This window comes from Misgurnus anguillicaudatus, chromosome 12, assembly GCF_027580225.2.
Source record: "Misgurnus anguillicaudatus chromosome 12, ASM2758022v2, whole genome shotgun sequence".
Taxonomy (NCBI): domain Eukaryota; kingdom Metazoa; phylum Chordata; class Actinopteri; order Cypriniformes; family Cobitidae; genus Misgurnus; species Misgurnus anguillicaudatus.
Genome location: NC_073348.2, coordinates 19,911,951 through 19,984,039, shown reverse-complemented (window position 1 = coordinate 19,984,039; position 72,089 = coordinate 19,911,951). Strand labels below are relative to the sequence as shown.

Here is a 72,089-nt window from a genome sequence, read left to right as displayed (position 1 = left end):
ATTAGCATGAAGCTAGCATGATGCTAGCATGATTAGCATGAAGCTAGCATGATGCTAACATGATTAGCATGAGGCTAGCATGAAGCTAGCATGATGAGCATGAAGTTAGCATGATTCTAGCATGATTAGCATGAAGTTAGCATGATGCTAGCATGATGCTAGCATGATTAGCATGAAGCTAGCATGATGTTAGCATGATTAGCATGAAGCTAACATGATGCTAGCATGATTAGCATGAAGCTAGCATGATGCTAACATGATTAGCATGAAGTTAGCATGATTCTAGCATGATTAGCATGAAGCTAGCATGATTCTAGCATGATTAGCATGAAGTTAGCATGATTCTAGCATGATTAGCATGAAGCTACCATGATGTTAGCATGATTAGCATGAAGCTAGCATGAGGCTAGCATGATTATCATGAAGTAAACATGAGGTTAGCATGATTAGCGTGAAGCTACCATGATTTAACATGAAGCTAGCATGATTAGCATGATGCTAGCATGATTAGCATGAAGCTACCATGAGGCTAGCATGATTAGTATGAAGTAAACATGAGGTTAGCATGAAGCTAACAAGATTTAACATGAAGTTAGCATGATTTATTATGAAATTAGCATAAAGCTAGCATGAAACTAGCATGACCCAAAGACCCAACCCCCATGTCTCTATGATGTTCAGACCCAGAGATATAAGGCATTGTTTATTATGTTGCTAGGGTGCTCATATTTGGTTGCTAGGGGCGTGGCCTAATGCCTTAATAAGAATCCTATTAAGACTGATTGGATGCCTGAGTAAAATGAGCCCACCCTTATGTCTCTATGACACTCTGGTGTAAAGATATCCATCTGGGCTTTTTATAATGGTAGTCTATGGGAGATGTTGCTAGGGTACCCAAAATTGTTGCTAGGGGCGTGGCTTAATAGCTCTGGGGCGATCCTAATAGACTAATTGGATGACTGAGTAAAATGAACCCACCCCCATGTCTCTACGACACTCTAAAGTGAAGATATTGCATCTGGGACGCTTTTATTCCCTTATATGGGCATGTTTCCTGCCCCATTATAAGTCAATGGGAAATTTTGGGGGCCTCTTACACCCCAGGGGTACAGCTTACACCCCATTTTAATGTATGTTCTTATACAGCCTGTCAGCCTCCTTAAATGTGGTAAGCCACAAGTTTCTACAAGTTTCTCACTCGCAGCTAGGACCCGTCAAAGTTTGTCTCCATGTTAAGTAAATGGGAGTTTTGGGGTGTTTGAGCCCCCCGTTTAGGAATTCGGAAGGTCCCATCAGTTAGAAAAGATATAGCACACTAAGTCAGACCAGTCTTAAGGTCCGTGGAAAATTTGGTGCATGTAGCTTGAAAGCTCTAGGACGAGTTAGTGTCAGAAATTTTGGGGTGCTAAGAAGAATAATAATAATAATAAGTTTAAATACAATATCAGTATGTTGGCTTTTTCAAAGCCAACATAATAATAAGTTTAATAGCAATAACAGTATGTTGGCTTTTTCAAAGCCAACATAATAATAATAAGTTTAATAGCAATAACAGTATGTTGGCTTTTTCAAAGCCAACATAATAATAAGTTTAAAGGGAAACTTCACCCATTTGCATTAAGCTTTGTACCGTTAGAACCCCAGTCATGTTTTTGAATGGTCGTGCACCATTCCCTCAGTTTCCCCTGAGAGGGGAGAAATACTGATTTCAGTGAGGCACTTCCTTCTTTCAATGATGCAAAAATCGTCATTTTGCGTCATTGAAAGAAGGAAATCCTGTATCTCTATTGAGTGTGAAAGACTACAGACACTCATTCCTCATTTTTCCAAGGTGGGGGCTATGGGTGGGACCCACTCACGCTTCAGACCAATTACAGATAAGTGGGTGGGACTTACGAAAATATACGAACACAGACCTAAAAAAAACGACCAGCCGCCATCTTTATGCTAAGCTAAGCTAAACAGAAGTTGTGGAGCGAGCCAGAATTCATGTTACAATAACAGTGGAAGTTAATCAATATTACATGGAAGAGGGTGATTTTACAAGCGTGATGCTCTAATCCGCTGTTCATTGCACCTTTATGAGCCACAATACTGCAAAGAGCTGAGGCAGATGTAGGAACAGAAGCCCGAGGAGTAGGCCGGAGCCTGGGCGTCGGCTGGGTAGAGGAGCCCGGTGAAGAAGCAGCAACCATCGGCCTCTGCTGCGTAGAGAAGCTTGCCTGTTCTCTCGCTGTGTGGCTTCTTTATAACATTTCTGCATCAGATAAGGATATGGACGTTTGTTTGGTGAAGGTTTCTATGCAAGAGAGGAACTTTGCGCGCGTTTGGAACGTTTATTTCACGGACATGTTTCGGTTTACGAGCAGACGCGCTGCGGAGTATATAAGCTTGGACGGACTCGCGCCGTTTGCTTTCGGTTTAACATTTCTGGATCAGATAAGGATATGGACGTTTGTTTTGTGAATGTTTCTGGTCGCGTGCTTATTTCAAAGACGTGTTTCGGTTTACGAGCACAAGCTCCAAGAGCTGAGGCAGCGCGTCTGTGGAGATATTATGCAGGGGACGCGTTTTTGTGGAGGATGCAGGGATAAACGGACGTCTGACTAAAGTGAGTGGTTATATTTTCTTTGTTATACTAACGTGGCATTTATGTACACAATAGCATATCTGAGCGGTGTTTTATATGTCTATATTGTGAGAGCAGTGAGGCCAATAATAACACAAATGTAATTACAGTAAACAAGAGACAAAAAGAAAATTGGTAAAACTAAATAAACATTTAAAATGTATACACTTTTTTTAAGTACTTGGAAAAACATTTGTACTGCAGATCTGAAACTGCACGTTACTGTTTGAATAAGACTTTGCTACACACCAGGCCAGAGTGTTATTGTGTGTACCACAATGTAACATCACGTTTAAAAGTAAATCATGATTGGTGTCAGTCAGACACAGTGGTGGTGGCTATTTTCTTTGTTTTACTAACGTGGCATTTATGTACATAATAGCATGTCTGAGCCGTGTTCCGAGTAATGGGAGTGGCTTGCAGAGCTGTGCATTGTGGTGCATAGTGGCAGTTGTAGTTTTTCATACAAATGTGCTCTAAAGTCACATTTTGTCTTTTCTCTGTCAAATAGGCACAAAATTCTACATTTATGTTACATTTTGACTACAAATATGACTCACTTTCCATAAAGATTAATGTTCCTATCGGTGAAATGGCCCTTTAAATACAATATCAGTATGTTGGCTTTGTCAAAGCCAACATAATAATAAGTTTAATAGCAATAACAATATATTGGCTTTTTCAAAGCCAACATAATAATAATATCCCTGAGGAATAGTAATAGTGATGCCTTGCATAAATGCAAGCACCACTAATAAGTATGAGGAATAGTAATAGTGATGCCTTGCATAAATGCAAGCACCACTAATAATAATATCCCTGAGGAATAGTAATAGTGATGCTTTGCATAAATGCAAGCACCACTAATAATAATAAACCGAGCAAAAACAATAGGGCTTTGCACCCACGGTGCAGGCCATTCTGGCCTGCTCCTCGGTGCTCGGGCCCTAATAATAATAATAAACGAAGCAAAAACAATAGGGCTTTGCACCCACGGTGCAGGCCATTCTGGCCTGCTCCTCGGTGCTCGGGCCCTAATTAAAACTGCAAGCAGTGATGGAAGGGCCCTCGCACTTATGTGCACCGCTACCCTATGGCATTAGTAAAGCAATAAACCAGGGGGATTGAAATTTCCGTGGATAAATATAGGTGGATATTCAAAGGAACTTTGAAGTGCCACTACTCCTTTATGAAGCAGGTGGCGCTATGATTGTAATTAGGGGTGCACCGAAATTTCGGTCGCCGAAAATTTCGGCCGAAAATGGCATTATCGGTTTCGGGCCGAAATAAAAAATCCAGCCGAAAATGTAAACCGAAAATGAATGTCAACCGCGCCCCTTTCATCTGTGCGCTAGCGCTTGGGTTTCACTCAGCCTCACGGTGATCAGTCGTCTCCCACCCCTCCCCTTCGTGCTCAAGCAGGTTTCACTCAGGGTCCAGCTGTTTGCACGCGTCTGCAAAGATTAAGAATGTCTTGATGTGTAAACTTTAGAGAGAGTCGCGCTATGTGTCTCTTACTGTAATCCATTAACGTACATTTGGCGAATAAAGCAATAAAAACACAACGTAACGTTTTTATGTGGAGCGACTGTTTGGGATTCACCATCAGTCTCTGTATATGCATGCGTTTAAGTGCCCTTAAAGCCGAAAGTATACTAGGGACGTCCGCGTATGCGCGCCATCATTTTCGTCATCAGGAGGGTCTGCGGCCGGTCCGCGTGCAGCCCAAAATTTGAGACCGCACGGACAGTGCGCGTACAGTCCGCGTACAACATCGCATGCGCGTGAAAATATTTAGACAGGACACTCCACTACAAACAATTATACAAAGGAAATAGACAGCATTTGCACACATACTATCGTTTTTCTTCTTTAATTTTATTTCATCCATAAACAGAAAGCTGTGGAGCATGTTTGTTACCATATTGTTTGATTCCAGTTCTTTGTTGTCTTCTTGTTTGTTCTAAACTGTGTTTGCAATGGTGGATCGGTTTCTTTTCTTCACCTATCCTAATGTTTTAATGTACTGTAAATGTCTCCAAATCAGTGCTGCACTAATAATTTGAATAGAGACGCGTTTAAAAAAACAAAACAAGCAAACATAAATTCTCTCTGTTATTGACAGGGCACATATAAACAAAATTCTCTCCACAGTATTCTTTTTCTAATAAAAACATTTGTTTATGTATGTATAGATTACAGTCAGATTAACGTACTGAAGTCTGTGTCATTAATGTTGATCAAACAACCCATGACAAAGAGACAAATAGCTCTAAAAAATAATAATATATTTAATTTATTGTGTTATGATTAATTTAATTTGATTTCTGTACCTAATGCTAATTTCAGACCTTATTAATGTACAACTTTGTTCTCTTTTATAAATGTTTGCAATTTCTTTATTGTTTATTAGATTTTTCCCACCTGCTTTTTGCTGATCCGAAAAATAATCTGATCTGTGCCTCAAAAACTGTAATGTGATCCGAACTGTGAGTTTTTTTATCTGTCACACACCCCTAGTAAAGTTAGCACACAGTGATAGCCATAAATGCAATTGTACTAATAATTGGCATAATAATTTATTTCGGTGTTTCGGTTTCGGTTTTTCGGCCTTGGTTTCCTTTTTTCGGTTTTCGGTTTCGGCCAAGAATTTTCATTTCGGTGCATCACTAAATGTAATTGATTGTTGTAACATTGATGTGTTGAGGCCAGGACCCTTGTCAAACGTATGATGTCTGTGACAGGTCGGACATTGCATGTCTGAGTTACAACAGCTTTCTCATGGCGAAAAATCAAACTTTGACAGGCCACAACGGACACGCCCCTTTAACGAAATGTCTAGATCTTCACAATTTATCATTGTGAAGTCCCTAAGTTCACACTGACCAAATATGATGATGATCTGAATACATTTTAATGAGCAGTAAATCACAGTGTAAAACATGTCATTTCCTGCTTCCAGCAGGTGGCGCTATAACTTACTGAATATTGCCATGTTGATGTGTTCAGGACAGGACAATTATCAAACTTGTGAAGCGTGGGTCAGATTGGACATTTTAAACCTGAGTTAGAACAACTTCCTGTTTCATTGAGAAACACAGAAATTTGGCAAGCCGCCACATACACACCCTCCATTGAAATGTCAAGATCTCTGCAATTTAGCATGCAAAGCCCTTTAGATGACACTCACCAAATATGATGATTATCTGATCAAATTTATAGGAGGAGTTTTTTAAAATACGAAGGCCAGAAATGGCAAAATTTGCACTCAAATTACAGAGAAAATTCAAAATGGCTGACTTCCTGTGGGGTTTAGAACTTTGCTCCAAGAGACTTTTTTGTAGGTCTTGGGGTGATACATGATCCTACCGCATTTCGTATCTGTGCGATTAATGTAGCGGGGGGCTGCTCTATTGAATTTTTGTAGGTGGCGCTATAGAGCCATTTTAACACCCCAAGTTCTGAAGCCTATATCACATGAAAATATTCGCCACTTTTGACACGTGTGCAACGTTTCGTGACTTTTTGAGCTCGTTTAGGCTGTCAAAAATGGGATTCATTTAGCGATACTTTGCGAGGCCGCAACGGACACGCCCTTTAACGAAAAGTCAAGGTCGTTGCTATTTATCATCACACAAGGTCTTGAGATTAGACTGATGAAATATGATGTTGAAATGGTTAAATCTCTAAGAGCAGTAAGTCACAGCATAAAAGGTGGTATTTCCTGCTGCCTCTAGGTGGCGCTATGACTGATACTGAATTATGCCATGTTGATGTGTTCAGGCCGGGACCCTTATGAAACGTGTGAAGTTGGGGGCAGATCGGACTATGTATGTCTGAATTACAACAGCTTCCTGTTTCATGGTGAAACATCACACTTAGCCAGGCTGCCACGGACACGCCCTTCAACGAAAAGTCAAGATCTTTGCAATTTATCACCGCAACGGGCTTAAAATCAGTCAGACCAAATATGATGATGATTTGATTAAATCTCTAAGAGCAGTAAATCAGAGCGTAAAACATGGTATTTTCTCCTACCTCTAGGTGGCGCTATGAGTAAAGTTGTATATTGGCATTGAAATGTGTTCAGGTCAAGACCCTTATCAAACATGTGAAGCGTGGGGCAGATTGGACATTGTATGCCTGAGTTAGAGCCACTTCCTGTTTCATGGCGAAAATGCTGAAATTTGACAGGATGCCATGGACACACCCTCCGACGAAAAGTCAAGATCTCCGCAATTTAACATCGCAAAGGCCTTTAGATGAGATTGACCAAATATGACGATGATCTGATTAAATCTGTAGGAGGAGTTAATTAAAGTATGAAGCCTGGAAATGACCAAATTTGCACAAAAATCAAGGCAAAAATTCAAAATGGCCGACTTCCTGTGGGGTTTAGAGCTTCGCTCCAAGAGACTTTTTTGTAGGTCTTGGGGTGATAGATGATCCTACCAAATTTCGTATCTGTACGTTTTTCGTAGCGGGGGGGCTGTTCTCTTGAAATTTTGCAGGTGGCGCTATCGAGCCATTTCTACACGCCCACTTCTGGCGCCTATGCCACATGTAAATTTTCACCACTTCTGATATGTGTGCCAAATTTCATGAGTTTTCGAGCATGTTTCGCCCCTCAAAAATGCGATCCATTTCGGAGAAGAAAAAGAATAATAAGAATAAGAATAAGAATAATAATAAACGGAGCAAAAAACAATAGGGTCCTCACACTGGTGTGCTCGGGCCCTAATTAAAACTGCAAGCAGTGATGGAAGGGCCCTCGCACTCATGTGCACTACCACTCTATGGCCTTAGTAAAGCAATAAAACAGGGGGATTGAAATTTCCGTGGATAAATATAGGTGGATATTCAAAGGAACTTTGAAGTGCCACTACTCCTTCATGCAGCAGGTGGTGCTATGATTGTAATTCATTGTTGTAACATTGATGTGTTGAGGCCAGGACCCTTGTCAAACGTATGATGTCTGTGACAGGTCGGACATTGCATGTCTGAGTTACAACAGCTTTCTCATGGCGAAAAATCAAACTTTGACAGGCCACAACGGACACGCCCCTTAAACGAAATGTCAAGATCCACACAATTTATCATTGTGAAGTCCCTAAGTTCAGACTGACCAAATATGATGATGATCTGAATACATTTCAATGAGCAGTAAATCACAGTGTAAAACATGTCATTTCCTGCTTCCAACAGGTGGCGCTATAACTTTTACTGAATATTGCCATGTTGATGTGTTCAGGACAGGACAATTATCAAACTTGTGAAGCGTGGGTCAGATTGGACATTTTAAACCTGAGTTAGAACAACTTCCTGTTTCATTGAGAAACACAGAAATTTGGCAAGCTGCCACGTACACACCCTCCATTGAAATGTCAAGATCTCCGCAATTTAGCATTGCAAAGCCCTTTAGATGACACTCACCAAATATGATGATTATCTGATTAAATTTATAGGAGGAGTTTGTTAAAATACGAAGGCCAGAAATGGCAAAATTTGCACTCGAATTACAGAGAAAATTCAAAATGGCTGACTTCCTGTGGGGTTTAGAGCTTTGCTCCAAGAGACTTTTTTGTAGGTCTTGGGGTGATGCATGATCCTACCGCATTACGTATCTGTGCGATTAACGTAGCGGGGGGGCTGCTTTATTTAATTTTTGTAGGTGGCGCTATAGAGCCATTTTAACACCCCAAGTTCTGAAGCCTATATCACATGAAAATATTCGCCACTTTTGACACGTGTGCAACGTTTCATGACTTTTTGAGCTCGTTTAGGCTGTCAAAAATGGGATTCATTAAGCGATACTTTGCGAGGCCGCAACGGACACGCCCTTTAACGAAAAGTCAAGGTCGTTGCTATTTATCATCACACAAGGTCTTGAGATTAGACTGATGAAATATGATGTTGATATGGTTAAATCTCTAAGAGCAGTAAGTCACAGCATAAAAGGTGGTATTTCCTGCTGCCTCTAGGTGGTGCTATGACTGATACTGAATTATGCCATGTTGATGTGTTCAGGCCGGGACCCTTATGAAACGTGTGAAGTTGGGGGCAGATCGGACTATGTATGTCTGAATTACAACAACTTCCTGTTTCATGGTGAAACATCACACTTTGCCAGGCCGCCACGGACACGCCCTTCAACGAAAAGTCAAGATCTTTGCAATTTATCACCGCAACAGGCTTAACATCAGTCAGACCAAATATGATGATGATTTGATTAAATCTCTAAGAGCAGTAAATCACAGCGTAAAACATGGTATTTCCTCCTACCTCTAGGTGGCGCTATGAGTGAAGTTGAATATTGGCATTGAAATGTGTTCAGGCCAAGACCCTTATCAAACGTATGAAGCGTGGGGCAGATTGGACATTGTATGCCTGAGTTAGAGCCACTTCCTGTTTCATGGCGAAAATGCAGAAATTTGTCAGGCTGCCACGGACACACCCTCTGACGAAAAGTCAAGATCTCCGCAATTTAACATCGCAAAGGCCTTTAGATGAGATTGACCAAATATGACGATGATCGGATTAAATCTGTAGGAGGAGTTCGTTAAAGTATGAAGCCTGGAAATGACCAAATTTGCACAAAAATCAAGGCAAAAATTCAAAATGGCGGACTTCCTGTTGGGTTTAGAGCTTCGCTCCAAGAGACTTTTTTGTAGGTCTTGGGGTGGTAGATGATCCTGCCAAATTTCGTATCTGTTCGTTTTTCGTAGCGGGGGGGGCTGTTCTCTTGAAATTTTGCAGGTGGCGCTATCGAGCCATTTCTACACGCCCACTTCTGGTGCCTATACCACATGTAAATTTTCGCCACTTCTGACATGTGTGCAAAATTTCATGAGTTTTCGAGCATGTTTCGCCCCTCAAAAATGCGATTCACTTTGGAGAAGAAGAAGAATAAATAATAATTAAAGCTGCAAGCAGCGATGGAAGGGCCCTCGCACGCATGTGCACCGCTACCCTATGCTATTAGTAAAGCAGTTAACCAGGGGGATCTTAATTATAGTGGGCAAATATAGGTGGATATTCAAAGGGAAACTGATGTGCCACACCGCCTGTGTGCAGCAGGTGGCGCTGTGACTGTAACTGATTGTTGTTATATTAATGTGTTCAGGCCGGGACCCTTATCAAAAGTGTGAAGTATAGGGCAGATCGGATAATGTATGCCTGAATTGCAACCGATTCCTGTTTCATGGCGAAACATCACTCTTTGCCAGGCCGTCACGGACACGCCCTTTAACGAAAAGTCAAGATCTTCGTAATTTTTCATCGCAAAGGGCTTAAGATCAGTCTCACCTGATATGATAATGATTTGATTAAATCTCTGAGAACAGTAAATCACAGTGTAAAACAAGGCATTTCCTGCTACCTTTAGGTGGCGCTAGGACTGAAGCTGAATATTGGCATTGAAATGTGTTCAGGCCAAGACCCTTATCAAACATGTGAAGCGTGGGGCAGATTGGACATTGTATGCCTTAGTTATAAAAACGTCCTGTTTCATGGCGAAAACGCTGATATTTGGCAGGTCGCCACGGACACACCCTCCAACGAAAAGTCAAAAGCTCCGCAATTTAACATCGCAAAGGCCTTTAGATGAGATTGACCAAATATGATGACGATCTATTAAAATCTCTAGGAGGAGTTCGTTAAAGTACGAAGCCTGGAAATGACAAAATTTGCACATAAATTACAGCAAAAATTCAAAATGGACGACTTCCTGTGGGGTTTAGAGCTTCGCTCCAAGAGACTTTTTGGTAGGTCTTGGGGTGATAGATGACCCTACCAAATTTCGTATCTGTAGGTTTTTCGTAGTGGGGGGGCTGTTCTCTTGAAATTTTGCAGGTGGCGCTATTGAGCCATTTCTACACGCCCACTTCTGGCGCCTATGCCACGTGTAAATTTTTGCCACTTCTGACGTGTGTGCAACGTTTTATGACTTTTTGAGCTTGTTTAGCCTGTCAAAAATGCGATTCATTTAGCGATACTTTGCGAGGCTGCCACGGACACGCCCTTTAATGAAAAGTCAAGGCCGTTGCTCTTTATCATCACACAAGGTCTTGAGATTACACTGGTGAAATATGATGTTGATATGTTTAAATCTCTAAGAGCAGTAAGACACAGCATAAAACATGGTATTTCCTGCTGCCTCTAGGTGGCGCTATGAGTGTTACTGAATTATGCCATGTTGATGTGTTCAGGCCTGGACCCTTATCAAACGTGTGAAGTCAGGGGCAGATCGGACAACGTATGCCTGAATTACATCAGCTTCCTGTTTCATGGCGAAACATCAAACTTTCCCAGGCCGCCAAGGACACGCCCTCCAACGAAAAGTCAAAAGCTCCGCAATTTAGCATCGCAAAGGCCTTTAGATGATACTGACCAAATATGATGATGATCAGAGTAAATCTCTAGGAGGAGTTCGTTAAAGTACGACGCTTGGAAATGTCAAAAAATGACAGAGAAAATTCAAAATGGCTGACTTCCTGTGGGGTTTAGAGCTTAGTTCCAAGATACTTTTTTGTAGGTCTTGGGGTGATAGATGACCCTACCAAATTTCGTATCTGTAGGTTTTTCGTAGTGGGGGGGCTGTTCTCTTGAAATTTTGCAGGTGGCGCTATCGAGCCATTTCTACACGCCCACTTCTGGCGCCTATGCCACGTGTAAATTTTTGCCACTTCTGACGTGTGTGCAACGTTTTATGACTTTTTGAGCTTGTTTAGCCTGTCAAAAATGCGATTCATTTAGCGATACTTTGCGAGGCTGCCGCGGACACGCCCTTTAATGAAAAGTCAAGGCCGTTGCTCTTTATCATCACACAAGGTCTTGAGATTACACTGGTGAAATATGATGTTGATATGTTTAAATCTCTAAGAGCAGTAAGACACAGCATAAAACATGGTATTTCCTGCTGCCTCTAGGTGGCGCTATGAGTGTTACTGAATTATGCCATGTTGATGTGTTCAGGCCTGGACCCTTATCAAACGTGTGAAGTCAGGGGCAGATCGGACAACGTATGCCTGAATTACATCAGCTTCCTGTTTCATGGCGAAACATCAAACTTTCCCAGGCCGCCAAGGACACGCCCTCCAACGAAAAGTCAAAAGCTCCGCAATTTAGCATCGCAAAGGCCTTTAGATGATACTGACCAAATATGATGATGATCAGAGTAAATCTCTAGGAGGAGTTCGTTAAAGTACGACGCTTGGAAATGTCAAAAAATGACAGAGAAAATTCAAAATGGCTGACTTCCTGTGGGGTTTAGAGCTTAGTTCCAAGATACTTTTTTGTAGGTCTTGGGGTGATAGATGATCCTACCAAATTTCGTATCTGTACGTTTTTCGTTGTGGGGGGGCTGTTCTTTTGAAATTTTGCAGGTGGCGCTATCGAGCCATTTCTACACGCCCACTTCTGACGCCTATACCACATGTAAATTTTCACCACTTCTGACGCGTGTGCAAAATTTCATGAGTTTTTGAGCATGGTTAGGCCTTCAAAAATGCGATTCATTTCGGAAAATAATAATAAATATAGCTGCAAGCAGCGATGGCGGGCCCTCGCACGTTTTTTTTTTGCTACACGGTGCGTCCGAGAAAACGATGCACGGTGTAGAAGGGCCTCAAGTGGGTAAATATCAGTGGGCTATTTAATGTTGCTACTGACCAATTTGGGTACTGTAGGTAAAAGAAACCCCACATTTTAGACAAACGGGGCGCTAGTGAGACACTAAATAGACACGCCTTTATCTGACGTTTTTGTCAACACTTAACAGCCGACAACTCTGATGTGTGTGCCAAATTTAAATTTAATCTAAGCACGCCAAGAGCCTTAAATATGCCTGAAATAAAAGTAAAGTTTGACGTGTTGCCATGGGAACAGCGTTCGAGATGTCAAAAATTCCTTGGCAATTTAGCATCTACAATGTCTCAGCATCATGTTGACCACTTCTGGTGCCAATAACATTATTTACCTAGAAAGAGTATTTAAAAGAACATCGCATGCAACTGTAATGCTTAAATAAGCCTTTAAAATGAAAGTAAAATTTGTCGCGTTGCCATAGGAACAACATTCGAGATATCAAAAATCCCTTCGCAATTTATCATCTACAATGTCTCAGCATCATGTTGACCACTTTTGGTGTCAATCGCATAAATATCCTAGAAGGAGTATTTAAAAGTTCACTGCATGAAACTGTAAGGCTTAAATATGCCTTTAAAATGAAAGTAAAGTTTGACACATTGCCATGGGAACAGCGTTCGAGATATCAAAAATCCCTTCGCAATTTATCATCTACTATGCCTCGGCATCATGTTGACCACTTTTGGTGTCAATTGCATGATTTTTCTAGAAGGAGTATTTAAAAGAACATTGTATGGAACTGTCAAAAAAATCCAGCTTTGTAACTGACACATTTCCTGCCGCCTGGTGGTGGCGCTATACCCGAGACTTACAATAGGCACAACGATGCGATCGGAATCTTCAGACGAACAAACACCCCGCGTGTCATCACTATAAGACATTTTTGCCTTAGATATTCGACACTTTCTGTTTCTCTGATTTCGCCATGACTTTGCCGCTTCGCCATTGCAACACCGTTCGAGATATCAAAAATCCCTTTGCAATTTAGCAAGTCCAATGTCTCGACATCATGATCACCACGTTTGGTGTCATTTGCTTGAATCCCCTAGGAGGAGTATTCAAAAGTTCACCGCATGCATTTTTTAAACAATCCAAAATGGCGGACTTCCTGTTGGGCGGAGCTAAAATGTTAGAGGGCGAAAGTTGTTCGGGTCGATGAGATCTATATGCGTACCAACTTTCGTAAATGTGCGTACATGTTTGCCCGATCTGCGCACTACTGTTTGTTTTTGCATTACAGGGGGCGCTACAGAGCCCCCGTGCCACGCCCGTGTTCCAGCCTTTGTCTGTTCGCAATGACGGACGACTCTAACGTCTGTGCCAAATTTCAAGAGTTTTCGAGTATGTTAAGGCACCCAAAATGCCCAAAAGTGTTAAAAAAAATAAAAATAAATATAGCTGCAAGCAGCGATGGCGGGCCCTCGCACGTTTGTTTACCGCTACACGGTGCCTCCGAGAAAACGATGCACGGTGGGCAAGTGCATCAAGTGGGTAAATATCATGCTGCTACTGACCCATTTAGGTACTGTAGGTAAAAGAAACCCCACATTTTAGACAAACGGGGGCGCTAGTGAGCCACTAAATAGACACGCCTTTATCTGACGTTTTTGTCAACACTTAACAGCCGACAAATCTGATGTGTGTGCCAAATTTAAAGTCAATCTAAGCACACCAAGAGCCTTAAATATGCCTGACATAAAAGTAAAGTTTGACATGTTGCCATGGGAACAGCGTTAGACGTCAAAAATTCCCTCACAACCCAGCGTCCACAATGTCCCAGCATCACGCCGACAACCTCCGGCGTGAATCGCATTATTTCCCCAGAAGGAGCATCAAAAAGAACACTGCGTGCGACTGTCAGGCTTAAATAAGCCTTTAAAATGAAAGTAAAAAGTTTGACGCGTTGCCATGGGAACAGCGTTTGAGATATCAAAAATCCCTTCACTATTTATCATCTCCAATGTCTCGACATCATGTTGACCACGTTTGGTGTCAATCGCATAAATATCCTAGGAGTATTGAAAAGTTCACTGAATGCAACTGAAGGGCTTAAATATGCCTTTAAAATGAAAGTAAAGTTTGACGCGTTGTCATGGGAACAACGTTTGAGATATCAAAAATCCCTTCGCAATTTATCATCTACTATGTCTTGGCATCATGTTGACCACTTTTGGTGTCAATCGCATAAACACTCAAGGAGGAGTACTCAAAAGAACATCACATGGAACTGTCAAAAAAATCAACCTTTGTGACTGCAACACTTCCTGGCGCCTGGTGGTGGCGCTATACCCGAGACTTACAATAGGCACATCGATGCGATCGGAATCTTCAGACGAACAAACACCCCACGTGTCATCACTATAAGACATTTTTTGCCTTAGATATTAGACACTTCCTGTTTCTCTGATTTCGCCATGACTTTGCCGCTTCGCCATGGCAACACCGTTCGAGATATCAAAAATCCCTTCGCAATTTAGCAAGTCCAATGTCTTGACATCATGATCACCACATTTGGTGTCATTTGCATGAATCCCCTAGGAGGAGTATTCAAAAGTTCACCGCATGCATTTTTTAAACAATCCAAAATGGCGGACTTCCTGTTGGGCGGAGCTAAAATGTTTGAGGGCGAAAGTTGTTCGGGTCGATGAGATCTATATGTGTACCAACTTTCATAAATGTGCGTACATGTTTGCCCAATCTGTGCACTCCTGTTTGTTTTTGCATTACAGGGGGCGCTACAGAGCCCCTGTGCCACGCCCGTGTTCCAGCCTTTGTCTGTTCGCAATGACGGACGACTCTAACGTCTGTGCCAAATTTCAAGAGTTTTCGAGTATGTTAAGGCACCCAAAATGCCCAAAAGTGTTAAAAAAAATAAAAATTAAAAATAAAAATAAAAAAAAAAAAAATAATAAATTTGAGCAAAAACAATAGGGCTTCGCACCTTTCGGTGCAGGCCATTCTGGCCTGCTCCTCGGTGCTCGGGCCCTAATAAAAAAAAAAAAAAATAAAAAAAAATAATAATAAATTCGAGCAAAAACAATAGGGCTTCGCACCTTTCGGTGCAGGCCATTCTGGCCTGCTCCTCGGTGCTCGGGCCCTAATTAAAGCTGCAAGCAGCGATGGAAGGGCCCTCGCACGCATGTGCACCGCTACCCTATGGCATTAGTAAAGCAGTAAACCAGGGGGGTATAAATTAAAGTGGGTATATACAGGTGGATATTCAAAGGGAAACTGATGTGCCACACCGCCTGTGTGCAGCAGGTGGCGCTATGATGGTACCTGATTATTGTTATATTGACATGTTCAGGCCGGGACCCTTATCAAACGTGTGAAGTCTGGAGCAGATCGGATAATGTATGTCTGAATTACAACAGCTTCCTGTTTCATGTCAAAACATCACACTTTGCCAGGCCGCCACGGACACGCCCTTCAACGAAAAGTCAAGATCTTCGCAATTTATCACAGAAAAGGGCTTAACATCAGTCTGACCAAATATGATGATGATTTGATTAAATCTCTAAGAGCAGTAAATCACAGCGTAAAACATGGCATTTCCTGCTACCTCTAGGTGGCGCTATGACTGAAGCTGAATATTGGCATTAAAATGTGTTCAGGTCGAGACTCTTATCAAACATGTGAAGCGTGGGGCAGATTGGACATCGTATGCCTTAGTTATAACAACTTCCTGTTTCATCGCGAAAATGCCTAACTTTGTCAGGCCGCCACGGACACACCCTCCAACGAAAAGTCAAGATCTCCGCAATTTAACATCGCAAAGGCCTTTAGATGAGATTGACCAAATATGATGATGATCGGATTAAATCTCTAGGAGGAGTTCGTTAAAGTACGACGCTTGGCAATGTGAAAAAATGACAGAGAAAATTCAAAATGGCCGACTTCCTGTGGGGTTTAGAGCTTAGTTCCAAGAGACTTTTTTGTAGGTCTTTGGGTGATAGACGATCCTACCAAAATTCGTATCTGTACGTTTTTCGTAGCGGGGGGGCTGTTCTCTTGAAATTTTGCAGGTGGCGCTATCGAGCCATTTCTACACGCCCACGTCTGACGCCTATACCACATGTAAATTTTCAACACTTCTGACGCGTCTGCAAAATTTCATGAGTTTTTGAGCATGTTTAGGCCTTCAAAAATGCGATTCATTTCGGAAAATAATAATAATAATAATAATAATAATAATAATAAACGAAGCAAAAACAATAGGGCTTTGCACCCACGGTGCAGGCCATTCTGGCCTGCTCCTCGGTGCTCGGGCCCTAATTAAAACTGCAAGCAGTGATGGAAGGGCCCTCGCACTCATGTGCACCGCCACTCTATGGCCTTAGTAAAGCAATAAAACACGGGGATTGAAATTTCCGTGGATAAATATAGGTGGATATTCAAAGGAACTTTGAAGTGCCACTACTCCTTTATGCAGCAGGTGGCGCTATGATTGTAATTCATTGTTGTAACATTGATGTGTTGAGGCCAGGACCCTTGTCAAACGTATGATGTCTGTGACAGGTCGGACATTGCATGTCTGAGTTACAACAGCTTTCTCATGGCGAAAAATCAAACTTTGACAGGCCACAACGGACACGTCCTTCAACGAAAAGTCAAGATCTTCACAATTTATCATTGTGAAGTCCATAAGTTCCGACTGATCAAATGTGATGATGATCTGAATAATACATTTCAATGAGCAGTAAATCACAGTGTAAAACGTCATTTCCTGCTTCCAGCAGGTGGCGCTATAACTTTTACTGAATATTGCCATATTGATGTGTTCAGGACAGGATACTTATCAAACTTGTGAAGCGTGGGTCAGATTGGACATTTTAAACCTGAGTTAGAACAACTTCCTGTTTCATTGAGAAACACAGAAATTTGGCAAGCCGCCACATACACAACCTCCATTGAAATGTCAAGATCTCCGCAATTTAGCATTGCTAAGCCCTTTAGATGACACTCACCAAATATGATGATTATCTGATTAAATTTATAGGAGGAGTTTGTTAAAATACGAAGGCCAGAAATGGCAAAATTTGCACTCAAATTACAGAGAAAATTAAAAATGGCTGACTTCCTGTGGGGTTTAGAGCTTTGCTCCAAGAGACTTTTTTGTAGGTCTTGGGGTGATACATGATCCTACCACATTTCGTATCTGTGCGATTAACGTAGCGGGGGGGCTGCTCTATTGAATTTTTGTAGGTGGCGCTATAGAGCCATTTTAACACCCCAAGTTCTGAAGCCTATATCACATGAAAATATTTGCCACTTTTGACACGTGTGCAATGTTTCATGACTTTTTAAGCTCGTTTAGGCTGTCAAAAAGGGGATTCATTTAGCGATACTTTGCGAGGCCGCAACGGACACGCCCTTTAACGAAAAATCAAGGTCGATGCTATTTATCATCACACAAGGTCTTGAGATTAGACTGATGAAATATGATGTTGATATGGTTAAATCTCTAAGAGCAGTAAGTCACAGCATAAAAGGTGGTATTTCCTGCTGCCTCTAGGTGGCGCTATGACTGATACTTAATTATGCCATGTTGATGTGTTCAGGCCAGGACCCTTATGAAACGTGTGAAGTTGGGGGCAGATCGGACTATGTATGTCTGAATTACAACAGCTTCCTGTTTCATGGCGAAATATCACACTTTGCCAGGCTGCCACGGACACGCCCTTCAACGAAAAGTCAAGATCTTCGCAATTTATCAAGGCAAAGGGCTTAACATCAGTCTGACCAGATATGATGATGATTTGATTAAATCTCTAAGAGCAGTAAATCACAGCGTAAAACATGGCATTTCCTCCTACCTCTAGGTGGCGCTATGAGTGAAGTTGAATATTGGCATTGAAATGTGTTCAGGCCAAGACACTTATCAAACGTATGAAGCGTGGGGCAGATTGGACATTGTATGCCTGAGTTAGAGCCACTTCCTGTTTCATGGCGAAAATGCAGAAATTTGTCAGGCCGCCACGGACACACCCTCTGACGAAAAGTCAAGATCTCCGCAATTTAACATCGCAAAGGCCTTTAGATGAGATTGACCAAATATGATGATGATCGGATTAAATCTGTAGGAGGAGTTCGTTAAAGTATGAAGCCTGGAAATGACCAAATTTGCACAAAAATCAAGGCAAAAATTCAAAATGGCGGACTTCCTGTTGGGTTTAGAGCTTCGCTCCAAGAGCCTTTTTTGTAGGTCTTGGGGTGATAGATGATCCTACCAAATTTCGTATCTGTACGTTTTTCGTAGCGGGGGGGCTGTTCTCTTGAAATTTTGCAGGTGGCGCTATCGAGCCATTTCTACACGCCCACTTCTGGCGCCTATACCACATGTAAATTTTCGCCACTTCTGACATGTGTGCAAAATTTCATGAGTTTTCGAGCATGTTTCGCCCCTCAAAAATGCGATTCACTTTGGAGAAGAAGAAGAATAAATAATAATTAAAACTGCAAGCAGTGATGGAAGGGCCCTCGCACTCATGTGCACCGCCACTCTATGGCCTTAGTAAAGCAATAAACCAGGGGGATTGAAATTTCCGTGGATAAATATAGGTGGATATTCAAAGGAACTTTGAAATGCCACTACTCCTTTATGCAGCAGGTGGCGCTATGATTGTAATTGATTGTTGTAACATTGATGTGTTGAGGCCAGGACCCTTGTCAAACGTATGATGTCTGTGACAGGTCGGACATTGCATGTTTGAGTTACAACAGCTTTCTTATGGCGAAAAATCAAACTTTGACAGGCCACAACGGACACGCCCCTTTAACGAAATGTCAAGATCTTCACAATTTATCATTGTGAAGTCCCTAAGTTCAGACTGACCAAATATGATGATGATCTGAATACATTTCAATGAGCAGTAAATCACAGTGTAAAACATGTCATTTCCTGCTTCCAGCAGGTGGCACTATAACTTACTGAATATTGCCATGTTGATGTGTTTAGGACAGGACAATTATCAAACTTGTGAAGCGTGGGTCAGATTGGACATTTTAAACCTGAGTTAGAACAACTTCCTGTTTCATTGAGAAACACAGAAATTTGGCAAGCCGCCACATACACACCCTCCATTGAAATGTCAAGATCTCTGCAATTTAGCATTGCAAAGCCCTTTAGATGACACTCACCAAATATGATGATTATCTGATTAAATTTATAGGAGGAGTTTGTTAAAATACGAAGGCCAGAAATGGCAAACTTTGCACTAAAATTACAGAGAAAATTCAAAATGGCTCACTTCCTGTGGGGTTTAGAGTTTTGCTCCAAGAGACTTTTTTGTAGGTCTTGGGGTGATACATGATCCTACCGCATTTCGTATCTGTGCAATTAACGTAGCGGGGGGGCTGCTCTATTGAATTTTTGTAGGTGGCGCTATAGAGCTATTTTAACACCCCAAGTTCTGAAGCCTATATCACATGAAAATATTCGCCACTTTTGACACGTGTGCAACGTTTCATGACTTTTTGAGCTCGTTTAGGCTGTCAAAAATGGGATTCATTTAGCGATACTTTGCGAGGCCGCAACGGACACGCCCTTTAACGAAAAGTCAAGGTCGTTGCTATTTATCATCACACAAGGTCTTAAGATTAGACTGATGAAATATGATGTTGATATGGTTAAATCTCTAAGAGCAGTAAGTCACAGCATAAAAGGTGGTATTTCCTGCTGCCTCTAGGTGGCGCTATGACTGATACTGAATTATGCCATGTTGATGTGTTCAGGCCGGGACCCTTATGAAACGTGTGAAGTTGGGGGCAGATCGGACTATGTATGTCTGAATTACAACAGCTTCCTGTTTCATGGTGAAACATCACACTTTGCCAGGCTACCACGGACACGCCCTTCAACGAAAAGTCAAGATCTTTGCAATTTATCACTGCAACGGGCTTAAAATCAGTCAGACCAAATATGATGATGATTTGATTAAATCTCTAAGAGCAGTAAATCAGAGCGTAAAACATGGTATTTCCTCCTACCTCTAGGTGGCGCTATGAGTAAAGTTGAATATTGGCATTGAAATGTGTTCAGGTCAAGACCCTTATCAAACATGTGAAGCGTGGGGCAGATTGGACATTGTATGCCTGAGATAGAGCAACTTCCTGTTTCATGGTGAAAATGCTGAAATTTGTCAGGCCGCCACGGACACACCCTCCGACGAAAAGTCAAGATCTCCGCAATTTAACATCGCAAAGGCCTTTAGATGAGATTGACCAAATATGACGATGATCTGATTAAATCTGTAGGAGGAGTTAATTAAAGTATGAAGCCTGGAAATGACCAAATTTGCACAAAAATCAAGGCAAAAATTCAAAATGGCCGACTTCCTGTGGGGTTTAGAGCTTCGCTCCAAGAGACTTTTTTGTAGGTCTTGGGGTGATAGATGATCCTACCAAATTTCGTATCTGTACGTTTTTCGTAGCGGGGGGGCTGTTCTCTTGAAATTTTGCAGGTGGCGCTATCGAGCCATTTCTACACGCCCACTTCTGGCGCCTATGCCACATGTAAATTTTCGCCACTTCTGACATGTGTGCAAAATTTCATGAGTTTTCGAGCATGTTTCGCCCCTCAAAAATGCGATCCATTTCGGAGAAGAAAAAGAATAATAAGAATAAGAATAATAATAAACGGAGCAAAAACAATAGGGTCCTCACACCCTGGTGTGCTCGGGCCCTAATTAAAGCTGCAAGCAGCGATGGAAGGGCCCTCGCACGCATGTGCACCGCTACCCTATGGCATTAGTAAAGCAGTGAACCAGGGGGATATGAATTAAAGTGGGTAAATACAGGTGGATATTCAAAGGGAAACTGATGTGCCACACCGCCTGTGTGCAGCAGGTGGTGCTATGACTGAAGCTGAATATTGGCATTGAAATGTGTTCAGGCCAAGAACCTTATCAAACATGTAAAGTCTGGGGCAGATCGAACAATGTATGTCTGAATTACAACAGCTTCCTGTTTCATGGCGAAACATCACACTTTGCCAGGCCGCCACGGACACGCCCTTCAACGAAAAGTCAAGATATTCACAATTTATCACCGCAGAGGGCTTTACATCAATCTGACCAAATATGATGATGATTTGATTAAATCTCTAAGAGCAGTAAATCATAGTGTAAAACATGGTATTTCCTGCTACCTCTAGATGGCGCTATGACTGAAGCTGAATATTGGCATTGAAATGTGTTCAGGCCAAGACCCTTATCAAACGTGTGAAGCGTGGGGCAGATTGGACATTGTATACCTGAGTTAGAGCCACTTCCTGTTTCATGGCAAAAACGCAGAAATTTGGCAGCCCGCCACGGACACACCCTCCAACGAAAAGTCAAGATCTCTGCAATTTAGCATCCCAAAGGCCTTTAGATAAGACCGACCAAATATGACGATGATCGGATTAAATCTGTAGGAGGAGTTTCTTGCAGTATGAAGCCTGGAAATGACCAAATTTGCACAAAAATCAAGGCAAAAATTCAAAATGGCTGACTTCCTGTGGGGTTTAGAGCTTCGCTCCAAGAGACTTTTTTGTAGGTCTTGGGGTGATAGATGATCCTACCAAATTTCGTATCTGTACATTTTTCGTAGCGGGGGGGCTGTTCGCTTGAAATTTTGCAGGTGGCGCTATCGAGCCATTTCTACACGCCCACTTCTGGCGCCTATGCCACATGTAAATTTTCGCCACTTCTGACATGTGTGCAACGTTTTATGACTTTTTGGGCTTGTTTAGCCTGTCAAAAATGCGATTCATTTACCGATACTTTGCAAGGCCGCCATGGACACGCCCTTTAATGAAAAGTCAAGGTCGTTGCTTTTTATCATCACACAAGGTCTTGAGATTACACTGGTGAAATATGATGTTGATATGGTTAAATATCTAAGAGCAGTAAATCACAGCGTAAAACATGGTATTTCCTGCTGCCTCTAGGTGGCGCTATGAGTGTTACTGAATTATGCCATGTTGATGTGTTCAGGCCTGGACCCTTATCAAACGTGTGAAGTCAGGGGCAGATCGGACATTGTATGCCTGAGTTATAACAACTTCCTGTTTCATGGTGAAACATCACACTTTGCCAGGCCGCCACGGACACGCCCTTCAACGAAAAGTCAAGATCTTCGCAATTTATCAAGGAAAAGGGCTTAACATCAGTCAGACCAAATATGATGATGATTTGATTAAATCTCTAAGAGCAGTAAATCAGAGCATAAAACATGGTATTTCCTCCCTACCTCTAGGTGGCGCTATGAGTGAAGTTGAATATTGGCATTGAAATGTGTTCAGGCCAAGACCCTTATCAAACGTATGAAGCGTGGGGCAGATTGGACATTGTATGCCTGAGTTAGAGCCACTTCCTGTTTCATGGCGAAAATGCCGAAATTTGTCAGGCCGCCACGGACACACCCTCTGACGAAAAGTCAAGATCTCCGCAATTTAACATCGCAAAGGCCTTTAGATGAGATTGACCAAATATGACGATGATCGGATTAAATCTGTAGGAGGAGTTTGTTAAAGTATGAAGGCTGGAAATGACCAAATTTGCACAAAAATCAAGGCAAAAATTCAAAATGGCGGACTTCCTGTTGGGTTTAGAGCTTCGCTCCAAGAGACTTTTTTGTAGGTCTTGGGGTGATAGATGATCCTACCAAATTTCGTATCTGTACGTTTTTCGTAGCGGGGGGGCTGTTCTCTTGAAATTTTGCAGGTGGCGCTATCGAGCCATTTCTACACGCCCACTTCTGGCGCCTATGCCACATGTAAATTTTCACCACTCCTGACATGTGTGCAAAATTTCATGAGTTTTCGAGCATGTTTCGCCCCTCAAAAATGCGATTCACTTTGGAGAAGAAGAAGAATAAATAATAATAATAATAATAATAATAATAAACGGAGCAAAAACAATAGGGTCCTCACACTTGTGTGCTCGGGCCCTAATAATAAACGGAGCAAAAACAATAGGGTCCTCACACCCCGGTGTGCTCGGGCCCTAATTAAAGCTGCAAGCAGCGATGGAAGGGCCCTCGCACGTATGTGCACCGCTACCCTATGGCATTAGTAAAGCAGTGAACCAGGGGGATATGAATTAAAGTGGGTAAATATAGGTGGATATTCAAAGGGAAACTGATGTGCCACACCGCCTGTGTGCAGCAGGTGGCGCTATGACTGTACCTGATTATTGTTATATTGACGTCTTCAGGCCGGGACCCTTATCAAACGTGTGAAGTCGGGGGCAGATCGGATAATGTATTCCTGAATTACAACAGCTTCCTGTTTCATGGCGAAATATCACATTTTGCCAGGCTGCCACGGGCACGCCCTTCAACGAAAAGTCAAGATCTTCGCAATTTATCATCGCAAAGGGCTTAAAATCAGTCTGACCAAATATGACGATGATTTGATTAAATCTCTAAGAGCAGTAAATCACAGCATAAAACATGGCATTTCCTGCTACCTCTAGGTGGCGCTATGACTGAAGCTGAATATTGGCATTGAAATGTGTTCAGGCCAAGACTCTTCTCAAACGTGTGAAGTGTGTGGCTGATTGGACATTGTATGCCTTAGTTATAACAACTTCCTGTTTCATGGCGAAAACGCTGAACTTTGTCAGGCCGCCATGGACACACCCTCCAACGAAAAGTCAAGATCTCCGCAATTTAACATCGCAAAAGCCTTTAGATGAGACTGACCAAATATGATAATGATCGGATTAAATCGCTAGGAGGAGTTCGTTAAAGTACGACGCTTGTAAATGTCAAAAAATGACAGAGAAAATTCAAAATGGCAGACTTCCTGTGGGGTTTAGAGCTTAGCTCCAAGAGACTTTTTTGTAGGTCTTGGGGTGATAGATGACCCTATCAAATTTTGTATCTGTACGTTTTTCGTAGTGGGGGGGCTGTTCTCTTGAAATTTTGCAGGTGGCGCTATCGAGCCATTTTTACACGCCCACTTCTGACGCCTATACTACATGTAAATTTTCGCCACTTCTGACGCGTGTGCAAATTTTCATGAGTTTTCGGGTATGTTTATGCCCTCAAAAATGCGATCCATTTTGGAGAAGAAGAAGAAGAAGAAGAAAAATAATAATGAATTAAAGCTGCAAGCAGCGATGGAAGGGCCCTCGCACGCATGTGCACCGCTACCCTATGGCATTAGTAAAGCAGTAAACCAGGGGGGTATGAATTAAAGTGGGTAAATACAGGTGGATATTCAAAGGGAAACTGATGTGCCACACCGCCTGTGCCAAGAACCTTATCAAACATGTGAAGTCTGGGGCAGATCGAACAATGTATGTCTGAATTACAACAGCTTCCTGTTTCATGGCGAAACATCACACTTTGCCAGGCCGCCACGGACACGCCCTTCAACGAAAAGTCAAGATATTCACAATTTATCACCGCAGAGGGCTTTACATCAATCTAACCAAATATGATGATGATCTGATTAAATCTCTAAGAGCAGTAAATCATAGCGTAAAACATGGTATTTCCTGCTACCTCTAGGTGGCGCTATGACTAAAGCTGAATATTGGCATTGAAATGTGTTCAGGCCAAGACCCTAATCAAACATGTGAAGCGTGGGGCAGATTGGACATTGTATACCTGAGTTAGAGCCACTTCCTGTTTCATGGCGAAAACGCCGAAATTTGGCAGCCCGCCACGAACACACCCTCCAACGAAAAGTCAAGATCTCTGCAATTTAGCATCGCAAAGGCCTTTAGATAAGACCGACCAAATATGATGATGATCGGATTAAATCTGTAGGAGGAGTTTGTTGCAATATGAAGCCTGGAAATGACCAAATTTGCACAAAAATCAAGGCAAAAATTCAAAATGGCCGACTTCCTGTGGGGTTTAGAGCTTCGCTCCAAGAGACTTTTTTGTAGGTCTTGGGGTGATAAATTATCCTACCAAATTTCGTATCTGTACATTTTTCGTAGCGGGGGGGCTGTTCGCTTGAAATTTTGAAGGTGGCGCTATCGAGCCATTTCTACACGCCCACTTCTGGCGCCTATGCCACATGTAAATTTTCGCCACTTCTGACATGTGTGCAACGTTTTATGACTTTTTGGGCTTGTTTAGCCTGTCAAAAATGCGATTCATTTACCGATACTTTGCGAGGCCGCCACGGACACGCCTTTTAATGAAAAGTCAAGGTCGTTGCTTTTTATCATCACACAAGGTCTTGAGATTACACTGGTGAAATATGATGTTGATATGGTTAAATATCTAAGAGCAGTAAATCACAGCGGAAAACATGGTATTTCCTGCTGCCTCTAGGTGGCGCTATGAGTGTTACTGAATTATGCACGTTGATGTGTTCAGGCCAAGACCCTTATCAAACGTGTGAAGTCAGGGGCAGATCGGACAATGTATGTTGAATTACAACAGCTTCCTGTTTCATGGTGAAACATCACACTTTGCCAGGCTGCCATGGACACGCCCTTCAACGAAAAGTCAAGATCTTCGCAATTTATCAAGGAAAAGGGCTTAACATCAGTCAGACCAAATATGATGATGATTTGATTAAATCTCTAAGAGCAGTTAATCAGAGCATAAAACATGGTATTTCCTCCTACCTCTAGGTGGCGCTATGAGTGAAGTTGAATATTGGCATTGAAATGTGTTCAGGCCAAGACCCTTATCAAACGTATGAAGCGTGGGGCAGATTGGACATTGTATGCCTGAGTTAGAGCCACTTCCTGTTTCATGGCGAAAATGCCGAAATTTGTCAGGCCGCCACGGAGAAACCCTCTGACGAAAAGTCAAGATCTCCGCAATTTAACATCGCAAAGGCCTTTAGATGAGATTGACCAAATATGACGATGATCGGATTAAATCTGTAGGAGGAGTTCGTTAAAGTATGAAGGCTGGAAATGACCAAATTTGCACAAAAATCAAGGCAAAAATTCAAAATGGCGGACTTCCTGCTGGGTTTAGAGCTTCGCTCCAAGATACTTTTTTGTAGGTCTTGGGGTGATAGATGATCCTAACAAATTTCGTATCTGTACGTTTTTCGTAGTGGGGGGGCTGTTCTCTTGAAATTTTGCAGGTGGCGCTATCGAGCCATTTCTACTTGCCCACTTCTGGCGCCTATGCCACATGTAAATTTTCGCCACTCCTGACATGTGTGCAAAATTTCATGAGTTTTCGATCATGTTTCGCCCCTCAAAAATGCGATTCACTTTGGAGAAGAAGAAGAATAAATAATAATAATAATAATAATAATAATAATAATAATAAACCGAGCAAAAACAATAGGGTCCTCGCACCCGGTGTGCTCGGGCCCTAATTAAAGCTGCAAGCAGCGATGGAAGGGCCCTCGCACACATGTGCACCACCACCCTATGGCATTAGTAAAGCAGTGAACCAGGGGGATATGAATTAAAGTGGGTTAATATAGGTGGATATTCAAAGGAAAATGTATGTGCCACACCGCCTGTGTGCAGCAGGTGGCGCTATGATGGTACCTGATTATTGTTATATTGACGTGTTCAGGCCGGGACCCTTATCAAACGTGTGAAGTCTGGAGCAGATCAAACAATGTATGCCTGAATTACAACAGCTTTCTGTTTCATGGTGAAACATCACGGTTTGCCAGGCTGCCACGGACACGCCCTTCAACGAAAAGTCAAGATCTTCGCAATTTATCATCGCAAAGGGCTTAACATCAGTCTGACCAAATATGATGATGATTTTATTAATTCTCTAAGAGCAGTAAATCACAGCGTAAAACATGGCATTTCCTGCTACCTCTAGGTGGCGCTATGACTGAAGCTGAATATTGGCATTGAAATGTGTTCAGGTCAAGACCCTTATCAAACATGTGAAGCGTGGGGCAGATTGGACATTGTATGCCTTAGTTATAACAACTTCCTGTTTCATGGAAAAACGCCGAAATTTGGCAGCCCGCCACGGACACACCCTCCAACGAAAAGTCAAGATCTCTGCAATTTAGCATCGCAAAGGCCTTTAGATAAGACCGACCAAATATGACGATGATCGGATTAAATCTGTAGGAGGAGTTTGTTGCAGTATGAAGCCTGGAAATGACCAAATTTGCACAAAAATCAAGGCAAAAATTCAAAATGGCCGACTTCCTGTGGGGTTTAGAGCTTCGCTCCAAGAGACTTTTTTGTAGGTCTTGGGGTGATAGATGATCCTACCAAATTTCGTATCTGTACATTTTTCGTAGCGGGGGGGCTGTTCGCTTGAAATTTTGCAGGTGGCGCTATCGAGCCATTTCTACACGCCCACTTCTGGCGCCTATGCCACATGTAAATGTTCGCCACTTCTGACATGTGTGCAACATTTCATGACTTTTTGGGCTTGTTTAGCCTGTCAAAAATGTGATTCATTTACCGATACTTTGCGAGGCCGCCACGGACACGCCCTTTAATGAAAAGTCAAGGTCGTTGCTTTTTATCATCACACAAGGTCTTGAGATTACACTGGTGAAATATGATGTTGATATGGTTAAATATCTAAGAGCAGTAAATCACAGCGTAAAACATGGTATTTCCTGCTGCCTCTAGGTGGCGCTATGAGTGTTACTGAATTATGCCATGTTGATGTGTTCAGGCCTGGACCCTTATCAAACGTGTGAAGTCAGGGGCAGATCGGACATTGTATGCTTGAGTTATAACAACTTCCTGTTTCATGGCGAAACATCACACTTTGCCAGGCCGCCACGGACACGCCCTTCAACGAAAAGTCAAGATCTTCGCAATTTATCAAGGAAAATGGCTTAACATCAGTCAGACCAAATATGATGATGATTTGATTAAATCTCTAAGAGCAGTAAATCAGAGCATAAAACATGGTATTTCCTCCTATCTCTAGGTGGCGCTATGAGTGAAGTTGAATATTGGCATTGAAATGTGTTCAGGCCAAGACCCTTATCAAACGTATGAAGCGTGGGGCAGATTGGACATTGTATGCCTGAGTTAGAGCCACTTCCTGTTTCATGGCGAAAATGCCGAAATTTGTCAGGCCGCCTCGGACACACCCTCTGACGAAAAGTCAAGATCTCCGCAATTTAACATCGCAAAGGCCTTTTGATGAGATTGACCAAATATGACGATGATCGGATTAAATCTGTAGGAGGAGTTCGTTAAAGTATGAAGGCTGGAAATGACCAAATTTGCACAAAAATCAAGGCAAAAATTCAAAATGGCGGACTTCCTGTGGGGTTTAGAGCTTAGCTCCAAGAGACTTTTTTGTAGGTCTTGGGGTGCAAGATGATCCTACCAAATTTCGTATCTGTACGATTTTCGTAGTGGGGGGGCTGTTCTTTTGAAATTTTGCAGGTGGCGCTATCGAGCCATTTCTACACGCCCACTTCTGACGCCTATACTACATGTAAATTTTCACCAGTTCTGACGCGTGTGCAAATTTTCATGAGTTTTCGGGGATGTTTAGGCCCTCAAAAATGCGATCCATTTCGGAGAAGAAGAAGAAGAAGAAGAAGAAGAAGAAGAAAAATAATAATAATAATAAACGGAGCAAAAACAATAGGGTCCTCACACCCTGGTGTGCTCGGGCCCTAATTAAAGCTGCAAGCAGCGATGGAAGGGCCCTCGCACGCATGTGCACCGCTACCCTATGGCATTAGTAAAGCAGTGAACCAGGGGCATACGAATTAAAGTGGGAAAATATAGGTGGATATTCAAAGGAAAGTTAATGTGCCACACCGCATGTGTGCAGCAGGTGGCGCTATGACTGTACCTGATTATTGTTATATTGATGTGTTCCGGCCGGGACCCCTAACAAATGTGTGAAGTCTGGAGCAGATCAAACAATGTATGCCTGAATTACAACAGCTTCCTGTTTCATGGCGAAACATCACACTTTGCCAGGCTGCCACGGACACGCCCTTCCACGAAAAGTCAAGATATTCACAATTTATCATCGCAAAGGGCTTAAGGTCAGTCTGACCAGATATGATGATGATTTTATTAAATCTCTAAGAGCAGTAAATCACAGCGTAAAACAAGGCATTTCCTGCTACCTCTAGGTGGCGCTAGGACTGAAGCTGAATATTGGCATTGAAATGTGTTCAGGTCAAGACTCTTATCAAACGTGTGAAGTGTGGGGCAGATTGGACATTGTATGCCTTAGTTATAACAACTTCCTGTTTCATGGCGAAAACGCTGAACTTTGTCAGGCAGCCATGGACACACCCTCCAACGAAAAGTCAAAAGCTCCGCAATTTAACATCGCAAAGGCCTTTAGATCAGATTGACCAAATATGATGACGATCTGATAAAATCTGTAGGAGGAGTTTGTTAAAGTACGAAGCCTGGAAATGACAAAATTTGCACAAAAATCACAGCAAAAATTCAAAATGGCAGACTTCCTGTGGGGTTTAGAGCTTAGCTTCAAGAGACTTTTTTGTAAGTTTTGGGGTGATAGATGATCCTACCAAATTTCGTATCTGTATGTTTTTCGTAGTGGGGGGGCTGTTCTCTTGAAATTTTGCAGGTGGCGCTATCGAGCCATTTTTAGACGCCCACTTCTGACGCCTATACTACATGTAAATTTTCGCCACTTCTGACGCGTGTGCAAATTTTCATGAGTTTTCGAGTATGTTTAGCCCCTCAAAAATGCGATCCATTTCGGAGAAGAAGAATAAGAATAATAATAATAATAATAATAAACGGAGCAAAAACAATAGGGTCCTCACACCCTGGTGTGCTCGGGCCCTAATAATAAACGGAGCAAAAACAATAGGGTCCTCACACCCTGGTGTGCTCGGGCCCTAATAATAATAATAATAAACGGAGCAAAAACAATAGGGTCCTCACACTTGTGTGCTCGGGCCCTAATAATAATAAACGGAGCAAAAACAATAGGGTCCTCACACCCTGGTGTGCTCGGGCCCTAATTAGTAAACACAATTACTAAACAAACTGGTGCTGATGTGTTAGTTCATGAGTTTATTTCACTGTAAGATTCTCTTCTCACAGATCCATCTGTTTTTTAAATCACATGACTTATAAGCCCACCCTGATGAAGATGTTACAGCACAGCTATATTTGTAAGGTCTCAGGTATTCATTCATCCAGGACCTAAAACAGCAATAAAGCACAAGAGTAAAAAACTTTGAAACCTTTTGATCTTCAGTTAAATGTAATGATCTCTCACCTTAATGTCAATGTTGTATCATCAACCCATTTCCAAACACCTCCATTTTTACTTAGACCAATCCAATAATTATAATTATAATAACTAGTTATAGCCTTTTGCAAAAACTCCTGTCAAAATCAAACAGTGATAAATTATACATAAATTCTGTATTCATTTAAATAAATGTTCACAAACACATTAGATCAAACCTTTCATCACTCACTTGTTCCTCTTTGTTGTTTATGATCACCAGATTTGCTCCTCTCTGTTCACAGTCTCCTCTGCTGTCACTCCAGATCTTATGATCAGATGAAAGGTAATAAAAACGGAAGTTGTAGTAAATCCATTGAAAGTTATCAGAGTGCCGATCTGTTGAAACAACAATTTAGATTTTAACTTTGTCAATGCTGAAATATACAAAATGTTAAAACAACCCTCTTTTGACTCTGGATAAGACAACATTTATATTCTTGTAGCTAAATTGGTTGAGCATTGTGTTTGCAGCACAAAGATCATGGGTTTGATTATCAGGGAACACACATACTGATATAAATGTATAGCTTGAATGCACTATAACTTACTTTAGATAAAAGTGTTTTTGTTGTTGGTTGAATATGAGGACATCTGACATTTACTTAGCGTATTTTACTCACCCAAATATTTTAATTAGTGTAATGTTTGCTTAAAACATTTTTATTTGTAAATGAAGTTGAATAACTGAAAATAATAATAATAATAATAATATTTAGGGAGAGTAAGCATGAGATTACCTTGCTTAATAAGCCATTTCTTCAAATCTTCTCTTTCATTCATTAACCGCAGTATTAGCTGATTTTTCACTGTATACAAATACAAACAAAACACAAATACAGCAGTCAGCAGAAGAAAAGGCTACATGGACATTAGTGATGTTTACAGCATTATTATTACTATTGCTCATGAATCTTATCAAATACTCTTTTCTGTTTTTTTTCTAAATCGTTGTCTGTACGCCTCAGGCACTAGTTCTTAAAAGCGAAGAATAGCTTTTACAGTATTCTATTTTAAACTTTTAAAATTGTCTTCTAAGGAGATTGTAAAACAGACCTCCTGAGCTTTACCAAAATTTCAACAATTTGTAACTTGTAGCACCATCTACTGTTAATACCTGTATCTCAATATACCACATATCCCCTTTCCTAGGGCGGAAGACTTGAATTCTAACTTAAAATAAATAAAGCACAGAACACAATAAACAACAGTTATGAATGTCAACACAAGCATAGTACTATAACACCGCATATTCCAAAATGCATAGTTTTATAACTAAAATGCTTAATCTACTTCAGTTGTAAAGAAAAGGAGAACAATTAACTTTTTTTTCAAAACCTTTTTTTTCTGTCTCCCTCCCCTGATAAGTTACTGAGTATGACCCTTTATATAACATAGTCCTTAGACCACACTGGAGCACGACACACTCTATGAGGGCGTGAGGTACTGGGGGAAGAGATTGACATTTGAGATGTCTGAGGTGCTTCAAGCGGTTTGAAGGAGTCTTCTGCTAGAGAGACTGTATCAGATGTGGTGACACAGGGTGAAGTCAGAGCCAAATGAATAGCATTCCAAGCTCTTCCATCGGCAAGGAGATATGTTGCTGGGCCTTTCTGAGCCACAACCTTCAAAGACAGAGTAAACTTGGAATGCCCTTTCTTAATGATTCCAGGCTTCCTGATACGCACAAATGAACCAACTGGAATCTTTGGTGATTTTGCATGGCGTTCCCGATCCGTATACTCTTTCATTTTGTTGTAGGATTGTTAGATGATTTCTTTCAAGTTCTATTGATCCTTTGGAGGGGTAACCATGGAAGACCACCATCATGCAATTTTGTGTTAATTTGGCGACCATGCAGAAGCTCAACAGGTGACAGTTTTGTCACAGCATGTGGAGTTGCTCTGTATGTATGTAGGAATTCGGTCACAAAAGCTTTCCACTCTTTACCCTCAACGCTACCAGTCTGTAATAAGACTTTAAAAACCCTGTTAAAGCGTTCGATCACACCATTCGCTTGTGGGTAATAGACAGAGCTAAGGTAGTGTTTAATATCTCTGTCTGCAAGGAACGCCAAAATGAATTTTGAGCCATTGTCAGTTATAAGTTCAAGTGAATTCCCTTTACGGCTGAATACAGCAGACAAGAACTTCTCAACAGTCGCAGACGAAATGTCAGCGGCAAACGCAATCTCGGGCCATTTACTGCAGTAATCAATGACTTTCAGAGCAAAGCGACAACCTTGAGGAGCATTATTTGGGGCCCAACAAAGCATGAGGTATTGCAGTGCTTGAATGCAACTTCTTTGACCGGTTTTGTTAAATCTAATGTAAAAAACTTGGGATTTGTTCTGGATAGTGATTTAAAGCTAGACAGACAAATTAATACTGTGGTGAGATTTTGTTTTTTTAATTTACGTCTGCTAGCTAAGACTAAACCATTCCTATCTAGCTCAGACTTTGAGAAAGCAATCACGTCCATTGTTTTTTTCAAGAATGGACTACTGCAACTCCCTTTATTATGGAGTTGAGGCCCGAGCACTTATGCGTTTACAGAAAATCCAAAATGCTGCTGCTAAGATGATAAAGTCAACAAAGAAGTATGACTCTGTGACTCCCTTACTAATTTCTTTAAAGTGGCTGTCAGTACGACTTCGCATTGTGTATAAAATCCTGGTACTTGTCTTTAAGGCCTTGCACAATCTAGCCCCTGTGTATTTGTCCGGTTTGGTGAAATTTTACACCCCTTCTAGATCTCTTAGATCTGAAAATCAATATCTACTGTGTACTACCAGGACAAAATATAAACATTGAGGTGATAGAGGTTTCTCGCGAGCAGGCCCTAAATTGTGGAACGACCTTCCTTATGCTATTCGATCTGCCAAATCTTTGCACATTTTTAAGGTTGTGTTAAAACAACTTCTTTTAAATTCAAATGGAGAGCATTTATAAATGGGTTTATTTTAAATGTTTTGTGTATGTGAGTAGATGTAATATGTCTAAACTTGTCTTGTATTTTCCTGTTCCAACTGTTTTGTGTTTAATTTGTGATTTGTAAAGCACTTTGGGCAACGTGAGTTGTATTAACAGTGCTATATAAATAAATAAACAAACAAATAAACAAACAAACAAATATCAATAGCCAGAAATGTATTTCTCTCAGCAACTACGTTCACTTTCTGTACAAAAAATGCTCGCAAAGCAGTCAACACAGTCTCATATTTGTCATCAGCCACCCTGAGGGTATAAAAATCATCTGTCCCTTCGTACCTATGCAATGAATAAGTAAAGCATGCTTCCATTTTTCTGGAATGTCCTCCGCTGACAGTGCAGTCACGTAGTTATCAAACATACAAATCCATGAATTAAACGGTATAGTCCATCATGGGTCTCTGAAAAGAGTGGTGGGAACCTTGGGCAAGTAGGGGGGCTTGGGTCTCAATTTTACACTGAAATCAGCGGGCCCGAACTGAAGGCAATAATTATTGACCGAAAATGGATGGAGGTCCCCCACGGAAGCCAATGCCAGGAGCATTAAAGTTTTCATAGTAAGAAACTTCATGGTTGGGGAACCAACTGGGGGTGAAGTCAAGGGATGTACTAATACCACTTTTTTCCAGTTCCGATTCAGATACCAGATTTCTGAGTATTGGTCGATACCGGTTGATCCGATACTACTGTAATTTTCTTGAACAATTTAAAATTGCAAGCACACACACATGCAGGCACACACACACACACACACACACACACACACACACACACACACACACACACACACACACACACACAAATGTTAAATGTTTATAGTGCTTTCTGCTACATCTAGTATAATTTTAAGTGTAAAAAGCAATAATTTAAAATGATTTACAAGTTACAAGAACATTAGTTATTACTGATTAAAAACATAACTGATGTATTCTGTTACTTATAAGTATCTTGGTTTTGTTTTTCATGAAAATATGAATTTTTCAGAAGGTAGACAAGTGTTATTAGAGTCTGATGAGTAAAAAGATGTGTAAGGGCTTTTGTTACAATGCTTACTTTTTGTAACATAACGATCCACCCTGTACCCCACTCATGCTAGTCGCATTGCTTTTGTGTGCAATCTCTTCATGGGCAAAGCTTTGGATTGGGCAACGGGGGTATGGAAAGATGACAGATTGGCTTTCCCCACTTTTGATCATTTTTAGTGAAAGTTCCTTAAGTGTTTGAACATTCTCAAGATGAGAGATGGCAGCCATTTCCCAATGAGATCGCCCAGCAGCAGAGTATGCGTTGGAGTTTCGTACACTCCCTGCACAGAACAGTTGGCCGGAGGACCCATTGAATTGATGTATCGTAGAAGATTAAATTATGATCTACAAGTGGAGTTGGCATGCTGCGACGAGGGAAGAGATTTGGCTGCATTTATTGAACTCTCCATTTAGAAAGACAATCTCATCCATTCTAGACGTCACTCTAACTTCACTCTGCCAAGTTTTCCACTTGTCGCCACTGAACCCATGCAACTAGGCTATATGCATCTCACGCAACAGGAGAGAGATCACAGGATTCATAATCAACTGTGTTTCTATTGTGGAAAGCCCGGTCATATTCTGTCTTCCTGTCCCACGAGACCTCCTACAAGGAAAACTACTATGGTGAGTGCCTACATTCAATCATCAACCAGTAATATTGAAGTACTTGTTAAAATAACCACTGACAAGGGGTTCATTACCACCTCGTCTCTAATCGATTCAGGCACTGGAGGAAACTTTATGTCCCATAGTTTTGCACGTTGCCATAATATTCCTTTAACACCTTGTACAACTCACCTAACATTAGAGACGATAAATGGAAAACCGCTAGGAGAGGAAAAAATGTCACTTTCTATATTATCCGCTCTCAACATTATTCTGTAATTCTCTGCCTGCCATGGCTCAAGGAACATAACCCTCAGATTTCCTGGAGAAAACAGCAAATAGTTAAATGGGATGAAGTATGCCTATCGACCTGTATGTCACCAGTACGTCCAGTCATGCTAAACACCCTAAAGTTCCCAAGCTTCCATCTGAGTATGCAGATCTAGCAGAAGCCTTTAGTAAAGAGGGTGCATCTACTACCTCATTGTTCCAATGACTGCAGCATTGAGCTCTTACCAGAAACCACACCCCATAGGGGGTGCATTTTCCAACTCTCTCAACCTGAGTCAGAAGCTATGGACAGATACATTGAGGAAGAACTAGCTAAGGGGTTCATTCGCCACTCTGTTTCTCCTGCATCATCTGGATTTTTCTCTGTGAAGAAGGATGGAAGCCTGTGACCATGTATCGATTGTCGAGCCCTCAATGAAATCACAGTCAAATTCAAATATCCACTCCCACTCATTCCCGTAGCCTTGGAACAGCCCCAGAGTGCAAGATACTTCACCAAGCTGGATTCATGATGTGCCTACAACTTAATCCGCATTGAAGGAGATGAATGGAAACCTGCTTTATCTACTCCAGACACTATGAATACCTCGTCATGCCCTTCGGATTATCAAACAGTCCATCAATCTTCCAATCATTCATCAACAACGTATTCCGAGACATATTGAAAAAATGGGTTGTCACCTATATCGACAACATTTAGATTTATTCAAAGAACCTCGAAGAACACATTCAACATGTAAGAGCTGTGCTAAAACGCCTAATTCAATTCCAACTGTATGCTTAAGCGGAGAAATGTAAAATTTCACCAGACCTCTACATCCTACCTGGGCTATATAATTTCTTCAGATGGAGTGGCGATGAATGAATCCAAGATCAAAGCAGTTATTGAGTGGCCAAAACCTAAATCCCTGAAAGAGTAACAATGCTTTTTAGGATTTGCTAACTTCTACCGGCAGTTCATTCATAATAAAGGCACTGTGGGAGCTCCACTCACCGCCATGACAAAATGCTCTTCTGCTCACCTCAATTGGTCAACTCCAGCTCAGAAGGCTTTTTAAGAACTGAAGGAGAGGTTCATGTTTGTGCCCATTCTCCACCACCCTGACCCCAACCTGCCCTTCATTGTAAAGGTGGATGCCTCCAATACTGGCGTAGGTGCTGTTCTCTCTTAATGCCATGGCCCTTCAGCTAAAATGTTTCCCTGTGATTTCTTTTCTCGCAAACTCTCCGCAGCTGAACGCAACTACGATGTGGGAGATCATGAATTACTAGGTATGAAATCTGCTTATTTCAACCACTCAGTCACTAGCATGGTTGCGAAGTCTTGATTTGCCCCGGCATCATTTCTGAGCGTTTATTCTATCTGTTTATTCTATCTTTGAAGTGTTTATTGACCTTGTGATTATTTGCCACCTGCCCTGATTATTTGCCTGTACGACTACGAGTTTATTATTAAAGTTTGCAAATGGATCCTCAGCCTTGTATGCAGTGTGTTTGCAGTGCGTAATTTTTTACGTGCCCATGTTAACAGGTTACAGCTTTCACACAGCATATGTATGCAGTCCGTCCGGTCCGTTGCACATGCGGTGCGGTGCAGCAGTGCTGCGATCGTTTCGGCTGAGAGTCTATTTTCGCTGTACGGCGCGCAAGCTGCACACACTGATTTAAAGTAATACCGCATATTTTGTGGTCAGAATGAACACGGATTTACACAAAAATGCAGTAATTTCACCCTAAATGGATGTAAATAAAGTTTTTCAGTAGTTTTTTCTGTAATCTTATTTGTTTAATCCCAGTATGAAGCAATTCAAGCAAAACACTTTGAAAAATTATATGTATAATGTTAAATATTCTACCGTGTTTATATACATGCATATACATAAAGTATGCTATTAATTTTACCATTGTTTAATTATACTAACATAGTCTTTTAGTTTTTATCTGTAGTAAAACAACAGTAACCAAATTTACTATTGTCTCACCACAATAACCATAACCATGGAATTTTTAGTTAAACTAAGGTAATACAAATCATAATCAATCTGACAAAAACGTTCTCATTATAATAAAATTATGGTTAATTTTTCTAAGTAGAACTATACAAAATGATCTGTTTGAAAGACGGGGAAGCGCACCTGTCAATCAGCGCTATTATAACAGCAAGGCCAGAGACGAACGTGCTCAGTAACAGGAGTAATATGGAATAATGTGTGTATCTTGAATGATTGTAAGAATACATTTCCTTTAAATAGAATGTTTGTCATATAACGTTTTGAGAGATAATAATGTTTTTTTTTCAATTGTTATTCAGCTTATTTAGACTTGTTGCAGTTACAACAGCGTGTTTGGCATATTTACCTCAGAGTTTATTTCAGTAATATTGCTGTTTATCCGGTAATAATAATATAATTTGCATGTCACTCTTGCTTACTTGTCTGTTAATTCATGTCATTATGCTGTTATTTTAATTATGTGAGAATATTTCTTGCCATATGAGACATTCATTGCCGTTACATAAATACTCTCATCTATGCAAATATATAAATAGTAGGAAATGTATAATGTAACCATGCCTGTCACCTATATTTTCTCTTCAAAAGTTATAATGCTAATTTATATTTGATATATGTGGAGATAAATAGACCTTTGATCCATTCATTTGTCCTGACCACTACACTAGAGATTTAAAATATCCTAACTAGTCTATCAAATAATATCTAAAGTATATTTTGTGAAAAAAAAAACACAGCAGGCTATTACATAGTTTATTGAGGAGGCGCTTTTCAACAGAAAGTGTCAATAACATGATGGCAACACCCTGCAAATGGAGTATGTGTGAAAGCACAACGGATGCTTGACTGATCCCACCGCATACGTACTGCATTACGCACCGCAAGCGCACTGCATACGGAGTATGTGTGAAACAGACATTACACTTTATAAGGTTAATAAATCATATTTAATGCATGTACTAATCATAAACAAATGAAGAGTCATCATTAAGTACAACATTACATGTTTTTAGTTGTTAATTAATGTTAACAATAAATTTATGTGTTGAGTCTAGAGTCATGTTGTAGTAAATGATTACTCTTCATTCGTTTTTGATTAGTAAAAACCTTAACACAGCATTACATCATATTTAAATAAGAATTATTTTAGCTTAAACCATTAGGAAATATAACTAGTTTTAACAAACATGCATTACTAAAAATTTTTAAAACTAGTTGTGTGCATTTTGAGGCAAAACTAAGGGAACTGATTCATTTTAAGATATGTCAGTGCAAGTTGTTTTCAGTTTGGACAGCTCTTACATTTATTTTAGTCTAGGACTAGTCTAATCCCTGTCCGGAAACCGCCCCATAAAGTGTTACAAAGTAATCTGTTTTTAACCAGGAGAACTGTGTCATATGATTTTTTTTAATAAACAGATGATCAAAATTTCATTTTATTTCATTGTGTTTTTGAGGGTTTTAAATGGTCTTATTTATGCATAGATTTTGGTTAAAGATTTGTAATAAACATAAAAATAAGATTGCCCGCCACGCAGTTATCACAGCATGGTACTATAAACCTGTACGTCTAACCGTTTCTTTTTTTCATTAAAAAAAACTCATAATTACCTTGTAGGGCAGTTTGGAGTTCATCACTCTTGTTTCTGAAATGTTCTCTTTCTTCAGTCAAGATTCTGCTCTGGTTTTGTAAATCACTGTGTTTTGTGAGTAAACTCTTGTTTTCTTTAGTCAAGTTATAGTAGTATGTTAGTAGTTGGTTTGTCTCATTGTTGAAATAGACACAGATGACTATTACAGCAGTGAACAGAAGAACAGACAGTAAACACAAACACACTTGAACTGATCTGTGTCTTCTGTTCTTCACTGAGACTCTTCCTGAAAATCACACACATCAGATTATATTTGTATTTTCTTTCTCACTTCAATAAATCAACTGATAAATGAATGTGAGTACCTGTATGTTGAAGCTCTTGCTGTCTCTCTTTACTCATCATCTCTGTGTTTATCATCACTTCATCATTTCTTACAGCATCTGAACTTTCATAGATGTCCACCATCATCTCCTCTCTTTCTCCTCTGTCCATTTCCAGAGTCTCAGTTCTGATCACATTATCATAAATCATCTCACACATCTCTGATCTCTTACTGTCAAACAATAGCTGTGCCAATACTGGTATAGGTTTGTTCAAGGGGTTTGTTCTAGTAAAGCATCTGCATTCAAGTTTAAAAACGGAAACTTTAGTGGTTAGTGTGTGACATTCACCTTTGTGGCAGCTACAGTACAAGTGCCCAGTACAGGGACTTTTTTGTTGTATTTATAGAAATGTCTTTATACAGTTTATTATATAATCACACATGTGAGATTAGGTATATAAAACAAGTTGTCTAACAGTAATACAGACATTTTGCAAAATGTAAACAACAGTGGTCCAGGTGCACTTCCTGTTGTTTTTAAGTTTTTAAGGTCACATTTATTTTATATTTTAATTCAGTTCTAAATGTTCTGTTGGTTGAATTTTGTTCTAATATTAATATTAATATTTTGTTCAGTGTTAAAAAACTTAATAAGGAAGTGTTTCTGGACCAGTGTTTACATTACATTGTTTAGTGTTTACATCTTGCAAAATGGTGTATATAATGGACTTAATAATAAATAGTCACAAAACCATCTTTTACTAATTTTTGAACATCTGAAGTTTACAATGGCAAGTATATAAGCAAGCCACACAACCAAAAATTAGTGCCAAGTTTGCAACTAGACCACACACTGCGTGCAAACGCATATTATACAAAAATAGAACAATGTACAGAAACATTAAACGTCCATAACGCCACATATGTGAGTGTGATTTTGCTCTTATAGAGCAGTTTAACAGACAACCGAAAGTATGCAAGTGAGAAAAAAAACAAAGAAATGTCATATAGCCATCTTACTTTTGTACACTACAGATTCAGGATCTGCTTTCCTTCTGTAGAGAGGGGAGCTCATCTTCTACAACGCAGTGGACAGTTTGCATCTCTGCAGAGCTTTGGAGAGAAACTGATGACCACTCACATCCTGTCAATAGTGATGTGGGTGTTTCCTCTGTTGCCTCTTATGAAATCCACCACCAGCTACTTGATTTTGTTGAGGTTGAGCGAGGGGTGGTTTTCCTGACACAAGAGTATAAGTGTGTCTATAATAGGAAGTTATGAATCAAAGAATCATACAACCCTCTTGACTATTGTAGGCATAAGATACATACATATACAATAAGTTATATTCAGATAGCATATTGTTATGTGATGGGTGGCATGGCAATATACATACTCTTATCCTTTACACGGTTTTCCACTTCTATCAAGTTTTCCTTAACTGGGCACCTGATGTCTAAGAACTTTATTCTCATCTATAATGTTTTGTGTTAATGTAGGAAATTCTTCTGCGCTCTCTATCTCTTATCTTTGCAATGTCTTATTGATATTAAACCCATGTGGTTGAGTCTTCTCTTGGTTCTGAGGGAGATGTATTGACTTTACCCGGGCTGTCTAGACCCATCGGTAGATTCAACTGAGCGCACGGTAACATAAAGCAATTGATGCATCATGCGTAAAAAAACGATCACACATTGCATATTTTTGTCAAGGGTGACAATTTTTGTCAATAAACATTTGGTCAATCCGACTGAATTTAATCAGATTGATTCTGATTAAAATGTTTGTTTACATGTACATTCTATATAATATGAATCAAACATCTGCGCAAGAGTGCAGCCAGAGTTGCCAGATTCGTAAATCAAAACCAGCCTATTGGACATTTAAAACTAGCCTAAAAGCACCCCAAAGACTTTTCAGAGCCCAAATATCAGTAACTAATCAACTAAATTCTTCAAACTGTAACCTGCAAAAATAAAATTGACTCATGGAAACAGTTTTAAAGTAAACCAAATCTGAACTCCACCAAAAAAGCAGAGGACTTGGCAACACAGCGCACAGCATCTCTCATTGAGTTCACGCTTTATCTCTAGACTCTAAAAATGTCAGAGTTATATTTAACCTATAATGGGTAAATATTGAACAGAATACGTGCTGGGTTAAAAATGTCCCAATATTGGGTTGTTGTTGTTGTTAGTCAACCATGGGTTGACTAACCCAGCAGTTAGGTTAAAACAACCCAGCATTGGGTCAATTTTAACCCAGTGATGTGTTCTGTCCAATATTTACCCAGCATGGCTTAAAAATAATCCAGTCATTTTTGGATTGTGGATTAATGTACAAAGTTGAGTTGGAGAAAGTTGTTTCAGAAGTTTGTTTAAAAAAGTTTGGCAAAGAAAACATACTTTTTGTAAGGCACAATGCTATTTTATTGCTTTATGTAATGTTATGAAAGTACACATAAACACTGCAGAATGTAGCGTGTGACCCCATTACCTTAAAAATGCGTGTTGCCATTGGCTTGCTATTGCATGTTTTTGTGATGAGAATGATGTGATATGTAAATAAGAGGTAAATGTAAGATATGAACTTAAGCACAATTCTTCTGTGCATGTGCACAAGGTGTTTTTGTATCCGATTGAGAAAATACTATGATTCACGGATTTACATGCCTACTTTTCTCCTGATAATCGGAACAAAGATCGATCTACACCACCCCTACACGAAGGCTTTTCAATCAGATTGAGCTATCAATGATGATTACAAACAGATTATTTGGTTGCATATGAAGCAGATCTAGACAGCTGATTGTCTAACAAAAACATGTCTTGTGTATACTGTCAGAAAATAGGTACAAATGCTGTCACTGGAATGGTAACCTTTAAAAAGATTGTATGTACCATGTAGGCATAATATCTTTGAGGAACCAATATGTACCTTTAAGGTACTACTGTGCACCATTTAAGTAAAAAAAAAGTGTAGTTTTGAAAGTTTACCACCCCAGCAATAACGTTTGTACCGTTTTTCTAAACATGTAGAGTTTCATAACATAAAATCACAAAAAAACACAAAGAGAGAAAAACAACAAATGAAGCAGGTTTTCTGGTGTCTTCTCAAGATGCAGTTCAGAAATCTACAATTATATATTTTGTTTTTAATTTAAAACAGACATTTGCAAAGATAAACACAAAATGATAATTTAGTTTTTCATCGTGTAAAAAGTACTAAGCAGACTTTTGTCCTGGTGTTTTAAAGATACTCTTCTCACAGATCCGTCTGTATAATGAATTACATTGATAATCAGTCCATCCTGATGCATCTGCTGAAACACACCTATGATTGTAAGATGATCCATTTTTCCAGAAGCTGAAACACCAATGAAACAAAACAATTTAAGAATTTTAAACCTTCTGATCTTCAATTAAATGTAATGATCTCTCACCTTAATGTCAATGTGGTGCCATCAACCCATTTCCACACCCCTCTCTCTTTACTCAGACCAATCCAATAATAATAACCAGCTGTAGTAGCCTTCTGCACAAACTCCTGTTATGATTCAATAGTGATAAATGACAGACTGATACAAATATAAATTAATGTATACACAAAAACAGATTAAATCTCATTCTTCATCACTCACTTGTTCTTCTTTGTTGTTTATAATCAGCAGATTTGCTCCTCTCTGTTCACAGTCTCGTCTGCTGTCACTCCAGCTCTTATATTCAGATGAAATGTAATAAAAACTGAAGTTGTAGTAAATCCATTTGAAGTTATCAGACTGCTGATCTGTAAAAACAACAGTTTAGATAATAACTTTGTCAATGCTAAAATTATACATTGTTGGTTGTGGAAAAGGTTTATATTATATTCTTGTAGCTCAATTGCTAGAGCACTGCATTAGCAGTGCAAAGGTCGTAAGTTTGATTCCTGGTGAACACACATACTGATCAAAATGCAGCTGAATCCACTATAAATTGCTTTGCGTTTAAGTGTCTGTGAATACACAAATGTAATGATGACACTGTTTGCTGGTGGTTGAAGGACACCTGGTGCTTGATTGGATGCATTTTGCATTTTTACTCTAAAGCTTTGCAGGAATGTTATATGATCATTTAGTTTATAGGGCTGGAAGTAGAGGTCTTCACGGGTCCACTTAGATCCGAAAACCCGAGGTCCGACCCGAGACCCGATCGGGTTCGGGTCTAAAAGTTTCACATGTGCCTCGGACACGGGTCGGGTACAATAATAGCGGCATCGGGTCCCGGGTAATTTAAAAATGAATGTGTTTTTTCTTAACGGACCCGAGAAGACCCGAACTCTCTCGCCTGTGTGCGTCAATGTCCTTTTCAAACCTCTCATCTGTTTGCCAAGAGCGCTTGCGACATTGTGTGGTTGTCGGAAGGTTCATTTTCGTTGAGACAAACATGTCAGTCAATTATAAATGTACATTTTAGCGGTTATGTTGGTGTCGTCGTCAGATAACAAAGTAAAACGAATGGAGCAGCTGGCCAAATTGGTGCAAGGCCACCGGAGTTTCTTTCTGTCTGACTGCTGCGCGTGGGTCTGCAGAATGCACACACGTCAGTGCCGTTTACATTCGGTCTTTCTTTAAAAAATTTTTATTTATGCACGTCGGGTTCGGGTATGAAGTGATTCGGGTCATTTCGGGTCGGGTACATTTCTTTGGACCCGAGAAGACCTCTAGCTGGAAGTTTATTACATTTACATTTAATAATAATAAAAATAATAATGAATTTGATTCATAATGTGCTTTTACTCAAAGAGCTACAATGCAAGAAAAATATCTAAAACATACACAAAAATAAATTATAAAGATAAAACACAGCAATAATAAATCAATGACAATAAGCATTTTTAAAAAGCTAAGTCTTTAAGTAACTTTTGAAGCAGTCCTGTGATGGTAAGTTTCTGATATTTAAGAGAAGGATGGAGCTACAACAGATAATACTTGACCAAACATCTATAAATATAAAGATGGATAAAGATGAGTTGAACATAGAAATGTCATGTACAGTATATTGACCTATTCAAAACCAATTGAAGAGCTCTGATGCAAAACCCTTTAAGTGTGTCGGACATGTTTTCCTGTAACTGAGCATTTTTTTATACATTCTGCCAAAAAAAAACTGGTATTTCTGAATGGCCTGAGGCTGCGGTTTTTGATAAACTTATACATGCCGAGACCATTTGGTCGCTATCATTATCTTATTTTTGATAAAGGTGATGCTTTTGCATACGTGTTTATCAATTTAAAACATTTATGCATTTAAACACTTATCCAAAATTACTTACTGTAGCAAGCATTTAAGGTATACATTTTGCTTTTTAATCTATCAGTACTTTATGTGTGTTCCCTGAGAATCAAACCTATTGTCAGTAAGTAAAGTGGGACAGCTGAAAATCAGTTTTTATTATTTACTGTAAGTAAGGAAGAGTAAACAGAAGATTACCTTGTTCAGTAAGCCATCTCTTCAGATCTTCTGCTTCTGTTTTTTTATCTATTTCTTCTGACAGACTTGTGATCTGCAATAAATGATGGTTTGTCTCCTTTAGCAGTTTGCTATAGTTGGTAAGTAACTGATCTCTTTCTTCGGACAGACTTCTGGTCTTCATTTGACATTGTTTTTTCTCATTTAGCAGTTGGCTGTTGTTTGTAAGTAACCAATCTTTCTTTTTGGTTAATTTATTGATCTGGAGTATTAGCTGTTTTTTCTCTGTATACAAATACACACAAATACAGCAGTCAACAGAAGAATAAACTACACAACATGGACATTTGTGATGTTAAAGTGCCCATATTAAGACTGCTTTTCCACAAGTTAAATAGGTGTATGAGTTCCAAAAAACTTGTTTCAAAAGTTGTTTGCTCAAAATAGCTTGTAGGAAAAGATTGTTACCCATCTCTAGTAGCCTCTGTTTCAGTGCATTTCATATTGTTTTGAAGTGGTCATTACATATTTATGAGCTGCTGCTCCTTTGATCACGCCCCACTACTAACGTCGTGTGCCCGTGCACTTGCTCAGTGGTATCGTGAGCAGTACAGACCATACTGTGTTATTATTTTTTTATATTATTATTAACGGTTTATGTTGCTAACAGACAAATCAAGCAGAAAAGTATCACTAATAAGTACACTCCAGGAGAAGAAACTCATGACACACAATGATTCCAGAGTAAATTGTGATGTAGCAGTCTCAACAATACACTCGTTTTCCCTGGACAATGCTAACATATTCCCGTTATAAAACATTTTCAAACGCATTATTTTCGCAAATGACAGAAATTTAGATGTATACTGCTTGTATACAGACCGTGTGCTAATTGCTAGAAGCTAGCGGGAGGTCCGGACCGTAATAAGAGACTTAGTTATAAGAAGTTATAAGAGACTCGGGGGTACGTTAGCCTCGTCAGAAAAGCCGGGTCGGTAAGGCCCGGTCTCGGTTAGTTTGGCAAAACACATAGTTTGGCAAAGCACTATTACTTAGTTCATGTAGAATTGTAAAATAAAGCCGTTAAATATTTTTTTAACTTTCGAAACCACGCTGCAAACTGTCTAGTCTGCAAAAAAGTATCTATATAGCCTACAGTCTACAAACAGTATTATTCACATTACTATACTATACATTTAAAAGGTATAATTTACGGGATTAGCATCAATGTATGGTCTCTGCTCTAGCATCATAAATGTAGTATTTTGTGACAGAAGATGACAACATGCAAAATATAACGTGACTTCTTACCTTTTGTGTTGACATAACGATCGTGAATCGAATCAAGACTGTTTCAGATGTGTGAATAATCCATGAAAGTCCAATAAAATCCAATGACCATTTTTGTCCACAGATGCATATAATCCATGAAATATAGATACATACTTTATATAAGATTACTCTTTAGGTTCCAATAAATACGCGTTAAAACTTTGTTTTTAAAAGTAGGCGGGATTATAATCCGTAATATCCAAATAGCGCTGTTATTTCCGTGAGACATGATAACAGTATAGAGGGTATCAGCGAAGTGACTGCTCTGTGCTCTCTCTAGCTACCTGGTGGGTGGAGACCTGCGAGTCGGGTGGTGGGCGGGAAAATTCAAACGGAATGTAACGAAATGGCTAGTTACGTCACAACGGCGCTGAGTTTGAACTCGTGCAATCTGAGACTCAAGGCAGAGGACATTCAGAAATGTGTTTCTCACTCAAAACAGCATGGATGGATTTTTTTCCAAGTTTGTATGTGTGTGGGAGCATCAGAGACACAAAATAACACCCCAAAACCCAGAAAAAGTGAGTTTTCCATAATATGGGCACTTTAACTAAGACAGCATCAATATTACTATTGCTCATAATAAGACTCCATAAGTGACCCTTCAAAACAAAAACAAAAAAATACAACAATATGATAAACCAATCTCTTATATAATACTTATTGTGTCTCCTTGTGATTTATCTAAAGCTGAAGGACAGATGGGCCATGAATCAAGACAATAATGCAAAATAATTAAATCACATTTAATATAAATAAAGTTTTAAAATGAAAGTCGAAATTTAAAGCACATTGATGTGCGAGAGCAGGGCCTGCTGTTCTGCAGTGAGCCAAAATTACTACATGAACCATTTCATGAGGCTATGACCCTTATCACAGTAAAAAATTCTAAACAGAGGAACTGAAGCTGTGCTATGGAATAAGTCACACAAAGTCCCTGCAACTCCTTCAGCTGTGACTTATTCAAGATACAGTACTAGCCTCAAGTACATATACAAAGACACAATCCAAAGACAAAAAACTATGAATCAGTGCAACTTTCATAAAGTAAAATCAATAAAAGCCTTGCTTCCATTGGAAAATAATAGTGCCTGGCCGACTGTGACCATAACTACAGTACATATACTGTAGGTTTACATTGCTAAGGGTGCTGTGCAGTGATAGATTCAATTAGATTCAACTTTATTGTCATTGCACATGTAAACAAGGCAACGAAATGCAGTTTGCATCTAACCAGAAGTGCAACAAGTAGTAGTGTAGAACTGCTGTATGTACAGATATAGAAGAATAAATAAATACATTCCAAAAATAACCAAATAGTTAGTGTCACGGCCGGGTGCGTACCCGAATAACTAAAGGTCACGCCCCTCTCAACTCTTCCACCTCGAGGAGTTTCCCAAGACCACCCCAATGACCAGACAGACGAGTAAACTACAGTAAAAATAAACTTTATTAAATATTTAAAAGAATGAGGGAAGGGGGAAAGGGTAATTTAAAATTAATGGTTCTTCTTCTCGCCTCCAGGGCCACTTGGGACAAGGACTGGGGACCGGGGCTCTTTTGGGGCTCTGGTCCGAGAATCCGTGGCGCGCTCCGCTTCTTCCTGGAGGCAGAATCAAATAAAAGTTATGCAGTGGTACGTTGTTCTAGGTCGCTACTCTTCTCACCGTTCTTTCTCTTTCTTTCCCTCAGGTCTTAGTTGCGTGGCTCTTTGGATCAACCCCGGGGTTCTTCGCTCACAGAGGGTCTTCGAAAAATGGTAAGCAATCACTATAAGCACAGATTGTTTTCACTCCACGGAATATGTTACTCACAGTACTGGGGACCTTCGTTCGCACAGGTTTCACCGGATACGTTCTCACGGCACTGGGGATCTTCGTTCACGCCGAGCCTTCGTTGGAACACAGGTAAGTTTTTGTTATAAGCACAGGTTAACTTCACTTCACAGAGTATGTTACTCACAGTACTGAGGGTCTTCGTTCACACAGAGCCTTCGTTAGAACACAGGTAAGTTTTTGTTATAAGCACAGGTTAACTTCACTTCACAGAGTATGTTACTCACAGTACTGAGGGTCTTCTTTCACACAGAGCCTTCGTTAGAACACAGGTAAGCGGTTGCTATAAGCACAGGTTAATTTCACTTCACAGGATATATTACTCACAGCACTGGTGATCTTCGTTCGCTCAGAGCCTTCGTCAGAACACAGGTAAGCGTTTGCTATAAGCACAGGTTAATTTCACTTCACAGGATATATTACTCACAGCACTGGGGATCTTCGTTCGCTCAGAGCCTTCGTCAGAACACAGGTAAGCGTTTGCTATAAGCACAGGTTAATTTCGCTTCACAGGATATATTACTCACAGCACTGGGGATCTTCGTTCACACAGAGCCTTCGTTAGAACACAGGTAAGCGTTTGCTATAAGCACAGGTTAATTTCGCTTCACAGGATATATTACTCACAGCACTGGGGACCTTCGTTCACACAGAGCCTTCGTTAGAACACAGGTAAGCATTTGCTATAAGCACAGATTAACTTCCCTTCACAGAGTATGTTACTCACAGTACTGAGGGTCTTCGTTCGCTCGCAGACAGTGGACTTTCGCTACAGCGTCAGTGCACCGTGATCCTTCGCCCATCCACTCAAGCTGTCCGGGCGTTGTAGGGACTAGTGGGCTCAGTGGCACGGAGCCGAACGCTTCCCGAACTCCCCCTCCTACTTCCACGGCCGGGGTCACGAGTTGGGGCGAACTTTCGTCGGGGCCCCGCACACCACGAGCTTCTGTTGGAAAGGTCAGTACACACACAGATCTGACCCTCAATCCGCACGGTACACTTCCTACGATACTCACTGGGTTTCACCACTGTCTGCTCTTTAGAGGAGCGACGCTCTCGTTGACACACCCGGGGCACGTGGCTAAATTTTCTCGCTCTCCGTAGGACCCAGGCCACAACAGATGTCGTCGTCTCGCGGCTCGTCTGAGGCTAGGCAGTTTGGACGCTACAAGCACAGCATACACACAGCAAGTAAAGCGTAAACACCATCAATCAGTGAAACTCACCCACAGCACTCTTATACAACTTCACGTGATTTTTAGATCGCCCTCGCCACCTGGCTACGACCCCCTCGAGAGGATAGTTGGGCGATAGCTGGACTGCCAATGAGAATGAGATGTGTGTTATTCACAGGCCCGGCGTGTGGTTTATCGCTCCTCTGGCTCACCTGCGCTTCCTTTTTCCCACAGGGCCACTGCTCTATTGGTGAACGGTGCTTCCTACCAATGGTTTCGTCCGTGCTTCCTTAACCCGCGGCTCGCCCACGCTTCCCTCTCCAGTGGGGCCAGGGACCTCAAACACAAGGAAAACACACACCAAGCAACTCTTCTTCCAAGTATTATACAGATAAGTATTACAGCTGTTACTCACTCTTCGTTGTCAATGACTTCTAATATCTGCACTTTTGAATGCTCTGTGTCCGCTCTCTCACGAGTGAAGTCTCCCAGTATTCCTTCGCTAGCTGACTGTGCCTTTCTCTCTTCCCCAGGGGAACGATCAAGCCAGCATAGTCCGTCTGCAAAGCATCAACACAGCGTATACAAAGTACACCACAAGCCCTCCGTTTGATGTCTTCAAAGGTCTTTTTATGCTCTGACTCTTCTCCTTGTCAGCCTATTAGCAACCGCTGTGTAAATTATCCCCACCTGAGCGTGATCAGGCTTAATTTCGGTTTCGGGGAAACCCCGGAAATTCCGGTGTTCCGCCCTCACAAACCGTCACCTGTGACATTAGTTTGTGCAAGCACCTTATTACGATGTTACGGTACGTGTAAGGGATAAAGTGCCCTCTAGCAGCCTGCAGCTTATACAACGTATGGTTACATTTTAGGGTTTTTTGCCGTATACGTCAGATTCGATTTAATTTTCTGCATTTGTAAATGTAAAAATAGTTTCCTAAACATTTATGGTTTTAAAGATATTTTGAAGCATCTAAGAGGTCGCACACCGGGTTAGAAGTACCACGTTGCCTCACTTCATGCTTATATATCTAAAAACTCAACACAATATTTTCTATGAATGTACACACAGTGGCAACGTATGATGGCAGCTGTCCACTGTGACTTTGGAGGCTGTTCAAATTCCTGCTGCACCACAGAGCGCCACTCAATTTTAAAATTAAATAACATCATATTTCTCCTAAATTGTGAGAGGGAGGCTGCAGACCTGAAGCCAGGCAGATTTATGGCTTCAGGCAGATATAACGTCCAGGCAGTTATATGCCCCTGTTGTTCCTTATGCATCCAGTAGGGTGTAGAGTACAGTGTCTCTTGTCTCCCTTTCCCTGATGTGTCATGTTCTGATGTTTTTGTTTGCCCTTTTTTTTTTTTTAATAAAACTGTACTTTTTTTGCCAAATGCAGCCCGAATATCTTGTGGTGTGTACCCAACAGTATCTACTCTCTTTTTCAAAGTTGTTACATTTAAAAGTTTTAAATTCACAAAGCTACGTCTTTTGAGTTATTCAAATCAGAACGACCCATAGCTACTTTTCAAATAAACTCCATACTTTAAAAACCTCTTTATAAAAAGGAGTCAGACCATTCAAAGGAAATTTACAAGAGTCCTCCAACAATAAAGGTAAATCCAGTCAAAGACTACCAGCTTGTCTTAGAATAAACTATAGAGGACAGGTTGGTTTGATTATACAGACAGCATATGAATATACAGAACATACATGAATGAACAGAATATATGAATATATAGAAAAGATAATATATACAGTGGTATATTCCTGTGATAAAAATGCAGTGCTAAGGGGTATAACTATTATTATCATAAATAGAGTACAGCTATATAATAAATAATCTTTTTGTATTATGCATTCAAAGATTTAAATTAAATTTTTATAGATATTCTATTTAAAAATATGCAATTAAACAAAAACTAGGAAATGAGGACACATTTTTTTTAACAGCACGCTGCTATAGCCTAAGGGCTCTATCATACACCCGGCGCAATGCAGCGCAATGCGCGACGCAAGTGTCTTTTGCTTGTTTCAACCCGGCGCAATTATAATTTTCACATTTAGCACCACGGTGTGTTCAGGCGCATTGTTGGCACCTTGATATTTTGAGGCAACTAAAATAGACTACGTTGACCTGGTCTAAAGTCAATGGCTCATTATGTTTTTTGTTATTTAAAGAGCGCATTTGTAATATGCGCCTATAAACGGGACGACAACATGGGTTTGCTTATCACATACATGAATGCGCAGCAGCACAAAACTGTTTTTAAATATGAAAGATTAAAGGATTGAAATGTAAAAGATTATTATTGAGTCTCTTGGACATAAATGAGGACTAATTATGAGGCGTTAGAAGGCGCAAAGAGCTGCTTCACCTGTAGCCTGTAAGTAAATAAATGCTTTGCTTTAACCAAATGCATCTATTTTTAAATGTTTTTAAATGCTAACCTAGGGATTTATTATATGATAACTTTGTACCTGTGGATATGGTGAGATGAGAAACATTTTAAGTAATGCTTTTTAAAAATCCCATGGCGCTAGCTGCCCGAGTGCTGAAACGGCTCTCCGCACGTTTGTAAATTCTTTATCTCTTGTTTATATTTTTAGAGTACAAACCTTTTCTAGCATATTTGCAAATTATTTTATGAGACTACAATGATTATGTAGGATATCAATACATTTACAGCAATTAAAGGCCTGCTATTTGTACTTCAATGACTGAAGAAAAAAGGCTTTTAAAGGTTTTAATCAAAAAAATGAAAATTTCAATAAAAATAAAAACAACACATTTTTTTTACATTATTCTTAAACTGGTGGTCTTCTTCCTTCCCTTAGTTTTTCAGTTTACAAAGTCTGTCATCTAAATAGGGATAAGACATACAGTAGCGCCAGCGCAACTGGCTTTCAAAGGGGATGAGAGATAAAACTCTCATTGGTTTATTGCATGTTACGCCCAAAACACACCCATTACTCATTACAAGAACATGAACAACCCTTTTCTACCATTTTTCCCATCATTAAATTAGCAAAAGTGGCATCGAACACGCCCATTAAGACCATAGAGACAGAGCGCAGCGCGTCACAACCTGAAAACCACGCCCACCGGGGGGGAAAGCGACCCAACAGTCTCCATTGACTTTGTATTGCAAAAGGCCGCCTCCTTGTCATTTCTGGCTTATAACAAAAATCTGAATAATGCCTAAAAGCTGCTGTGTGACAATATGTACAGCTAACAAGCCAAAGAACCCAGATATAAGTTTTTATAAGCTGTCGAGCCGAAAAACCCAGTCTTTAAGGAGAATAAAGTGGATCGCCGACTACGTTTCCCCCTATTGGACGCAGTTTTACTAATAGGAGTACTATGAAAAGTTGCCTGTTTCCATTTCTGTGTCTAAACGCTCGTTCCTTGAAGTCGACAGCTCACAAAACGTATTTATTTATTTTTTTGGCGTGTTAGATGTACACCTTGTCACACAGCAGCTTTTAGGTATTATTCTGTTTTTAAGTTTAATCTGTAAATAAGTTTTTATAAGCTGTCGACCCCAAAAAACAAGCGTCTAAAGACACAAAAATGGACACAGGCAACTTTTCATAGTAAAACTATTAGTAGAACTGCGTCCACTAGGGGGAAACGTAGTCGCCGATCCACTTTATTCTCCTTAAAGGCTGGGTTTTACGGCTCGACAGCTTATAAAAACTTATTTCTGGGTTCTTTGGCTTGTTAGCTGTACATATTGTCACACAGCAGCTTTTAGGCATTATTCAGTTTTTTGTTATAAGCCAGAAATGACAAGGAGGCGGCTTCTCGCAATACAAAGTCAATGGAGACAGTTGGATTGATTTCCCCCCGGTGGGCGTGGTTTTCAAATTTGCATAACGGCGCTCTGTCTCTATGCGCTTTAGACAATGCGCTTAGATCGTGAAAATAGGGCCCTAAAACTGTATATTTCAGAATTTCTTTCTTATCTTTTTTTAACTTAAAGAAACTCATGATTACCTTGATTGGCAGCTTGGAGTTCATCACTCTTGTTTCTGAATTTCTCTCTTTCCTCAGTCAAGATTCTGCTCTGGTTCAGTAATAAGCTGCTGCATTTCTCTTTTTCTTTAGTCAAGTTATAGTTGTGTGTTAGTAACTCTTCTCTTTTGCTTTAGTTAAGTAATAGTTGTGTGTTAGTAGTTGTTTTCTCTCATTGTTGAAATAGACACAGATGACTATTACAGCAGTGAACAGAAGAACAGACAGTAAACACAAAAACACTTGAACTGATCTGTGTCTTCTGTTCTTCACTGAGACTCTTCCTGAAAATCACACACATCAGATTACATTTGTCTTTTCTTTCTCACTTCAATAAATCAACTGATAAATGAATGTGAGTACCTGTATGTAGATGCGCTTGCTGTCTCTCTGTACTCATCATCTCTGTGTTTATCATCACGTCATCATTTCTTACAGCATCTGAACTTCTATAGATGACCAAAGTCATGTCCTCTCTCTCTCCTCTGTCCATTTCTAGAGTCTCAGTTCTGATCACATTATCATAAATAATCTCAGACATCTCTGATCTCTTACAGTTAATGATAACACTGTGCTGTAGTTTGTTCTAATGTAGGTTTATTTAAGTAAGCATCTGCTCTTAAAAGCTCTAAAATGTCCCAGACAATGTGAATGTGTAAAGCTCATCATCACGTGACATTACAGAAAAAGTTCAGTGGTATTTTTACGAATCTGTTTGTACAGTTCCTCAAAATAATTTAAATATACAAGAGTTTCAGCTGTTGTCTAAAGGTAAAATGATTGACTAAAAGGGCAACTTTAAGACAAAGAGAAGCCTCTTTGAACTGGTTGCATTGGTAGTGAACTGAACCAACACACAAGCAAACATAAAAAATAACACTGAATATAGTCGAAATTAAAAAACATGCCAAAACACAAAGTTTGCAATTAGACCACATACACACTATAGTGCAGTGGTCACCAGCCCTGATTCTGCAGATCTGCTGTTGTTGACCCCTGCACTAATGACTGCACACATTTCTTGAACAGCTATTTTTACCCAACCCCATTTGTAGCCTTGACAACACCACCATAATACTGTTGTGTAAAACTATAGGCATATTATATATGTAAATAACCTCAGATATCTATTGGATTCAAACATTATAACTGTATTAATGCTGTATGTTATTCTAGGTTTATTTCATTGTTTTGCTCTCCTGTTTCAAACTATTCACTGCACATCAAACAGGAACCAACACTACATATGTGAGAAGCTCATCATCATGTGACAGTCAGTGTGTCTGTACAGAGGTTTCTAGCAGATCCTAACAGCATTTGAATAATCAAACAGTAAATAACACAAATAAATAAATGTGTGACAGATAAATGTCAGGATGGATATATACTCACATATATATATACTGTATATATATATTTTTTACAATACTGGATCAAGTTTGTTTGTATTTGGAAAGCTTGTAACAGAGCAACAATCTACATTTGTATTGCATCACTGTAATGAATTCATTAAAGAAGCAGAATTAAAGGGGGAAAATACTCAAACAACAGGACCAAAAAACAAAACACATAACATCACACAACAAATGTCAGGGTCTACAGATGCTGGTCATATTATTAGAATATCATCAAAAAGTTGATATACTGAATTTGGGATTTTCCTTAGTTGTCAGTTATAATCATCTAAATTAAAAGAAATAAACATTTGAAATATATCAGTCTGTGTGTAATGAATGAATATTATATACAAGTTTCACTTATCAAATGGAATTAGTGAAATAAATAAACTTTTTGATGATATTTTAATTATATGACTTATAATTTAAAGTAATTTTATCTTTGATAATGCTACCTCAAGCTCAACGTTTCTTAGAATTAATGTACAATTATGGGTATATTCGCTGGACGAATGAATCAGTTAATTGTTATTATTAATTCTGCTAAATCAGATGAAACCTACAAAATATATATACTGTAGTTAATGACGATTAATTGTATGTATTTGCCTTTGAGCTAAATCAATTCCGATTGGAAAAACAACTGGTGGATAAAATATTACATTTATAATTGTAATTATTAATGAATAACTCATCATTATCAAAATCGAAACATTAATGAGGTGATTAACGAGGGAACAAGGGGGCGGGGTCAGGAGACAAAACGAAAGTACACAGCACAACAAAATGCCATGTACCACACAAAATATGTGGGACTGTCATGATCCTGACTGAAGACTAAAAAGCATGAACAAAAAAGCCAGGATCATGACAGTCAAGGTCAGCAGTGCTATGATCTCATCAATATTTGCCTTAGAAACATTGGGCCCTCTAATTCATCTGGATGTTATTTGGACACAACCATCTATCTAAAGATTGTTGCAGATCTTTCAGAAGGATAATCTCCAAAAAATTCAGGAATGCTTTAAGGAACATGACAAAGAGTTCAACATGTTGATGCGGAATTGCAATGCGGTTGAGCATTTGTGGGATGTTCTGGACAAACTACATTTGATCCATGGGGGCCCTCCCTTGTAAATTGCAAGACTTAAAGGCGACATTTTACAATACTTTTTTAAGGTGTAAATTTTTTGTGTCCCCAGAGTACGTGTGTGAAGTTCTAGCTCAAAATACCATCTAGATCATTTATTATAACATGTTAAATTTGTCACTTTGTAGGTGTGAGCAGAAATGTTGGACATTTTGGGTGTGTCCTTTTAAATGCAAAATAGTTGATCTCTGCACTAAATGGCAGTGCCGTTTTGGATAGTTTAGATTAAGGGGTGGTTTTATCCCCTTCTGATATCACAAGGGGACCCAAAGTTCAATGACCTGAATTTTCGCATGCTTGCAGAGAATGGTTTACCAAAACTAAGTTACTGGATTGATCTTTTTCACATTTTCTATGTTGATAGAAGCACTAGTGACCAAATTATAGCACATAAACATGGAAAAAGTCAGATTTTCATGATATGTCCCCTTAAAAGGATTTGCTGCTCATGTTGTGGTGCGAGATGTCTCTATTTATTTATTATTTAAAGGCGCCTTAAGCGAATCTGTGTAACGTTACTTTTTGTTGTTGTAGCTAACTCCTCCTAGCATGGGTGCCAGCCGATCTTAGCCCCGCCCACCACAATTTGAAAAACAGGGGAAGATCGGTCTGGGGACTCACTGTTGAGGAGCTACTATGCGAATACCAAAACCGGCCGACGAATCAAATTGTGAGGGCGGGCTTTATACGATGATGGACAGATGATCAACAGTAACGTATCAACCACGTCACCAAAGAGCGCGTGTGTTCAATCTGTTTACAATGAAATGGCTGCCGCTGGTGAATTCAGATGTGTAGATTCTGACATTGAGTCTGTTCTAAAAGATATCGACAGAGCATTGATTTAAAAAGAGGAACAGAGAAACGCGATCAAGGCATTTGTTTATGTTTTCGCCGTCCTTGCTATGGAGGACAAAGTTAAAGAAGCAACTGAAATGGGTATCACGGCGATGCAACTCGGCGTGCACGACGAGATGGATATAATTAGCAGTCATTGCCAGCTTCTTTTCGGAAGCCTGGAATCGTGATTGCTGAATAAGTGTAGGGACATGCTAGGCTCCGATATTTTTCAAGCCAACGTATAGCTATCGTCGTGGATGAAGTTCACCTAACGTACAAATGGTAAGAGAAAGTCTTACTGTATGACTTAGTAAATACTTAATGTTGTGATATAAACAAAATGTATTAAACATAGTAGGTGTTGATGTACCTTCGCTAACTCAGACTTAGTATAATTACAATGATGTTAGTATCATTGTAGCGAAATTACTAGCAGTTCGGTCAGGCTGCTAAAGACGCCATTTCAACATCACACACTCCGTTGCTCTGATTGGTCGTATGTCTATCCAATTGAGTGCAGAGGCATTTTTCGGTTGAGACACGCCTCATAATTTTAGCTCAATGGAGCGGTATCAGACTCAAATTCTGACTAGAATTGAGTATGACAACGTCAGGCTAAACTCCTCCCCCTCCCTTACGTGCTTTCATGAACGCGCCTAATCCCCACCCCCAAATCCTTCTTGTCATTTATTGGCTGGAACACTTTGTTATGTTTCGTGATGGTAGGTTTGGCCACTGTGTTTTTATTGCAGTTTATGGAGCCTGTGCTTTCTACAGAGATCGCGTTTTTTACAGTTTGATCAGCGGTCAGGCAGCAAGCAGATAGGAGATGTTTGCTGTATGTAACAAAAAATGTTTTATGGTCTAAAATGCGTGAATTCGCTTTGAGCACCTTCAATATAAATTTTGTTTCACTGATTTCCCATTCTACATTACTTTAATTACTGTTGTTTAATCTTATGTCGGGTCTGTATTATCTTCAGAAGTACTGAAAAGTGAATTTCTCTATCGGAAGGTTATATGTTTATACACTAAAGGTGTCTGCTATGACAGATGATTTTCCAAGGCAATAACAGCGCTGTTTAGAGACCCACAGAGGTAGCCTCGTTCACATAATCTCTCTTGCTCGCCCTCTCTCTCTCTCTCTCTCTCTCTCGCTCACCCTCTCTTTCTCTCTTTTTCTTCTCTCTGTGTCTCTATCGCTCTCTCTTTCTAATAACTTCATTTTTAACTGCATTAGAATGCTATTAATGGCTCAAGTTTCTATTGCCAGCTTTAAAATGACGTTTTGGAGCAAGCAAAAGAGCCGTTGGATAAGACGCAGAAGAAATAGTCGTACTTACAATAGCGATTTAAGTACAAAAAACGGATGAATTCCTTTAAATATATCATGTGATATATTTAACTTTTTGTATGATATTTTAATTATATGACTTATAATTTAAAGTAATTTTATCTTTGATAATGCTACCTCAAGCTCAACGTTTCTTAGAATTAATGTACAATTATGGGTATATTCGCTGGACGAATTAATCAGTTAATTGTTATTATTAATTCTGCTAAATCAGATGAAACCTACAAAATATATATGATCAATTGTATGTATTTTCTTGAGGTGTGGTAACCGTAGTATAAGCAGAATAATTGACCTAACATAATCCTTACATATAAATTAGGGCTTACAGTATACTACTTTACAATAATTTATTGTATAACAACAAACAAAATTAATAAACACAATTACTAAACAAACTGATGCTGGTGTATCACCTTATGAGTTTATTTCACTGTAAAATTCTCTTCTCACAGATCCATCTGTAATTCTTATCACATGAATAATCACCCCACCCTGTTGAAGATATTACAGAACAGCTATGATTGTAAGGTCTCGGGTATCCATACATCCAGAAACTCGGACCAATCCAATAATAAAATTTAATATCTGTAGCCTTCTTCAGAAACTCCTGTCATAATCAAAAAGTGACAAATTACACATAAATACTGATATCAATGAATGTTCACATACACAAACATTTAATTTCATTTTTCATCACTTACTTGTTCCTCTTTGTTGTTTATAATCAGCAGATTTGCTCCTCTCTCTTCACAGTCTCGTCTGCTGTCACTCCAGCTTCTCACCTCAGATGAAATGTAATAAAAACTGAAGTTGTAGTAAATCCATTTAAAGTTATCAGTGCGCAAATCTGTTAAAACCACAGTTCAGATATTAACTTTGTCAGTGCTGAAATATACACAATGCTGAAACTATCCTCCTTTAACTGAGGATAAGACACCATTTATATTCTTGTAGCTCAATTGACCCTTTGCAAAACCTGCCCCCTTATGTCTGACATCATCAAAGCACTCCCACTGCACTAAAAATGATTATCGTGAAATAATCATTTCTGGAAAAAATGTGTGTTAATTTTTTGAAAAAAAAGCAGACAGAAGGTCTGCAATATGCATCCAAGTATAAATTTAGGATGTAAAGTGACTCGGAATAACGTAAACAAAATAAAGATCATAGCCTACAGGTCATAAAAATTAAGCACTGCTTCATCTGGCAATAGAGAATCCCAACATTGAGGAGCAAACTTTTCCTGTAAAGCTGCACTCTTAGAGAAGATGTGTTAATTTTTTACACATCTTCTTGTGTTAAGCTTTTAACACATTATGTGTCATTTTGTGTTGATTTTGTGTTAAAATAGAACACAAGTTGTGTTAAAAGTAACACAAAATGTGTTGTTTCAATAATAACACAGAGAGGGGTGGATTCTGGGACAATGCATTTAGTGTTTCTTGTGTGAGTCCATTTTATTCTTATATAAGTCTGTCATAAGTCTTTATTTTTGTATTGCGTTACAGCTGAAATCAAACAGAATGACATGACTCTTAGCTGAGATCATGTTCATACAGAGTGACAACATGCAAATATTACAAAGAACTATTTAAAATCACAAAGTGTTCAGCCCATAGACATATAAGAAATACCTAGACTGCTCATTGGCCAGTTTGGTCAGCGGCTGTGATAGGTCAGGGCGCCACCATATTGGCAGTGGCAAGAGCAAATAAATGAGGAGCTGCGACTTTTTTAGATACAAAACACAATAACTTTTATTTTTCTCAACCGATTTTAATGATTTGTGATCAGTGTGGAGAACATAAATAATTAGAATAGTTGCTTAGATTCTTTATTATTAAGACTTAGAAAATTACTATTATTTTTTTTATAAGGAATCATGATTGTATACACTCAAAAAATGCCTAATCCGTTTTTATATTTTAAATTGTACAAATATCCATGTAAAATTATTACATTGTACCAATGTGATTTTCTAAAATGTGACTTTATTACGCTGATCTAATGTAATTTTCATTAAAATCAAACACCACATCAGATGACTGCATTTTAATAACGTGGCAAATGTCAACGTTAAATAATTACATTAGTGCAGTTGTATATTAAAGGCGGAGTCCACGATGTTTGAAAAACGCGTTGGAAAAGGAGACGGGCCGACTACCAAAACACACTTATAGCCAATCAAATCAAATCAAATGCCGGGTTGCGTATGTGTGGGGCGGGTCTATCAACAGAAGGTCCAGATTCTATTGGGGTAGGGGCGTGTTTGTTTAGGTGATTTCAAATATCAACATTGGCTTTCAAACATCATGGGCTCTGCCTTTAATTATGGTTGTTGGGTGCAATTAAAATCTTTTTGCTGGAATTATCAACAATGACACTGAAGCAATGTGATTTTCCTCAAATTTGGCTTTATCCACTGGTGAATCTAGGGGTGGGGCCAGAGGGGCACTGACCCCAGTTGAAATCTGATTGACGCCTGAAGTGCCACGTCCTGTCAGTAATCGCTGATTCAGCCAGCCTAATGGTTTCTGTCTTCAACAGTGGCGTGGCCAAAGGGGTAGCATAGGGTGAGCTTTACCACCCAAGTTTCACCACTCAAACAGCGCTGACCTTAGTCACAGCTCGCATACTGATGTAAGTTCAATTATTTTAATGTTTGCTTATGGAATGGCGTCATTCAGTCAATGCCTACTGATATTAAAAAATAAGCTCAACAGAGCTATCTGATCAGCTGTCAGTCTACAAGTGAGATCACTTGTAGTGAGATCACCATTCTCATACTGTGATAATTCACAGTGTGAGCTATATGTGAGCTCATTGTGATTTTAAAATGTTGAGCAGGTTAAAAGGAGGCAATACAACACAAGTAAGGCATTCTACCTCCTATACCTCACTAGGAAAAGGTGGATACTGGAGGATCACAGTGACATCACACCCTTCTCATACTTTGATAATCACAGTGTGAGCTATATGTGAGCTCATTGTGAATTCAGAATGTTGAGTTCATAGTATGGGTGCAAAATGAGTGACCATGATAAGCACACTTTGAGTGTACCATAACCTCACATTGTGACCAAAGTATGGGTCACGGTACACTCATTGTGTGCTCATACTATAGTCAGGATGTGAAGTCGTTCTACGCTCACAGTGAGCTCATACACTGAAAAAAATGATTCATTGAGTTTAATAAATTTTTTAAGGTAAGTGGTTGCAATCAATCCACTTAAGCCACATTTAAACAAAAGTGTTATATTTTATTTTACTTTACTAATCTTTTTTGTTTAAATGTAGCTTAAACAAATTGATTGCAACCACTTACCTTAAAAAATGTATTAAATTCAATGAATCATTTTTTTTCAGTGTAGTACTATGGTCATAATTTTAGGGGAACGGCACACTCATTCTGTTATAGCAGGACTGCACACATGTCTGGAAAATGTTGGCCCAAGAGTAGAATGTTACCCTTCTTACCTATAATTTCTAAGAAATATTATAGGAATGATCATACGATCAAATTTAGGACACTTTATACACAGCATTTTATACAGCCATACACATGGTGTGTAATGTATATACCATATATGGGGCCCTATCTTGCACCCAGCGCAATTGACTTTGTCAGTGACTCATGTATCATTTCGTATTTTGCACCGGCGCACAGCGGGTTTTTCCCTCCACAGACGCACGTCGGCAAACTAGCGAATGAACTTGCCCTCCCTGGGCGGTTCAGCGCAAAAAAGGAGGCGTGCTCCGGCGCAAACCATCTCTTATTCTATTTTGCATTTTCAAAAAAACTATTGCGCTAATAATAAAAAAAACTAGTCTAAAGTCAGTGGCTAGTTGCGCGTAGTTCATTATTCTATTTTAAGGGCGCATGCTTGACCATAATTTATAGCGTGCACAATGCGCATTGCTTATCTAATCTACACAGATGCAACAGTTATTTTTGCAAATCATTAATTGTTATAATAAAAAATATAAGATAAGGGAAATCATTAAATCATAAATTGTTACAATAAAAATATTAATACATGAGATAAGGGAAATCATTGTGGTGAGCTTTGTGGTAATAGTTTTTATTTATTTTGTGTGGCAGCGTTAAACAATTATCATGCAAATAACGATGAAAATATTTTCATAAGTTTGTTGTGTGGCTGTATTACGTTTATTTTATCTAAATAATAATTAAAATGTTTTCATAAGAAACCTTAATGTATGTGAACTTGATTTGTAAGTGTACTTTGGGGTTGGACCTTGCTTGCGTTTCTTCTTGTGTCTGATTTCAAAGCCCCCAAACCCTTTCAGCGGTGAGGGTGGACGCAGCGATGTCCTCCTGTGTGCCCTGCGTGCCCGATTTATGCTGGCAAGCTTGGGATCCCCCCGTCTCCTGATATCATTGTAGTGCTTGGCGCAGCTGATGAGACAATTGCGGCTATTTTCTCTCACGCCTGTTTAACCGACGCTGATTTGGGCGGGTTTCTCCCATCCCCATACAAAACAACTTCTCTGTCTTTGACTGCTCTTACAAGAACGTCAGTCTCCTCGGCTGTGAACCGCTCCTGGCGTGCACCTGGTAAATCCATCATAATAATAGCAACCCGCAATGGAACTTGCGCCCTTGCGTTTAAAGGGAATGTTGGATAGCGTTCTGATTGGTTTATTTGACGTTACGCCCAAACCACACCTATGAATAAGGAACCTACTTCAGACCAACCCCTTATTGATTTGCGCCCGGCGCAATACTTCTTTTTCCCGCCGGGAAAATAGCAACAGCGCCTAAGATCCGCCCACAAAGTCACATGCGCTTTGCGCTTCGCACTTGCGTTTCAGATCGTTAAAATAGGGCCCATAATGTCAACAACAACGTTATGGTACAAAAAAGCCTAAATAAAGGTTTTAGAAAGCTCACACAGATTGGAGGTAAAAGTGACCAGGATTTAGGGCTGTGCAAAAAATCGCCTGCGATTCTCATTCGTGTTTCCGAGTTCACCAAGAAGCTAGGCAAAATCGCATAGATTATCGGAGTCGATTTTGAACCCGATTTTTCCTAGCTTCTCTGTGAACTACAGCTCTGTATAGTAAGGCCAGCGTTCGCCCCTGGAATTAGTTAATCACTCTTTCTTATTAACCATTAGTTCTGCATTAGTTCCTGTGTAACTACCTATTAGGTATGAAACAGTATTCTAAAGTGTTACTTCATATTCCTTACATTGTGCGTTTACTTCAAATTCTTCAATGTGTCCCGCCCATCAAAACAGTGATTCTCAAGCAAGCCTCAAAACCAGAGTACAAAATAGCCTTGTTACTTATTGCTTTTGATGTTTTTGAATGTAAAAACCATGTAATCATCATAAGTAGACAGACAAATAATATACAAATGTAAAAAACAATAAAAGCGGCTGATTCACAGAACCTTTAAGGAAGAGTAAACATGAGATTACCTTGTTCAGTAAGACATCTCTTCAGTTCTTCTCTTTCATTCATTAAGTCATCTCTTTCTTTGGTTAAGTTATTGATCTGTTGTATTAGTAGTTTCTTCTCTGTATACAAATACACACAGAGCACAAATACAACAGTCAACAGAAGAACAAATTACACAACATGGATATTAGTGATGTTTACTTAGACAGCATCATTATTACTATTGCTCATAATAAGACTCCATAAGTGACCATTCAAAAATACAAAAAGATACATTTTTTAATAGTTTTTAATGAATCTTATTTAACTCTTTCGCCGCCAGCGTTTTTTTTTTAAGTTGCCAGCCAGCGCCAGCGTTTTTCATGATTTTCACAAAAGTTTAATGCCTTCCAGAAAATGTTCTTCTTTAAATATTTAAACATACAATATACCAAATGAAAGAACAAAAAAAAAAAACGTTTTATCCTACCTTCAGTAGTTCTTTTGTAATCAGCTTTTGAATATGAGTAGGTTTCTGCAAAAACACCACATTTTGAGCAAAAAACAGAGATTATTCCATTTTTGTGACAGACTTTTCATAGAGATCCCATTCAGAGCGATTTTTAAAACAGACACGGACATGCAGCAGCTTGCCATAGGGCAATACTTCTGGGTTTAAAAAGTTGCGGAAGGGCGCCACCTGGTGGATAATAGCGGTCTTGCGGAAAGCCCGAAATACTCGTCATTGGCAGGGAAGCGTTTTCTCTTGATTGACGAGATATCTCGTCAATGGCGGCGAAAGAGTTAATAATCAATGTCCTTCTGATCTACCTTTAAATTGTTGAAAAATGTGAAACACTGGGTTACTTTTTAGATTCTATGCCACTATCCTCAAGTTTTTTCACAAGAAGATAATCCACCACAATGCAATGGAAACATTCATTAATGTTGGTAACGCCTTCTGTCTAAACAGTTACAAACGTTAAACTATGAATCTATCATTTTTCCATGTAATTCTATAGAAAAACGATTAAAACATCTTGTGTGGGTTAAATTCTGATATGTGTTGCTAAATTATAAATTGTTAATAAATTTGGATAAAACAGTGCAGAGAGTTTCTGTCAAAAAATCATAACGTTCAAACATTTTATTCTGACGCTAAATTTCCATCTCCTAATGTCTCTGCAGTTTTTAAGTCAGGTCATGCATGCTCTGCGTGGGACACATTGCTGTCATTAGAGTTTGACAATACAGTACTTCTAAAAGTACCTCTACCTCTAGGATCTGTTGTGTGAATATTGTCCAGAAAGAACTCTTTGGTCTGCCAACCAGAATCTGTTAACTGTTCCAAAGTCAAAATTAAAATCTAGGGGTGATCAAGCTTTTGCCATAGCCGCACCTAAACTTTGGAACACGTTACCGCTTCATATAAGAATATCACCAACATTACATATTTTTAAAACAAAGTTAAAAACATACTTTTTTACAAAGGCCTATGACTCGTAATGATGTTTGTTGTCTGATGTTGATGTGGTTTGTATATTTGTGTTTTTTTTTATTAGTCTATATCATTGTACAGCACATTGATCAACTGGAGTTGTTTTTAATCGTGCTTTATAAATAAATTGAGATTTGAGACTAAAACACAATTGATCAAAGAATTGCAGAGGAATGACTTTATGAATCATTTGCAAATGTACCTCGCAAATAATGACAATAAAACATGATGACGTTCCACTCTGTAACATTGCAAGCAGTGTTGGGCAAGTTTTCTGAAAATTAGTAATTAGTTACAGTTACTAGTTACTTCTTTTAAAAGTAATTGAGTTACTCTACCAGTTACTGTATATCAAAAGTAATTAGTTACTAGGGAAAGTAACTTTTAAGTTACTTTTATGTCTGCTTTTTAAATGTAAATATGAACAGTACTGAACAGTCAAACAATAACATGATATGGATGGGTTATTTTACACGTAAGACTCTAATATATCACATACTGTAGGAGCCTATTTTGCTTTAGATTCAGCCGTTGAATATTTTTATTAGAAATTATCTTAATATGTAAGCTTAGTTTATTTATGTATATCATTTATATCATTTAGACAAATATTCTGTGTGTTTACATTGAAAATATATAGTGTGTTAAAATTGTGTATTGTCTCTTTAAGAATTTGGATCATATTCTTAAATATTTTCATATTTTCTAAAAAAAATTATCATTTTTCTGATTCCATATTTATTTTAATAAGTCAGAAACGTCTCTGATGTGTCCTGCTGACAGGCGGGGTGTGCGCGTGCAGCAGCTGACGCAAATTATGGGTCCTTCGAAGGTTAGACCGTCTCATTTCAGTTCTCTTCGCAAACTTCTGAGGCTTCCACCTTGAAAGACCGAGTGCTCACCTTTTTAGGGCGCATGCTTAGCAGGGCACGGCCATGGAATTGGGACACAGCTTGTAAAGCTTGCGGCGGTAGTGCGCTCTTTGGTCATATATTGTTTGTAAATGTTTTCTGTTGGATTTAAATGATACTCAGATTAAATGAAGATATTTAATCAGAAAACGGAGTACGTGGATTGTTTTGTCAGATACGGAGCGAGTGAAACTGAAACTAAATGCGCACTCACACATACTATGAAGTTTTAACACGTTTTAACAGTTGTACAGCGCAGTGTGAATATTTTTCTGGAAACAACAATCGCGGATTGTTCTCTTCCATGAAAGCCGATGTAAACATCTAAGATATATATTAACATTTCTCAGATTTATTGCTTTTGTAGACTACATATGCAAGAAAGGTATGTGATCCCGTTTAGATTTTTCATGTTCATTCTATATGCACTGTCAGCCATGATGAAGTTTAATGATTCATTGCGCCGCCCACCACGGTCATGCGACGTTAAATCAGATGTCTTGTCTGTAAGTGTTATGTTTTTACAATATAGAGTAACGCGAGTAACGAACTCATTTAATTTTCAGTAATTGTAATTGCGTTTCTTGATTTAAAAAAATACTTTGTTACATACTCGTTACTGATAAAAGTAGTGGAATTACAGTAACTTTGTAACACGTTATGATTGCAAATGACAAAGTAATTTCAGAATTATCCAGCGATCTGGGCACCATGATCAAAATAAACTCTTTTTCTGCAGTAATAATAATTAACAGGTACTGTGCACTTTTAACGTAGGTTTGAAAGGAACCTAAACATTTAGTCATGTGTCAGTCATCATTAAAATCATATCGTAAACGGGACTTTTTTAGTTTTACTCAAGTAAATTATTAGATTGTTACATTTACTTGAGTACATATTTTGGATACTCTACCTACCTCTGAACAGGACCTGAAATGGTGGCCAAAGTTACTACAGGAAGTATTTTCTACAGGTATCATAACATTTTAAATAAATAGGTAAAATTATTTTTCATCGAAATATCTTATTGTGTATTTTTGGTTTAAAGGGTCTCACTTAGATGTATCCCAGGTGAAAAATAATTCTATTAAAAATATACTTTTAAAAAAGTGTACTAAGTATATTTTCTACATTATGTACTATTTTCGTCAAATCCAAGTATAGTTAACTGTATTCAATTTACTCAACTTCAACTTAACATCCATTTGACTACACTTCAAGTGTAAATAGTATTCTAAAATGGAACAACTGTTTTTAAACTTCAAGCGCACTAAAATACACTACTGATAATCAAGATAAATGAGCAATTAAGCACACTTACAGTACATTGCATTGTAATGCCATTCTAATTGAAATACACTTAAAAAGGCATTGCAGCGCAAATTATAGTTGTGTTTAAGTACATTTTGTGCATACACTAAAAGTATACTTTCAAAAAGTACATATTAAATGCTCATTTGTAAATACTTGTTTAATACTTCAAGTATTTCTTCAATTATATTTGTAATCAGTGTTGGGCAAGTTACTTCCAAAGTGTAATACATTATATATTACAAATTACTGTCATTTGAAAGTAATTAGTTACATTAAAATATTACTGTCTCTGAACTGTAATGAGTTACACTACTTTTGCGTTACTTTTGAGTTACTTTCATCAAAAGAACAGAAGTATGACTAGGCATTATAAAATGTTAAAATGTAGTTTGTTGCTGCTTATAAATCTAGAAGTTATGTGTTGGCCCTCGAGCTTTGAATAGGCAAAATGAAGATTTATGGCAAAATACAGTAACAATCACTGTCAGAATCAAAAACATAGACAAATGATCTGGTAAAAGTCTGGTAAATTATGGTACACATACCAAACACAATAGAGCCCACTATAATGCAACCTATAGCCTAATAACATGGCAAGACACGCAACCTCTTTTCATTTCTATTCTTAAGTGATCACTTTTAATTCAGATTCACAGCACAAACCTGGCATGCACTGGGTTGACACAACTTATCAAAAAGTGCTATTGGAGGATCAGGCCTCAAGGAATACAGCTCATTTCAGTCCAATAGGATTACATGTAGGCTAACATATAATTGCTTAATAAAACACAGACAAACAGAAGAACACTGCTTTTGCCAAACAATGAATATAGGCTCCCATACAAAGGCTGGTAAAAACTTTAAACAGTGATGTTTAAATGTACTAAATTATATTTAGATAACCATGTTTAAGTCTTCACTAATGTTATGTTGTAGTTTAGGTTGCTGTTTGTAATAAAACTGTAGATAGCATATAGCCTAGCAATCTATTATGTATATGGACTGTAATCATAGCAAAGCTTACCTTGTCATTGCTGGTGTGATATGGATTTTACTGGCTACATTTGTAAAAGTCTCTTTACTTCTGAGGTTCAACCAGCACAGGAGACCGATAGAAAAAACTTTCTGTTGCTTTTTACTTAGTGCTCTTATTCGCAAAATTATGCGTGTGCGGCGCTACCGGACCTGATTGCGACCACTTTAGTCAATGCTTACAGCCGCGGACTTCCACATGTCTATATTTGACGCGCACCGCGTCCAAATCTCATTTCAAATACAAAGTTAAAGTAAAAATGAACATGTTGAATACAGCACGTGGAAACAGACATACGCTGCGTCCCAAACCGCCTTCCATACTATATAGTAGGCAAAGAGTACGAGAAGTAGTGCTTTTCGCCCACTATATAGTATAGAAGTATAAGCCATAACTATTTTACATGCAGATTTTTCATGTGTGGATGCTGGTCGCGCGCATTGGTCAAAAATAAAAAATTAAAATAACACAGTCTAATTTTGAAATGCATTGTTGTAACGCGCTCGTTACTAAGACTGTAACGAGTAAAATATTACCAAAATGTTATTAGTAATGCGTTATATTACTGCGTTACAGCAAAAAATAATATATTACTGTAATATATTATATTTTGTAATGCGTTACTCCCAACACTGTTTGTAATATACTAAAATATACTACTTTTTTACTTGGGATGCATTCACAGATTTCGGTTAAAGATCTAATTATAACCTATTCTGTGTAAAAATATGTAACATATAGAAAGATAAGAGGGCAAACCCTTTTCACTGCATGCTACTATAGCATAAAGCTGTGCATGTAACCATTTTTCAATGTATTTTTAACTTAAAAGAAACACATGATTACCTTGTAAGGCATCTTGGAGTTCATCACTTTTGTTTTTTAAGTGGTTATAGTTGTGTGTTAGTAGTTGGTTTGTCTCATTGGCGAAATAGACACAGATGACTATAACAGCAGTCAACAGAAGAACAGACAGTAAACACAAACACACTTGAACTGATCTGTGTCTTCTGTTCTTCACTGAGACTCTTTCTGAAAATCACACACATCAGATTACATTTGTCTTTTCTTTCTTACTTCAATAAATCAACTGATAAATGAATGTGAGTACCTGTATGTTGAAGCTCTTGCTGTCTCTCTGTGTTTCTTATCACTTCATCATTTCTTACTGAATTTAAATTTTGATAGATGTCCACCGTCATCTCCTCTCTCTCTCCTCTGTCCATTTCCAGAGTCTCAGTTCTGATCACATTATCATCAATAATCTCAGACATCTCTGATCTCTTACTGTCAAACAATATAACACTGTGCCAATGCTGTAGGTTTGTTTAAGTAAGGCATCTGCACTAAAGTTTAAACCCGGATACTTCAGTGGTAAATGTGTGATATTCACCTTCATGTGATATTCAAGCCAGTGCAGGATCCTTGAACCAATTAAAGGATGTCTTGAAGAAAAGTAGTGCGTTAACTTCCTGTGTTACTTCCTTTATTACCCCAGTTGTTGTTGTAACACAGTTTTGCAAAATGTTTGTTGGGTTATTACATTTATTTTGCTCCTGGATTTCTTCTCTAGTACTGAGTGGGTTTTTTTCATTATTTAAAGCCTGCAGTTAGACCTCAGCTTAACTCATTTTCATTATTATTCCCTACAAATGTTACAGTATATTTACAGTATTTGTTGTGTCAAACACTTATTTGGCTTGCAAGTGAAAATGCGACTATTAACTTGCAATTAAGCCTACCTGGCGGCGGTTTGGCCATCGTTTTTCATAAGATTAGGTATGAGTAATCAGTCAACACAAGAGTGAATAACAGTTGATATAATCAGCATGAATCTTCAGAAAAAAACGTTGGCATCTAGACCACAAACTTTATGCACACATTTCCTGAAAGGCTTTTTACCCAAGCTTTGACAACAACTTTATAACATTGTGAAACATAATTTTACTGCTGTGAAACAATAAAAGGCTTTACACTGCAGGGCATGTATTCACAAAACATTTAATCTTTTAAATATGCATAACACCAGACAACAAACACAGGATCAGGATCTATATACAAACAATCAGTGGGAACAAGAAAATGAAAACAAATGGATTGGACAACAGAGACTCGACTACTAACCTCATTCACTGTTCCCTACATTACTTTACTAATATTTTGTTCAAATTGCTGAAAAATCTCATCATAGAAACATATCAGAACAAACTTCACAGTTTGCTGCACATGGAGCTGTGTAGCTGCAGATCAGTCAAAGTTTTTTTACGACGACTTCTGTCCACCACCATAAGTGTCTACAACAGAAGAAGGTTGACTGGTGGTGAATCACATTTTCTTTTAGATCAGGTGTCAAGGTCAGCAGTCTTATGATCTGATCAATATTCTAAATGGTTCAGAAATGGTTTGAGGAACATGGCAAAGAGCTCAAGATGTTGCCTGAGCCTCCAAATTCCCCAGATATCAATGCAGTTTTGTTCGATGTACTGGCTAAACAGAGTCAATCTATGGAGGCCCCCTGTAACTTGTGTAAGGTACCACCCACTAGCTCAACGACGGATACAAGTGGAGTAGGTGAAGGGTTCTCATGTTTGTTCCTTCCTCAGCGCTTCTACAATAATAATGTCATTTATTAGGTTTCAATTTATTTATTTAACCTTGGTAGTTAAATTATAATCTGACTCCAATTTATAAATTCTCAATATTATTCTGATGCTGATCATAATTTAACTTTATTATTATTATGTTTTCAATCTCTTAATGATTTAAATATACATAGAGAATAAAATGTAATCCTGAAGGTGCTAAGGCAGTTCCATACAGCTGGGCGTAGAGGCATTCTCCTTCTAACTTAAATTAAAATCAGAGGTTTCTCTAAAACACATTGAAAATAGGAGTCTCCATCTATAGTTTAGGTTGAGGCATTTCTCCATCCAACCTATAAAGTGAGGCAATTATATGTATCATATTTTCAATAGAGGTAATTTTCCTAATCTAGGCCCCCTTCGGTATCTTTCTCTTAAATACTTAAAATACAAGAAAACAATAGACAAGTTTTAAAATGAATAAAGATTAACAATTTATTTTGCCAGGCAGGTTACACTTAAAGGCAGTCCACGATGTCTGAAAGCCAATGTTGATATTTGAAATCACTTCCCGGAATTACGTCTCCACATGACGAGCTCCAGCGCTCCGATCAACTGGGAAATATTTTTAAATACCACTGCCGCAGCAGTATTTTTAGTCCCCGCTCTCACTACCGCAGTAGTTATGTCAGGGACAGTGTACACAACTTTTTATGCAGTCCGGATGTTTATTTTACTCGACAATGGCGTGTTTCGGTTAGGAACAACGCAAATGGGTTTGACAACGGCGACGTCAGGTGCAGCTGTTATGTGGGTTTTACCCACTGTAACTGTTTCATGCACAAAAAAAGTTGTGTCACATAATGATTCAAGGACAGTGTTTTCACCAATACACGACAATCCCATGTTAAAGGAATAGTCTACTCATTTTCAATATTAAAATATGTTATTACCTTAACTAAGAATTGTTGATACATCCCTCTATCATCTGTGTGCGTGCACGTAAGCGCTGGAACGCGCTGCGACGCTTCGATAGCATTTAGCTTGGCCCCATTCATTCAATGGTGCCATTTGGAGATAAAGTTAGAAGTGACCAAACACATCGGCGTTTTTCCTATTTGGGACGAGTGGTTGTGCGAGCAAGTTTGGTGGTACAAAATAAAACGTAGCGCTTTTCTAAGCTGATTTAAAAGAGGAACTATATTTTAAGGCGTAATAGCACCTTTGGGAGTACTTCGACTGGCCTGAAAAGTCCGCTCCCCTTCTCACTCTCATAATGGGAGAGGGAGGGTGTTACTGCGCCGAGTCGGGGTGCTCCCAAGGGTGCTATTACGCCATGAAGTGTGGTTCCTCTTTTGAGTCTGCTTGGAGAAGCGCTACGTTTTGTTTTGTACCACCAAACTTGCTCGTATTAAATAGGAAAAAACTTTGATGTGTTTGGTCACTTCTAACTTTATTTCTAAATGGTACCATTGAATAAATGGGGCTAAGCTAAATGCTATCAAAGCGTG

At 39.2% G+C, this 72,089-nt stretch overlaps 1 protein-coding gene and 1 long non-coding RNA gene across 2 annotated transcripts; both read right to left on the bottom strand.

The window, feature by feature from the left end:
• Positions 1-30,191: 30,191 nt before the first annotated feature.
• Positions 30,192-39,220, bottom strand: LOC129447464 (C-type lectin domain family 4 member M-like). The gene is made up of 5 exons (XM_055209228.2): positions 38,969-39,220; positions 31,171-31,239; positions 30,624-30,769; positions 30,419-30,528; positions 30,192-30,342 (listed from the first exon to the last, which is right to left on the bottom strand). Exons 2-5 carry the CDS (start codon positions 31,211-31,213, stop codon positions 30,216-30,218), a joined length of 426 nt encoding a protein of 141 aa, XP_055065203.2. The 5' UTR covers positions 31,214-31,239; positions 38,969-39,220; the 3' UTR covers positions 30,192-30,215.
• Positions 39,221-58,243: 19,023 nt separating this feature from the next.
• On the bottom strand, positions 58,244-64,199 carry LOC141369192 (uncharacterized). Its single transcript, XR_012372769.1, has 3 exons — positions 63,731-64,199; positions 63,282-63,380; positions 58,244-58,681 (listed from the first exon to the last, which is right to left on the bottom strand). It is a non-coding gene; the product is annotated as an uncharacterized lncRNA (long non-coding RNA).
• Positions 64,200-72,089: the final 7,890 nt, after the last annotated feature.

Excerpts from the sequence above, each read along its gene's own strand:
- LOC129447464 (XM_055209228.2), bottom strand. The coding sequence starts at position 31,213 with ATGAATGAAAGAGAAGATTTGAAGAAATGGCTTATTAAGCAAG. Across the intron at positions 30,529-30,623 it reads TAAACAACAAAGAGGAACAA|GAGTTTTTGCAAAAGGCTAT; the intron begins GTGAGTGATGAA and ends TGATTTTGACAG. Across the intron at positions 30,343-30,418 it reads GATACAACATTGACATTAAG|GTCCTGGATGAATGAATACC; the intron begins GTGAGAGATCAT and ends TTGCTGTTTTAG.